This window comes from Xenopus tropicalis, chromosome 5 (genome assembly GCF_000004195.4).
Source record: "Xenopus tropicalis strain Nigerian chromosome 5, UCB_Xtro_10.0, whole genome shotgun sequence".
NCBI lineage: Eukaryota > Metazoa > Chordata > Amphibia > Anura > Pipidae > Xenopus > Xenopus tropicalis.
This window is the reverse complement of record NC_030681.2, coordinates 159,778,852-159,850,767: the sequence shown is the minus strand read 5'-3', so window position 1 is coordinate 159,850,767 and position 71,916 is coordinate 159,778,852. Positions and strand designations below refer to the sequence as shown.

Below are 71,916 nucleotides of genomic sequence, written 5' to 3'. Positions count from 1 at the left end.
AGTCACTGAGGGGTTCTGTGCCCCCCATATAAAGGCACAAGGCTGCAGGCTGAGTTATACAGGGAACTCTGAGTATCACTCATGTATTATAAGGGATAATGTACCCCCTACTGTAAATGATAAGGATATTAGCAGTCACTGAGGGGTTCTGTGCCCCCATATAAAGGCACAAGGCTGCAGATAGACAGACACTATAGGAAATGTATGCTAAGAGAAGGCAGTAACCTGTGCCTATATATCAGGCCGGTGCTACTCTTTCCCCTGTCGTTTTGCCCAGAGTTGGCTGAGAGATATCGGATGACGGATCGGTAACCTTGAGTGTCGGGGCAGAGCCGGTGCCTGGTAATGTTCCAGATGGAGACTTTTACAGCCAATGTGAGTGATCCGTTTGCCATGCCATTTTCATTTTTTTTTGACTGAATTTTACTGACCTTACGGATAGAGATATAAAACAGCGGAATGAAGTGGCACAATGGGAGCGCCGGCGTCGGTGGCGGCTAAATATATTGGTGACTTACTGAGTGGCTGTGGGTCAGGGAATTGCACTAATGTTCCCGGAAAGGTTTCAGTCAGTCGGTTTGTTAGTGTCAGGGATGAACAAGAACTTATTCTCCTAATTCAATCCCAGTGCTGCCTGGTACTGGTCAGGGGGATGGATGGCGGCGCCATAGTGCGTAGTGTGTATCCAGCTCTGTGGATTGGCCGGCTCACAGAATGAATATCCGCCATCATATGGACCATAATAATTACTGTTACCAAACTACACACCCAGTCACCCAGAGAAGTCATAGAATGAACCCCTAATATGAGAGGATCAGAGATCTTACTGACTCCTAGAGTGAACCCTCAGTACCATAGAGATCTTACTGACTCCTAGAGTGAACCCTCAGTACCACAGAGATCTTACTGACTCCTACAGTGAACCCTCAGTACCATAGAGATCTTACTGACTCCTACAGTGAACCCTCAGTACCATAAAGATCTTACTGACTCCTACAGTGAACCCTCAGTACCATAGAGATCTTACTGACTCCTACAGTGAACCCTCAGTACCATAGAGATCTTACTGACTCCTACAGTGAACCCTCAGTACCATAGAGATCTTACTGACTCCTACAGTGAACCCTCAGTACCATAGAGATCTTACTGACTCCTACAGTGAACCCTCAGTACCACAGAGATCTTACTGACTCCTAGAGTGAACCCTCAGTACCATAGAGATCTTACTGACTCCTACAGTGAACCCTCAGTACCATTGAGATCTTACTTCACTCCTACAGTGAACCCTCAGTACCACAGAGATCTTGCTGACTCCTACAGTGAACCCTCAGTACCACAGAGATCTTGCCGACTCCTACAGTGAACCCTCAGTACCACAGAGATCTTACCCGACTCCTACAGTGAACCCTCAGTACCATAGAGATCTTACTGACTCCTACAGTGAACCCTCAGTACCATAGAGATCTTACTGACTCCTAGAGTGAACCCTCAGTACCACAGAGATCTTACTGACTCCTACAGTGAACCCTCAGTACCACAGAGATCTTACTGACTCCTACAGTGAACCCTCAGTACCACAGTGATCTTACTGACTCCTACAGTGAACCCTCAGTACCACAGAGATCTTACTGACTCCTAGAGTGAACCCTCAGTACCACAGAGATCTTACTGACTCCTAGAGTGAACCCTCAGTACCATAGAGATCTTACTGACTCCTAGAGTGAACCCTCAGTACCATAGAGATCTTACTGACTCCTACAGTGAACCCTCAGTACCATAGAGATCTTACTGACTCCTACAGTGAACTCACTTACTGACTCCCCTCAGTACCACAGAGACTCCTACAGTGAACCCTCAGTACCATAGAGATCTTACTGACTCCTACAGTGAACCCTCAGTACCACAGAGATCTTACTCACTCCTACAGTGAACCCTCAGTACCATAGAGATCTTACTGACTCCTACAGTGAACCCTCAGTACCACAGAGCTCTTACTGACTCCTACAGTGAACCCTCAGTACCATAGAGATCTTACTGACTCCTACAGTGAACCCTCAGTACCACAGAGATCTTACTGACTCCTAGAGTGAACCCTCAGTACCACAGAGATCTTACTCACTCCTACAGTGAACCCTCAGTACCATAGAGATCTTACTGACTCCTAGAGTGAACCCTCAGTACCATAGAGATCTTACTGACTCCTACAGTGAACCCTCAGTACCACAGAGATCTTACTGACTCCTACAGTGAACCCTCAGTACCATAGAGATCTTACTGACTCCTACAGTGAACCCTCAGTACCACAGAGATCTTGCTGACTCCTACAGTGAACCCTCAGTACCACAGAGATCTTACTGACTCCTACAGTGAACCCTCAGTACCATAGAGATCTTACTGACTCCTACAGTGAACCCTCAGTACCATAGAGATCTTACTGACTCCTACAGTGAACCCTCAGTACCATAGAGATCTTACTGACTCCTACAGTGAACCTTCAGTACCATAGAGATCTTACTGACTCCTACAGTGAACCCTCAGTACCATAGAGATCTTACTGACTCCTACAGTGAACCCTCAGTACCACAGAGATCTTACTGACTCCTACAGTGAACCCTCAGTACCACAGAGATCTTACTGACTCCTACATTGAACCCTCAGTACCACAGAGATCTTACTGACTCCTACAGTGAACCCTCAGTACCATAGAGATCTTACTCACTCCTACAGTGAACCCTCAGTACCACAGAGATCTTACTGACTCCTACAGTGAACCCTCAGTACCATAGAGAGATCTTACTGACTCCTACAGTGAACCCTCAGTACCATAGAGATCTTACTGACTCCTACAGTGAACCCTCAGTACCATAGAGATCTTACTGACCTACAGTGAACCCTCAGTACCATAGAGATCTTACTCACTCCTACAGTGAACCCTCAGTACCACAGAGATCTTACTGACTCCTAGAGTGAATCCTCAGTACCATAGAGATCTTACTCACTCCTACAGTGAACCCTCAGTACCACAGAGATCTTACTGACTCCTACAGTGAACCCTCAGTACCATAGAGATCTTACTGACTCCTACAGTGAACCCTCAGTACCATAGAGATCTTACTCACTCCTACAGTGAACCCTCAGTACCACAGAGATCTTACTGACTCCTAGAGTGAATCCTCAGTACCATAGAGATCTTACTCACTCCTACAGTGAACCCTCAGTACCACAGAGATCTTACTGACTCCTACAGTGAACCCTCAGTACCATAGAGATCTTACTGACTCCTACAGTGAACCCTCAGTATCATAGAGATCTTACTGACTCCTACAGTGAACCCTCAGTATCATAGAGATCTTACTGACTCCTAGAGTAGGGATCCTAATGACCCCCAGAAAGAACCCTCAGTGAGACTTAAATATCACAGAGCGGTGGAGCTTTCTCCATGGAATTAACCATCACACTGAGCAGGAACACGTTGATTAGGGAACCGTTGACCTTCTCCCAGGCTGAGACCCCCTGTGAAACATGAACTGAACGTACAAAGTGTGGGCTCCCCGCGCTTCAGTATAACATCTCATTGTCTGTATATGTCTCGGCCCATCTGGGAGTCCATACATAAAGGCAAATGCCGAATCACAATAACAGAGATGGAGCCGGAGATGAGACTGAGCTGAGACTGAGGGTAACTTGTGGGTTGGAATGGGCTGCTTTCTCTCTGGGGTGGGGGCAATAAATATACACAGACAGACAGTTTGTCAGGAGATGGGACAGAGCTGTCACACTAATTACACGGCTGCTCGTTGGTTGTTTTACCCCCCACTGTGTGTAATGGATGGGCCCAACCTGTCTAACTGGAAACATCTGAACCCTTCACTGGGCCTCTAGCTGCTCCCTTCCCTGTCAGGTCCTTCTGGCCACTGTCTCTCTGTCTGTCTTTCAGTCTGTCTGTCTGTCTCTCTCTCTGCCTTTCTCTCTGTCTGTCTGTCTCTCTGTCTGTCTCTCAGTCTGTCTGTCTCTCTGTCTGTCTATCTCTCTGTCTGCCTGTCTCTCTGTCTGTCGGTCTCTCTTTCTGCCTGTCTCTCTTTCTGCCTGTCTGTCTCTCTGTTTGCCTCTCTCTGTGTCTGTCTGTCTCTCTCTCTGTCTCTCTGTCTGCCTGTCTCTCTGTCTGTCTGTCTGCCTGTCTCTCTGTCTGTCTATCTCTCTGTATGCCTGTCTCTCTGTCTGTCTCTCTGTCTGCCTGTCTCTCTGTCTGTCTGTCTGCCTGTCTCTCTGTCTGTCTATCTCTCTGTATGCCTGTCTCTCTGTCTGTCTCTCTGTCTGTCTGTCTGTCTCTCTGTCTGTCTATCTCTCTGTCTGCCTGTCTCTCTGTCTGTCGGTCTCTCTTTCTGCCTGTCTCTCTTTCTGCCTGTCTGTCTGTCTCTCTGTTTGCCTCTCTCTGTGTCTGTCTGTCTCTCTCTCTGTACTCTCTGTCTGCCTGTCTGTCTTTCTGTCTGTCTCTCTGTCTGCCTGTCTCTCTGTATGTCTGTCTCTCTGTCTGCCTGTCTCTCTGTCTGTCTGTCTGCCTGTCTCTCTGTCTGTCTATCTCTCTGTATGCCTGTCTCTCTGTCTGTCTGTCTCTCTGTCTGTCTCTCTGTCTGCCTGTCTGTCTGTCTCTGTGTCTGCCTCTCTCCCTGTATTTTTGTCCGTCTGTCTCTCTGTCTGCCTGTCTCTCTGTATGTCTGTCTCTCTGTATGTCTGTCTCTCTGTCTGCCTGTCTCTCTGTCTGTCTCTCTCTGTCTGTCTGTCTCTCTGTCTGTCTCTCTGTCTGCCTGTCTGTCTGTCTCTGTGTCTGCCTCTCTCTCTGTATTTTTGTCCGTCTGTCTCTCTGTATGTCTGTCTCTCTGTATGTCTGTCTCTCTGTCTGCCTGTCTGTCTCTCTGTCTGTCTATCTCTCTGTCTGTCTGTCTCTCTGTCTGTCTCTCTCTCTGTCTGTCTGTCTCTCTGTCTGTCTGTCTGTCTGTCTCTGTGTCTGCCTCTCTCTCTGTATTTTTGTCCGTCTGTCTCTCTGTATGTCTCTCTGTATGTCTGTCTCTCTGTATGTCTGTCTCTCTGTCTGCCTGTCTGTCTCTCTGTCTGTCTGTCTGTCTGTCTGTCTGTCTCTCTGTCTGTCTGTCTGTCTGTCTCTCTGTCTGTCTCTCTTTCTGTCTGTCTGTCTGTCTGTCTGTCTATCTCTCTGTCTGTCTGTCTGTCTGTCTCTCTGTCTGTCTCTCTTTCTGTCTGTCTGTCTCTCTGTCTGTCTGTCTGTCTCTCTGTCTGTCTGTCTGTCTCTCTGTCTGTCTCTCTTTCTGTCTGTCTGTCTCTCTGTCTGTCTGTCTGTCTATCTCTCTGTCTGCCTGTCTGTCTCTCTGTCTGTCTGTCTGTCTCTCTGTCTGTCTGTCTCTCTGTCTGTCTCTCTGTCTGTCTGTCTCTCTGTCTGCCTGTCTCTCTCTGTGAGGCTCCGGTTTTATTGTTACTGTTACTTTTTATTCCTTATCTTTCTATTCAGCCCCTCCTCTATTCATATACCAGTCTCTCATTCAAACCACTGCCTGGTTGCTAAGCTAATTGGGACCCTAGCAACATGACAACTGCTGAACAAAAAGTGAAATAACTAATAAAAAATGAAGACCAATTGGAAATTGTCTCAGAATATGACTCTCTACATCATACTCAAAGCTGAAGTCTGTGTCGCCCATCTCTGTAGGGAATTTGCTTGGGGCAAATTGGGACAACTGACTAGGATTTGATTCAAATACAACCCCCCAATTATATGTGCTGTGTAATGTGCCCCCTAGTGCAGAATTCAAGGATATTGGGTTTTTTTAAAATTACAGTTGCACGGTGCTGTGCCACCTATCATCCCTGGCACCCAATGCCCCCCCCACCCACCCACACAGCAGCACCCACACAATAGCAGGAATACATGGGATCATAGGGATTACATGCGGAATCATGATTAAATACACGCAGCAAAGCCGCGCTCTCAATGAGTTCCAGCAAGATTAGCGCTGGGGGTTTAAGGGCTGAAAAAGCAATCAGAATCCCCCGCCGAGCACAAAGTCTCGTTTATATGGAGCTCGGCACAATGAACGGATCCGAGGGGGGAACGGATTGTCGTCGGCATTTTGGGAATATTAAGGGGGCGGCTGGAGGGTCTCAGCGCTGAATGGATATTGTGGGGATTAGTGTTCTTAATGATCAATTTATTTGTATGAAATCAAAGTATAAAATGGAATAATGATTTCATATCCCTGCCCCCCCCCCCCCCCCAGGGAGAAGTCCTGTTGGACCCTATGGGTTTAGCAATGACTGATGGATCCCCCATCTCTGTACAGATGCCCCCCCATCACTATTGGTCAATATACCAAGTCTTCCTAGTGGGGGTCCTCACTTCCAACATGATTAGCCTCCCCTGGGGAAATTGTGCCCATGCCTGGCACCCATGTGCCTCTAATGAAGATACGTGCCAGGGCCGTGCCAACGTCTCCTTTATCACTGTTCCTTTAATACTAAAATATTGGGCAAGGGGGTCAGCCCAACATGTTGAACCCTGAGCTTTATAGAATGATAACGGCTCCATTAATGCAGCAACGGGCACCAATAAGGAAATAGCCGACCCATTAGAATTCCTCTATAGTCCGTGAATGGGTTTTACCTTAGAAATCCCCATATACTTATTAGTAGTCGGAACTCACTGAGTCACTGCCCTACTCTGTCCAACCATGTCTGTCCCCTATAATAAAGCTGGGGGGCCCATATACCGACATAATAATCCATTTACTGACCTAGTAATCAGATCTGAATCCTCTAACTGGATCTGTTGCTGCCTCTCTGTAAATAAACAGGAAATTTCTTCTTTTATATATTATTCCATTATCCAGATATCTTTATTTATTCCCCCCCCCATAGCTCTGATTTCAGCAGCCCCTTTATATACAGAGAGGGAAACAAACAGGGAAAGTGCTTGGAGATTGGGGAGGGAAAGGCATCAGTTTAAAGGGGAGATATCATTAATGGAGGGGATTAATCTGTTCCAGTTCGGGCTCCTAATTGATAAAAGGGGAGGGCCCACAGGAAATAAGGAGGCGGGTGTAAGGGTGGATTTGGAGGCGTGTCTTCTGTTGCTGAGTGTTGATTGGGGAACAGAATGTAGAACGTATTGTAGAACCCTAGTATTGACATCCCCACATCCCTGTATGAAACGTACTGAGCCCAACAGGAGCATTATGGGGTAGATACTGCCCTCCAAGGCATCATAATCCTCCGACTGTACAATAGGATAATACATCTTGTAAACAACCTAATCACTGGCCTACTAAATTATATAAGCACTGGCCTACTGACTGGCCTAATCACTGGCCTACTGACTGGCCTAATCACTGGCCTACTGACTGGCCTACTGACTGGCCTAATCACTGGCCTACTGACTGGCCTAAGCCCTGACCTTAGAACTGGCCTACTTACCCAACTGCACTGGCCTACTGACTGGCCTAATCACTGGCCTAACTGGCACTGCCTGACTGGCCTGGCCTAGCACTGACCTACTGACTGGCCTAATCACTGGCCTACTGACTGGCACTGACCTACTGACTGGCCTAAGCACTGACCTACTGACTGTGGCCTAACTGACTGGCCTACTGACTGGCCTAAGCACTGACCTACTGACTGGCCTAAGCACTGACCTACTGACTGGCCTAAGCACTGACCTACTGAGTGGCCTAAGCACTGACCTACTGACTGGCCTAAGCACTGACCTACTGAGTGGCCTAAGCACTGACCTACTGAGTGGCCTAAGCACTGGCCTACTGACTGGCCTAAGCACTGACATACTGAGTGGCCTAAGCACTGACCTACTGACTGGCCTAAGCACTGACCTACTGACTGGCCTAAGCACTGACATACTGAGTGGCCTAAGCACTGACCTACTGAGTGGCCTAAGCACTGACCTACTGACTGGCCTAAGCACTGACCTACTGACTGGCCTAAGCACTGACCTACTGACTGGCCTAAGCACTGACGTACTGAGTGGCCTAAGCACTGACCTACTGACTGGCCTAAGCACTGGCTACTGACTTGACTAACATAAGGACTGGCCTACAGAATAACCCCAGCAGTACTAGTAGAGTTTGAAGGCATTTTTGCCCCATGGTGGTTGCTTATGGTATTGCAGGAGATTGCTTTCTGGTATTGTGTGTAGTTCAGTGTTTCCCCCAATTGCTTTCTTATTATCGTTTTTTTATTATTAAGCCTAATTGTGAGGCTGTATAACCTGTTGCCTATAGTAACAAGAATTATAATCCCCCCCCAGCGTAACAGCCCGGGGCTGCCGAGCCTCTCTGAGCCCTAATGTGCCCATTACTCCAATCAGCTCACATCATCATTATTATTATTATTATTATTATGGAATTGCCCCAGGGGAGCCCAACCCAGGCCACTTACCCGTTTCCCAGAATGATGTGTAGGGGTTTCATTGTGGGAGAATAAAGCGTCAGCCCAAGGGCCAATATAAATGGAACAAATGCCCCATCACATGACGTCAGGTTTCTTGCGAAACACTTAGGGGCCTATTTATCAACCTTCGGAATACCTGGAAGCGAATGGACGGCAAAACAAACCCTAGGACAGCTCCCATTGGCTCCTACATAACCATTTTAAGTACTAAGGGCCGCCCCCTGGGATCATAGGAGTCACAGTGCACACAAACAAGCCAAGGCACACATACATGCTAGGCCCCATCAGCCAATGAATGGGCAGAGTTCTGCCTTTTACTCCCACACTACTTCCTGTTACAGTTAGAGCTGCATCACTTCCTGTCAGCTGATCAAACAGCCCATCACAAAATGGCGGCTGAAGGGAAAGGATGTAAAAGGGCAATATTTACTGATATATATATTCCAGTTTGGGGAGATTCTTTAATAGGCCCCTTAACATAATATAAACTGTCTGTTGGTTACGTATTCATTCTGGGGGTTTAGTTTCCCTTTAAAATGGAATTGTAGAGGAGGCAGGAAACTTAGTCTGAATGGGAATCGCTCTGGGATGGTCCATGTTAGAAGGGGAAAGTGCGGCCCTACATAATACAACCAGTCCCCCCAAAAAAGCCCAAGGCTGGGGAGTCCCACAGTGATAACAAAAGAGTTAGGGAAAGGGTGGGTTTAGTAGAGACCCTAACAAAAGCCCCGGGCCCCTGACATACAGAGCCCCGCCCAATCCATTACACTCACTATATTATATATATACACACAGCTGTTCCATGCACGGAGCTTTCACAGAATCCCACAACTCTAATCACGAGATACACAGCTAAGTGCCATTAGCACCAGGTAGAAAATACATAATTGTGAGAAAATTGTTTCCCAAAATAGGTTCCTTTAGCATGGAAATGATGATTGTGACAGCCGGCCACCCCAGCATTCCGGGCTGGCAAGCGTTCTGCACGCTAGGAAGGAAAGTTCTATTGTGGAATTCCCAGTATTCTTTCCATTAAAGGGGAAGTGTGACCTCAACGACGTGGGAGTCGCTCGTATTATTGGTGCTGATTCTATTCCTCATTCCTATATTAGAAATGATCTGACCTACTCTCGCTGTGCCCAACAAGCCACCAGTGCCAGTAAGCCAAGGGATAAGGGAGTGCCCAAAACTCCATGCCCAGAAGGAACGATCGCTATGGTACTTTGGCCATGACCCTGGTACTGGTTCCCTTTTAGAGGAATCCATTGCCATCCCCGAAGGCTGCTGCACCTTATGCCATTGGGGTGCTACTGTACTAAACATTGTGGCCCATACTGGCGGGGTCCCTGCTGGGGTACAAATGCCCCTTGCCCGGATGAGCCCATTGGCACCTCGCTCTGGCTATTCCTGACCACAGCCCCATCTATAGGCCTCAATCCCAGCTCTGGCCAATGAGGAGGGGAGAGATATTTCAAACATGGACAGAGTAGGCAGTAACTATTTCATCTAACTGTCAGCTTCGCTCAGATCTAGAACCATTTAACATGGTGGGCATATGAACCTTACATTGAGTAAACGGGTCAGTTTGTGATCTAGAACCATTTAACATGGTGGGCATATGAACCTTACATTGAGTAACCATTTAACATAGTGGGCATATGAACCTTATAGTAATTGGGTCAGTTAGTGATCTAGAACCATTTAAAATGGTGGGCATATGAACCTTACATTGAGTAATTGGGTCAGTTAGTGATCTAGAACCATTAAACATGGTGGGCATATGCACCTTACATTGAGTCAACTGGTCAGTTAGGGATCTAGAACCATTTAACATGGTGGGCATATGAACCTTACATTGAGTAACCATTTAACATAGTGGGCATATGAACCTTATAGTAATTGGGTCAGTTAGTGATCTAGAACCATTTAAAATGGTGGGCATATGAACCTTACATTGAGTAATTGGGTCAGTTAGTGATCTAGAACCATTAAACATGGTGGGCATATGCACCTTACATTGAGTCAACTGGTCAGTTAGTGATCTAGAACCATTTAACATGGTGGGCATATGCACCTTACATTAAGTAAACTGCTCAGTTAGGGATCTAGAACCATTTAACATGGTGGGCATATGGACCTTACATTGAGTAAACGGGTCAGTTAGTGATCTAGAACCATTTAACATGGTGGGCATATGGACCTTACATTGAGTAAATGGGTCAGTTAGTGATCTAGAACCATTTAACATGGTGGGCATATGAACCGTACATTGAGTAAACGGGTCAGTTAGTGATCTAGAACCATTTAACATGGTGGGCATATGGACCTTACATTGAGTAAACGGGTCAGTTAGTGATCTAGAACCATTTAACATGGTGGGCATATGGACCTTAAGTTAAGTAAATGGGTCAGTTAGTGATCTAAAATCATGTAACATGGTGGGCATCTGGACCTTACATTGAGTAAACGGGTCAGTTAGTGATCTAGAAACATTTAACATGGTGGGCATGTGAACCTTACATTGAGTAATTGGGTCAGATAGTGATCTAGAACCATTTAAACATTGTGGCCCATACTGGCGGGGTCCCTGCTGGGGTACAAATGCCCCTTGCCCGGATGAGCCCATTGGCACCTCGCTCTGGCTATTCCTGACCACAGCCACATCTATAGGCCAATCGAAAAATATATATAGGGGGGAGCACGAGACAAAATGCTAAATTTTTCTGCAAAAAAGTGCTTTTATTCCCAGCTCTGGCCACAGAGGAGGGGAGAGATATTTCAAACATGGTCAGAGTAGGCAGTAACTATTTAATCCCCCTAACTGTCAGCTTGGCTCAGACCAATATGGGGGCCGGCGTGCCCAGGGACCGGTATGCGTCCCTTCCTCCCCCTAACGGTCAGCTTGGCTCAGACCAATATGGGGGCCGGCGTGCCCAGGGACCGGTATGCGCCCCTTCCTCCCCCTAACTGTCAGCTTGGCTCAGACCAATATGGGGGCCGGCGTGCCCAGGGACCGGTATGCGCCCCTTCCTCCCCCTAACTGTCAGCTTGGCTCAGACCAATATGGGGGCCGGCGTGCCCAGGGACCAGTATGCGCCCCTTCCTCCCCCTAACGGTCAGCTTGGCTCAGACCAATATGGGGGCCGGCGTGCCCAGGGACCGGTATGCGTCCCTTCCTCCCCCTAACGGTCAGCTTGGCTCAGACCAATATGGGGGCCGGCGTGCCCAGGGACCAGTATGCGTCCCTTCCTCCCCCTAACTGTCAGCTTGGCTCAGACCAATATGGGGGCCGGCGTGCCCAGGGACCGGTATGCGTCCCTTCCTCCCCCTAACGGTCAGCTTGGCTCAGACCAATATGGGGGCCGGCGTGCCCAGGGACCAGTATGCGCCCCTTCCTCCCCTATTAGGTACATAAAGTCCATTTCTAAATACAACATTGTTAATAATAGCAGAAATAATTTGCTAACGAGCGAATGTGGCCGCTGTGTCCATAGCGACCGGCCCAGCCCCCCCGTGTAATTCAATCAGTCGGGCACCATAAAGGCGCGGTGAGTGCCAGGGAACAGGCTGTGCTACAGATACACTGCCTGACGTACAGGGTCTGAAAGCCTCGACTAAACCTGCAGGGCGTCACCGGCCGGTTTCATTATCGGCCCAAATGGGAGCAGAATTAGCCGCAACTGCCAGTATAGGTATAGTAGGGGGCAGTATAGGTATAGTAGGGGGCAGTATAGGTATAGGAGGGGCAGTATAGGTATAGGAGGGGCGGTATAGGTATAGGAGGGGGCGGTATAGGTATAGGAGGGGCAATATAGGTATAGGAGGGCGGTATAGGTATAGGAGGGGCAATATAGGTATAGGAGGGGGCAGTATAGGCATAGGAGGGGCAGTATAGGTATAGGAGGGGGAGTATAGGTATAGGAGGGGCAATATAGGTATAGGAGGGCGGTATAGGTATAGGAGGGCAATTAGGTATAGGAGGGGGCAGTATAGGCATAGGAGGGGCAGTATAGGTATAGGAGGGGGAGTATAGGTATAAGGAGGGAGTATAGGTATAGGAGGGGCTGTATAGGTATGGAGGGGCAATATAGGTATAAGGAGGGGCAGTATAGGCATAGGAGGGGAGTATAGGTATAGGAGGGGGGCAATATAGGTATAGGAGGGCAGTATAGGTATAGGAGGGGGCAATATAGGTATAGAGGGGCCAGTATAGGTATAGGAGGGGGTGGTATAGGTATAGGGGGCAGTATAGGTATAGGAGGGGGCAATATAGGTATAGGAGGGCGGTATAGGTATAGGAGGGGCAATATAGGTATAGGAGGGGGCAGTATAGGCATAGGAGGGGCAGTATAGGTATAGGAGGGGGAGTATAGGTATAGGAGGGGGAGTATAGGTATAGGAGGGGCTGTATAGGTATAGGAGGGGCAATATAGGTATAGGAGGGGCAGTATAGGCATAGGAGGGGGAGTATAGGTATAGGAGGGGCAATATAGGTATAGGAGGGGCAGTATAGGTATAGGAGGGGGCAATATAGGTATAGAGGGGCCAGTATAGGTATAGGAGGGGGTGGTATAGGTATAGGGGGCAGTATAGGTATAAGAGGGGGGCGGTATAGATATAGGAGGGGCAGTATAGGTATAAGAGGGGGCGGTATAGGTATTGGAGGGGGCAGTATAGGTATAGGGGGGCAGTATAGGTATAGGAGGGGGCAGTATAGGTATAGGGGGGCAGTATAGGTATAGGGGGGCAGTATAGGTATAGGAGGGGGTGGTATAGGTATAGGGGGCAGTATAGGTATAAGAGGGGGCGGTATAGATATAGGAGGGGCAGTATAGGTATAAGAGGGGGCGGTATAGGTATTGGAGGGGGCAGTATAGGTATAGGGGGGCAGTATAGGTATAGGAGGGGGCAGTATAGGTATAGGGGGGCAGTATAGGTATAGGGGGGCAGTATAGGTATAGGGGGCAGTATAGGTATAGGGGCAGTATAGGTATAGGGGGGCAGTATAGGTATAGGAGGGGGCAGTATAGGTATAGGGGGGCAGTATAGGTATTGGAGGGGGCAGTATAGGTATAGGGGGGCAGTATAGGTATAGGGGGGCAGTATAGGTATGGGGGGGCAGTATAGGCAGTAAAGGGGACCAAATACATTGTTTTCTCAGGACTCTTAAAATATTTTTCCTGGGGGCCCCCTTACGGTTTATCTCAACCGTCACTCACAGATGCTGCCAAGTTGCCCCCCCTGTGCCCCCCGGTTGCAGCGCCGCTGTGGGCCGTTCCCATAGTCCCGTATAGAGACGCACAGCTGCCGCCGCGCTATAAATACTTGGCCTTTATTTATCCTCCCATAATGCAGCAGCCCTGCCAACTGTCACCTTGGGATCCGGGATCCAGATTGGCTCATTCAGCTCAATTCCATATATTTAACTCTTTCATATCCACGGCCCCCCCGACTCACTCACGTTAGTGACACTTTAGCGCTAATTTGGGCAATCAGCCCCGATACGCAAGGTCCTTCTCTTCCCAACTTCATGTTCTCTGAAATGAGAAAGAAAGAGACTTTTGGTTGTAGCAATTGGCTACTGGGGGCCAGGGCAAGCCTTGTTGGCCAGTTAATGTAGCAATTGGCTACTGGGGGCCAGGGCAAGCCTTGTTGGCCAGTTAATGTAGCAATTGGCTACTGGGGGCCAGGGCAAGCCTTGTTGGCCAGTTAATGTAGCAATTGGCTACTGGCGGCCAGGGCAAGCCTTGTTGGCCAGTTAATGTAGCAATTGGCTAACTGGGGGCCAGGGCAAGCCTTGTTGGCCAGTTATGTAGCAATTGGCTACTGGGGGCCAGGGCAAGCCTTGTTGGCCAGTTAATGTAGCAATTGGCTACTGGGGGCCAGGGCAAGCCTTGTTGGCCAGTTAATGTAGCAATTGGCTACTGGGGGCCAGGGCAAGCCTTGTTGGCCAGTTAATGTAGCAATTGGCTACTGGGGGCCAGGGCAAGCCTTGTTGGCCAGTTAATGTAGCAATAGGCTACTGGGGGCCAGGGCAAGCCTTGTTGGCCAGTTAATGTAGCAATAGGCTACTGGGGGCCAGGGCAAGCCTTGTTGGCCAGTAATGTAGCAATAGGCTACTGGGGGCCAGGGCAAGCCTTGTTGGCCAGTTAATGTAGCAATTGGCTACTGGGGGCCAGGGCAAGCCTTGTTGGCCAGTTAATGTAGCAATAGGCTACTGGGGGCCAGGGCAAGCCTTGTTGGCCAGTTAATGTAGCAATAGGCTACTGGGGGCCAGGGCAAGCCTTGTTGGCCAGTTAATGTAGCAATTGGCTACTGGGGGCCAGGGCAAGCCTTGTTGGCCAGTTAATGTAGCAATAGGCTACTGGGGGCCAGGGCAAGCCTTGTTGGCCAGTTAATGTAGCAATTGGCTACTGGGGGTCAGAATAAAGATAGAAATAGACAGAAAGAGAGAGAGGGGGGTCTCTGGGCTCTTTTTACTTCCCCTTTAATGGGATGAAACAGGGGGCTTGGGCAGTTGCAGATTAACCCCGTGTAACCAAACAACATATTAGTTGCCCCTCAGCTAATCTTTGGCTCGGTGCCGCTCTGAAGCTGAGCAGCGATTCTGGTTCCCTGGGCCGGGTTAGCCCATTGGGCTGGGGGGGGGCAGCTATAGCCGACAGGTTCCCTCCATTGACTTCAAGGGCATCAAAGTACTTTTCCTACTGATTTCCCTGCCGGCCGAGGCACAATGTGACTTCCCAGCTGAATATAATGGCAAGTGAATTGGGTTTGGGCCAGGTCCGACTGGGAGTAATTGTGCCTCAATGGGAGCTTTAATTGGGGTGGAAAGAGTCATTTAGAAATATGTCTGTTATGTTCTATAATGGAATTCTGCGCATTAAGAGATGGGGGGATTAGGAGTTGGGGGCTCATTAAACAAGCAAATATCTAACGAATTTAGGGCCCAGCTTCCTGCATTGCCTGGGGGCCCAGTTTGTATCCCAGGATCTGTAGCAAAACCAAGGAGCTGGGGGCCCCCAGGCAGAGGGAGCCCCCCCAGGCAGAGTGACCCCCCCAGGCAGAGTGACCCCTCCCCCAGGGAGTGTGGCCCCCCCAGGCAGAGTGACCCCCCCAGGCAGAGTGACCCCTCCCCCAGGGAGTGTGGCCCCCCCAGGCAGAGTGACCCCCCCAGACAGAGTGACCTCCCCCCCTAGGCAGAGTGAGCCCCCCCAGACAGAGTCACCCCCCCAGACAGAGTGACCTCCCCCCAGGCAGAGTGCCCCCCAGACAGAGTGACCCTCCCCCCCCAGACAGAGTGACCTCCCCCCCCAGGCAGAGTGACCCCCCCAGACAGAGTGACCTCCCCCCCCAGGCAGAGTGACCCCCCCAGGCAGAGGGAGCCCCCCCAGACAGAGTGACCTCCCCCCCCCAGGCAGAGTGACCCCCCCAGGCAGAGGGAGCCCCCCAGACAGAGTGACCTCCCCCCCCCAGACAGAGTGGACCCCCCCAGGCAGAGGGAGCCCCCCCAGACAGAGTGACCTGCTCGGCAGTGCCCTTGAAGTTGGCACCATATCTGCGCATCTGAAACAAGCGGCTAATTGGACATGATAAAGTGACCCATTTCGGCGCTGCCAGGTGGGCTATGGGTCTGGCACCGAGTGCGGCGGGTACAGCGGGTACGGCTGGCACAGACACTGGCACAGATGCTGCCTCAGAACTGCGAACATTAAATTAAAAGCCTTTCACTTCCAGCAAATAGAATTAGTGCGCAGGGACCAGAGGCAGGAGGGGGCCGGGGGGGCCGGGGGGGCCGGGGGGGGCAGATCAAAGGGTCCCAAGAGCATTTGGGATTAATTCTTTATTCAACTTCACCCTTTCTCTGTATCGCTCGTAACTGTACTGGCACTTATTCTCTTTTTAGCCTCCTCTGTATCTATATATGGGGGCCAATACCCCCCTACCCCTCTGTATATCTGTATCTATATATGGGGGCCAATACCCCCCTACCCCTCTGTATATCTGTATCTATATATGGGGGCCAATACCCCCCTACCCCTCTGTATATCTGTATCTATATATGGGGGGCCACTACCCCCCTACCCCTCTGTATATCTGTATCTATATATGGGGGCCACTACCCCCCTACCCCTCTGTATATCTGTATCTATATATGGGGGCCACTACCCCCCCTACCCCTCTGTATATCTGTATCTATATATGGGGGCCACTACCCCCCTACCCCTCTGTATATCTGTATCTATATATGGGGCCAATACCCCCCCTACCCTCTGTATATCTGTATCTATATAATGGGGCAATACCCCCCTCCTACCCCTCTGTATATCTGTATCTATATATGGGGCCAATACCCCCTCCTACCCCTCTGTATATCTGTATCTATATATGGGGGCCAATACCCTCCTACCCCTCTGTATATCTGTAATCTATATATGGGGGGCCAATACCCCCCCTACCCCTCTGTAATCTGTATCTATATATGGGGGCCAATACCCCCCTACCCCTCTGTATATCTGTATCTATATATGGGGCGGCCAATACCCCCCCTACCCCTCTGTATATCTGTATCTATATATGGGGGCAATACCCCCCTCCTACCCCTCTGTATATCTGTATCTATATATGGGGGCCAATACCCCCCTCCTACCCCTCTGTATATCTGTATCTATATATGGGGGCCACTACCCCCCTACCCCTCTGTATATCTGTATCTATATATGGGGGGCCAATACCCCCCCTCCTACCCCTCTGTATATCTGTATCTATATATGGGGGGCCAATACCCCCCCTACCCCTCTGTATATCTGTATCTATATATGGGGGGCCAATACCCCCTACCCCTCTGTATATCTGTATCTATATTATGGTGGCCAATACCCCCCCTACCCCTCTGTATATCTGTATCTATATATGGGGGGGGGGCCCAATACCCCCCCTACCCCTCTGTATATCTGTATCTATATATGGGGGCCAATACCCCCCTCCTACCCCTCTGTATATCTGTATCTATATATGGGGCCAATACCCCCCTACCCCTCTGTATATCTGTATCTATATATGGGGGCCAATACCCCCCCTTACCCCTCTGTATATCTGTATCTATATATGGGGGCCAATACCCCCCCTACCCTCTGTATATCTGTAATCTATATATGGGGGGCCAATACCCCCCCTACCCCTCTGTATATCTGTATCTATATATGGGGGCCAATACCCCCCCTACCCCTCTGTATATCTGTATCTATATATGGGGGCCAATACCCCCCCTACCCCTCTGTATATCTGTATCTATATATGGGGGGCCAATACCCCCCTACCCCTCTGTATATCTGTATCTATATATGGGGGCTAATACCCCCCTCCTACCCCTCTGTATATCTGTATCTATATATGGGGGCCAATACCCCCCCTACCCCTCTGTATATCTGTATCTATATATGGGGGCCAATACCCCCCTACCCCTCTGTATATCTGTATCTATATATGGGGGGCCAATACCCCCCCTACCCCTCTGTATATCTGTATCTATATATGGGGGGCAATACCCCCCCTCCTACCCCTCTGTATATCTGTATCTATATATGGGGGCCAATACCCCCCCTACCCTCTGTATATCTGTATCTATATATGGGGCTAATACCCCCTTCCTACCCCTCTGTATATCTGTATCTATATATGGGGGCCAATACCCCCCCTACCCCTCTGTATATCTGTATCTATATATGGGGGCCAATACCCCCCCTACCCCTCTGTATATCTGTATCTATATATGGGGGCCAATACCCCCCCTACCCCTCTGTATATCTGTATCTATATATGGGGGGCCAATACCCCCCCTACCCCTCTGTATATCTGTATCTATATATGGGGGCCAATACCCCCCCTACCCCTCTGTATATCTGTATCTATATATGGGGGGCCAATACCCCCCCTACCCCTCTGTATATCTGTATCTATATATGGGGGCCAATACCCCCCCTACCCCTCTGTATATCTGTTCTATATATGGGGGGCCAATACCCCCCCCTACCCCTCTGTATATCTGTATCTATATATGGGGCCAATACCCCCCCTCCCCTCTGTATATCTGTATCTATATATGGGGGGCCAATACCCCCCCTACCCCTCTGTATATCTGTATCTATATATGGGGCCAATACCCCCCCTACCCCTCTGTATATCTGTATCTATATATGGGGGCCAATACCCCCCTACCCTCTGTATATCTGTATCTATATATGGTGTGTGTGGCCAATACCCCCCCTACCCCTCTGTATATCTGTATCTATATATGGGGCCAATACCCCCCTACCCCTCTGTATATCTGTATCTATATATGGGGGCCAATACCCCCCTACCCCTCTGTATATCTGTATCAGTATATTGGGGGCTAATACCCCCCTCCTACCCCTCTGTATATCTGTATCTATATATGGGGGCCAATACCCCCCCTACCCCTCTGTATATCTGTATCTATATATGGGGGGCCAATACCCCCCCTACCCCTCTGTATATCTGTATCTATATATGGGGGCCAATACCCCCCCTACCCCTCTGTATATCTGTATCTATATATGGGGGCTAATACCCCCCTCCTACCCCTCTGTATATCTGTATCTATATATGGGGGCCAATACCCCCCCTACCCCTCTGTATATCTGTATCTATATATGGGGGCCAATACCCCCCCTCCCCCTCTGTATATCTGTATCTATATATGGGGGCCAATACCCCCCTCCTACCCCTCTGTATATCTGTATCTATATATGGGGGCCAATACCCCCCTCTTACCCCTCTGTATATCTGTATCTAAATATGGGGGCCAATACCCCCCTACCCCTCTGTATATCTGTATCTATATATGGGGGCCAATACCCCCCCTACCCCTCTGTAAATCTGTATCTATATTTGAGGATTTCATGCACTGATGATAACTTGAGCGGAGGAGCTGACAATTACACGGGGGGGGGGGGGCTCAGATAAGGAATAAGAATGAGCTCAGCCGCGGTTTAACCCACATTTTGGCTCATTATGAGTTTAATCAAGTGCCGGAGCCGTGACCGTCTCATCGCAGCAGGAGGGACTCGCTCGCCGGCGCAACCGTAACGCTACTTATCTGCTCCTTTTACTAAATGCCCATTAAATGCAGCAGGGCAAGCGCAGGCTCCTGTGTGAGTATTACCCCATAGCAACCAATCAGCAGCAGGCTTGGGTAATTGTAACGGCAGCCGGATGATGAATGCTAATTTCCAATTGGTTTCCATGTTATGGTGCATTTATAAAGGGAAAAGACAACATTAGATTAGGTACATAGGTGCCCGACTGTTGCTAAATTCCCAGCATTCATATTCATAGCACTGTTTAGGGGTTATGTAACAAAAGACACTAAGTTTGCCCAGGAGCAGTAACTCATAGCAACCAATCAGCAAGTAGCATTTACTGGTCCCCTGTTCAAAAACAGATAGGTTTTTGTGGAGTGTAGGGGGCCCAGCAGTTGCAGGGGGGGGCAGGAGTGTAGGGGGCCCAGCAGTGCGGGGGGGGGGCAGGAGTGTAGGGTGCCCAGCAGTTGCAGGGGGGAAGGGAGTGTAGGGTGCCCAGCAGTTGCAGGTGGGGAACAGGAGTGTAGGGGGCCCAGCAGTTGCAGGGGGGGGAACAGGAGTGTAGGGTGCCCAGCAGTTGCAGGGGGGGAAGAGGAGTGTAGGGGGCCCAGCAGTTGCAGGGGGGGAAGAGGAGTGTAGGGGCCCAGCAGTTGCAGGGGGGGAAGAGGAGTGTAGGGGGCCCAGCAGTTGCAGGGGGGGAACAGGAGTGTAGGGTGCCCAGCAGTTGCAGGTAGGGAACAGGAGTGTAGGGTGCCCAGCAGTTGCAGGTGGGGAACAGGAGTGTAGGGGGCCCCAAACAGTTGCAGGGGGGGAACAGGAGTGTAGGGTGCCCAGCAGTTGCAGGGAGGAAGAGGAGTGTAGGGGGCCCAGCAGTTGCAGGGGAACAGGAGTGTAGGGTGCCCAGCAGTTGCAGGGGGGAACAGGAGTGTAGGGTGCCCAGCAGTTGCAGGGGGGAACAGGAGTGTAGGGTGCCCAGCAGTTGCAGGGGGGAACAGGAGTGTAGGGGGCCCGCAGTTGCAGGGGGAACAGAATGTAGGGTGCCCAGCAGTTGCAGGGGGGGGAACAGGAGTGTTAGGGTCCCACAGTTGCAGGGGGACAGGAGTGTAGGGTGCCCAGCAGTTGCAGGGGGGGAACAGGAGTGTAGGGTGCCCAACAGTTGCAGGGGGGGAACAGGAGTGTAGGGGCCCCAGCAGTTGCAGGGGGGGAACAGGAGTGTAGGGGCCCAGCAGTTGCAGTGGGGAACAGGAGTGTAGGGCCCAGCAGTTGCAGGTGGGGAACAGGAGTGTAGGGGCCCAACAGTTGCAGGGGGGAACAGGAGTGTAGGGTGCCCAGCAGTTGCAGGGGGGAACAGGAGTGTAGGGGGCCCAGCAGTTGCAGGGGGGGAACAGGAGTGTAGGGTGCCCAACAGTTGCAGGGGGGGAACAGGAGTGTAGGGTGCCCAGCAGTTGCAGGGGGGGAACAGGAGTGTAGGGGCCCAGCAGTTGCAGGGGCGGAACAGGAGTGTAGGGTGCCCAGCAGTTGCAGGGGGGGAACAGGAGTGTAGGGGCCCAGCAGTTGCAGGGGGAACAGGAGTGTAGGGGCCCAGCAGTTGCAGGTGGGAAGAGGAGTGTAGGGCCCAGCAGTTGCAGGGGGGAAGAGGAGTGTAGGGGCCCAGCAGTTGCAGGGGAGGAAGAGGAGTGTAGGACGGCCAGCAGTTGCAGGGGGGGAACAGGAGTGTAGGGTGCCCAGCAGTTGCAGGGGGGGAACAGGAGTGTAGGGGGCCAGCAGTTGCAGGGGGAACAGGAGTGTAGGGTGCCCAGCAGTTGCAGGTGGGGAACAGGAGTGTAGGGGCCCAACAGTTGCAGGGGGGGAACAGGAGTGTAGGGTGCCCAGCAGTTGCAGGGAGGAAGAGGAGTGTAGGGGCCCCGCAGTTGCAGGGGGGGAACAGGAGTGTAGGGTGCCCAGCAGTTGCAGGGGGGGAACAGGAGTGTAGGGTGCCCAGCAGTTGCAGGGGGGAACAGGAGTGTAGGGTGCCAGCAGTTGCAGGGGGGAACAGGAGTGTAGGGTTGCCCAACAGTTGCAGGGGGGAACAGGAGTGTAGGGTGCCCAGCAGTTGCAGGGGGGAACAGGAGTGTAGGGTGCCCAACAGTTGCAGGGGGGAACAGGAGTGTAGGGTGCCCAGCAGTTGCAGGGGGAACAGGAGTGTAGGGGCCCAGCAGTTGCAGGTGGGGAACAGGAGTGTAGGGGGCCCAGCAGTTGCAGGGGGGAACAGGAGTGTAGGGTGCCCAGCAGTTGCAGGTGGGGAACAGGAGTGTAGGGGCCCAGCAGTTGCGGGGGGGGGCAGGAGTGTAGGGGACCCACAGTTGCAGGGGGGAACAGGAGTGTAGGGTGCCCAGCAGTTGCAGGTGGGGAACAGGAGTGTAGGGGCCCAGCAGTTGCAGGGGGGGAAGAGGAGTGTAGGGGCCAGCAGTTGCAGGGGGGGAACAGGAGTGTAGGGGGCCCAGCAGTTGCAGGGGGAACAGGAGTGTAGGGGGCCAGGCAGTTGCAGGGGTGGAACAGGAGTGTAGGGTGCCCAGCAGTTGCAGGTGGGGAACAGGAGTGTAGGGTGCCAGCAGTTGCAGGGGGGGAACAGGAGTGTAGGGGGCCCAGCAGTTGCAGGGGGGAACAGGAGTGTAGGGGGCCCAGCAGTTGCAGGGGGGGAAGAGGAGTGTAGGGGGCCAGCAGTTGCAGGTGGGGAACAGGAGTGTAGGGGGCCCAGCAGTTGCAGGGGGAAGAGGAGTGTAGGGGGCCCAGCAGTTGCAGGGGAAGAGGAGTGTGGGGGGCCAGCAGTTGCGGGGGGGAGAGGAGTGTGGGGGCCCAGCAGTTGCAGGGGGGAACAGGAGTTTAGGGGGCCCAGCAGTTGCAGGGGGCGGAAGAGGAGTGTAGGGGACCCAGCAGTTGCGGGGGGGGAAACAGGAGTTTAGGGGGCCCAGCAGTTGCGGGGGGGGGCAGGGAGTGTAGGGACCCAGCAGTTGCAGGGGGGGAAGAGGAGTGTAGGCCAGCAGTTGCGGGGGGGGAAACAGGAGTTTAGGGGCCCAGCAGTTGCGGGGGGGGAAAGGAGTGTAGGGGGCCCAGCAGTTGCAGGGGGGGGAAACAGGAGTGTAGGGGGCCCAGCAGTTGCGGGGGGGGGAAACAGGAGTTTAGGGGGCCCAGCAGTTGCAGGGGGGGAACAGGAGTTTAGGGTGCCCAGCAGTTGCAGGGGGGGAAGAGGAGTGTAGGGGGCCCAAGCAGTTGCGGGGGGGGGCAGGAGTGTAGGGGGCCCAGCAGTTGCAGGGGGGGAAGAGGAATGTAGGGGCCCCAGCAGTTGCAGGGGGGGAACAGGAGTGTTGGGGGCCCAGCAGTTGCGGGGCGGGGGGAAGAGGAGTGTAGGGGGCCCAGCAGTTGCGGGGGGGGGGAAACAGGAGTTTAGGGGGCCCAGCAGTTGCGGGGGGGGGGGCAGGAGTGTAGGGGGCCCAGCAGTTGCAGTGGGGGAAGAGGAGTGTAGGTGGGCCCAGCAGTTGCAGGGGAAGAGGAGTGTAGGGGGCCCAGCACTTGCAGGGGGGGAACAGGAGTTTAGGGGGCCAGCAGTTGCGGGGGGGGGAAAGGAGTTTAGGGGGCCCAGCAGTTGCGGGGGGGGAACAGGAGTGTAGGGGGCCCAGCAGTTGCCAGGGGAAACAGGAGTGTAGGGGGCCCAGCAGTTGCAGGGGGGAACAGGAGTTTAGGGGCCCAGCAGTTGCAGGGGGGAAACAGGAGTTTAGGGGGCCCAGCAGTTGTGGGGGGGGGAACAGGAGTGTAGGGGGCCCAGCAGTTGCGGGGGGGGGGACAGGAGTTTAGGGGCCCAGCAGTTGCGGGCCGGGAACAGGAGTTAGGGGGCCCAGCAGTTGCGGGGGGAACAGGAGTTTTAGGGCCCCGCAGTTGCGGGGGAGGGGGGGCAGGAGTGTAGGGGGCCCAGCAGTTTGCGGGGGGGGAACAGGAGTTTAGGGGCCCAGCTGTTGCAGGGGGGGAACAGGAGTGTAGGGGGCCCAGCAGTTGCAGGGGGGAACAGGAGTTTAGGGGGCCCAGCAGTTGCGGTGGGGGGAACAGAAGTTTAGGGGGCCCAGCAGTTGCGGGAGGGGGAACAGGAGTTTAGGGGGCCAGCAGTGCGGGGGGGGAACAGGAGTTTAGGGGGCCCAGCAGTTGCGGGGGAACAGGAGTTTAGGGCCCAGCAGTTGCGGGGGGAACAGGAGTTTAGGGGGCCCAGCAGTTGCGGGGGGGGGGAACAGGAGTTTAGGGGGCCCAGCAGTTGCGGGGGGAACAGGAGTGTAGGGGGCCAGCAGTTGCGGGGGGGCGGAAACAGGAGTTTAGGGCGCCCAGCAGTTGCGGGGGGGGGAACAGGAGTTTAGGGGCCCAGCAGTTGCAGGGGGGAACAGGAGTTTAGGGGGCCCAGCAGTTGCGGGGGGGGGGCGCAGGAGTGTAGGGGGCCCAGCAGTTGCGGGGGGGGGCAGGAGTGCCCACAAGGACCTAATTAATGAGCATTTTCAATATAATTTCAATATAAGATTAGATTTTGGGGCCCAGCAACACCTAGTTACACCAATGGGGAGAGGCCCCCCCCCCCCGAGCTCCCCTCTGCCGTTGGCACAGTCATTTCTGCAGTTACATCTGTGTTGGCTGATTGGGTATCTGCTCGCCAGTCTGTATTCTCAGTCCGGAACCTAAAGCCGACCAATTGCATCTCTTGGCCTCGAAGCCTCGTCCCTGACTTGGGTTTGGGTGAGACGCTCCAATCCCTGCCCATCCCTGATACAGGGGGCCCCAATCCCTGCCCATCCCTGATACAGGGGGCCCCAATCCCTGCCCATCCCTGATACAGGGCCCCAATCCCTGCCCATCCCTGATACAGGGGGGGCCCCAATCCCTGCCCATCCCTGATACAGGGGCCCAAATCCCTGCCCATCCCTGATACAGGGGGCCCCAATCCCTGCCCATCCCTGATACAGGGGCCCCAATCCTGCCATCCCTGATACAGGGGGCCCACCCTGCCCATCCCTGATACAGGGGGCCCCAATCCCTGCCCATCCCTTAACGGGGGCCCCAATCCCTGCCATCCCTGATACAGGGGGGCCCCAACCCTGCCCATCCCTGATACAGGGGGCCCCAATCCCTGCCCTCCCTGATACAGGGGGCCCCAATCCCTGCCCATCCCTGATACAGGGGGCCCCAATCCCTGCCCATCCCTGATACAGGGGGCCCCAATCCCTGCCCATCCCTGATACAGGGGGCCCCAATCCCTGCCCATCCCTGATACAGGGGGCCCCAATCCCTGCCCATCCCTGATACAGGCCCAATCCCTGCCCATCCCTGATACAGGGGGCCCCAATCCCTGCCCATCCCTGATACAGGGCCCAATCCCTGCCCATCCCTGATACAGGGGGCCCAATCCCTGCCCATCCCGATACAGGGGCCCAATCCCTGCCCATCCCTGATACAGGGGGCCCCAATCCCTGCCCATCCCTGATACAGGGGGGCCTCCAAATCCCTGCCCATCCCTGATACAGGGGGCCCCAATCCCTGCCCATCCCTGATACAGGGGCCCCATCCCTGCCCATCCCTGATACAGGGGCCCCCAATCCCTGCCCATCCCTGATACAGGGGGGGGGGAGGGAGGACCCCCAATCCCTGCCCATCCCTGATACAGGGGGCCCCCCAATCCCTGCCCATCCCTATACAGGGGACCCCAATCCCTGCCCATCCCTGATACAGGGCCCCCAATCCCTGCCCATCCCTGATACAGGGGGCCCCAATCCCTGCCCATCCCTGATACAGGGGACCCCAATCCCTGCCCATCCCTGATACAGGGGGCCCCAATCCCTGCCCATCCCTGATACAGGGGACCCCAATCCCTGCCCATCCCTGATACAGGGGGCCCCAATCCCTGCCCATCCCTGATACAGTGGGCCCCAGAGCTGCTCATATGAGCTCTCACTTTGGATTCCATCATGCAGTTTGGCGTTTCAGGCTGATGGAGCCCAATCCTACCAACCCAACCTTCATTAGAAGCTCAGATCTTAGTCAACCTCAGTAACTGGGCTCAGGGGGTCAGACGTCTGATGCTTTATCCTGTGCAACTGTAACATAGAGGTTCTTGCTCACTGCTCAGATGAAGCCCCTCGTGTACCTGTCTGGGCTTAGTCTGGGGGCTGATGGGTCACTGGGCTCAGTAACTGGGCTCTGGGGGTCAGATGAAGCCTGATGAAGCCCCTCGTGTACCTGTCTGGGCTTAGTCTGGGGGCTGATGGGTCACTGGGCTCAGTAACTGGGCTCTGGGGGTCAGATGAAGCCTGATGAAGCCCCTCGTGTACCTGTCTGGGCTTAGTCTGGGGGCTGATGGGTAACGCAGGAGGAGGACCTCCCATGGGAACGTTGGCCTTTGCCCTCTATTCATTGTCCACATACTGTAAATGTGTTACGTTCATTTGTTTGGAGTCAAAAGGTTCTCTCTTCCATAGGAATTGGAATATTGATCCCCCTCATGTTCTAAATGGTTTGGGCCAATCAATAGTATCGTTCCGCTATGGTAAGATTGATAGCTCCCCTGGCCTGTAGTAACCTAGTTACCAAATAGCACTAAATCCATTTCCATTTAGGTTTGAGGGAGATTTCCTCCAGTTCTAGAGATCTGCTGGGGTCCAACCTGGGCCAGTATTGTCCTATATATTACTATGGGTCTCTCTCCCTATACATTACTATGGGTCTCTCTCCCTATACATTACTATGGGTCTCTCTCCCTATACATTACTATGAGTCTCTCTCCCTATACATTACTATGGGTCTCTCTCCCTATACATTACTATGAGTCTCTCTCCCTATACATTACTATGGGTCTCTCCTCCTATACATTACTATGTGTCTCTCTCCCTATACATTACTATGTGTCTCTCTCCCTATACATTACTATGTGTCTCTCTTCCTATACATTACTATGGGTCTCTCTCCCTATGCATTACTATGGGTCTCTCCCTATACATTACTATGGGTCTCTCTTTCCTATACATTACTATGTGTCTCTCTCCCTATACATTACTATGGGTTCTCCTATATATTACTATGGTCTCTCCCTATACATTACTATGGGTCTCTCTTCCTATACATTACTATGTGTCTCTCTCCCTATACATTACTATGTGTCTCTCTCCCTATACATTACTATGGGTCTCTCCCTATACATTACTATGGGTCTCTCTTCCTATACATTACTATGGGTCTCTCTCCCTATACATTACTATGGGTCTCTCCCTATATATTACTATGGGTCTCTCTCCCTATACATTACTATGAGTCTCTCTCCCTATACATTACTATGGGTCTCTCTTCCTATACATTACTATGTGTCTCTCTCCCTATACATTACTATGTGTCTCTCTCCCTATACATTACTATGTGTCTCTCTTCCTATACATTACTATGGGTCTCTCTCCCTATGCATTACTATGGGTCTCTCCCTATACATTACTATGGGTCTCTCTTCCTATACATTACTATGGGTCTCTCTCCCTATACATTACTATGGGTCTCTCCCTATACATTACTATGGGTCTCTCTTCCTATACATTACTATGGTCTCTCTCCCTATACATTACTATGGGTCTCTCTCCCTATGCATTACTATGGGTCTCTCTTCTAAATTACTATGGGGTCTCTCTCCCTTATGAATACTATGGGTCTCTCTTCTATACATTACTATGTGTCTCTCTCCCTATACATTACTATGTGTCTCTCTCTCCTATACATTACTATGTGTCTCTCTCCCTATACATTACTATGGGTCTCTCTCCCTATACATTACTATGGGTCTCTCTCCCTATACATTACTATGGGTCTGCCCCTATACATTACTATGTGTCTCTCTCCCTATACATTACTATGGGTCTCTCTCCCTATACATTACTATGGGTCTCTCTCCCTATACATTACTATGGTCTCTCTCCCTATACATTACTATGTGTCTCTCTCCCTATACATTACTATGGGTCTCTCTCCCTATACATTACTATGGGTCTCTCTCCCTATACATTACTATGTGTCTCTCTCCCTATACATTACTATGGGTCTCTCTTCCTATACATTACTATGGGTCTCTCTCCCTATACATTACTATGCGTCTCTCTTCCTATACATTACTATGGGTCTCTCTCCCTATACATTACTATGGGTCTCTCTTCCTATACATTACTATGGGTCTCTCTTCCTATACATTACTATGTGTCTCTCTCCCTATACATTACTATGGGTCTCTCTTCCTATACATTACTATGGGTCTCTCTTCCTATACATTACTATGGGTCTCTCTCCCTATACATTACTATGGGTCTCTCTCCCTATACATTACTATGTGTCTCTCTCCCTATACATTACTATGGGTCTCTCTTCCTATACATTACTATGGGTCTCTCCCTATACATTACTACTACTTGCAGCGCAGCAGTAAAGTGAGCTTTTAGAAGGAGCCAGCGCTACACATTAGAACTGCTTTCAGCTAACCTATTGTTTCTCCTACTCCCTTATAACTGGAGGAGTCCCAAGCCGGACCTATAGGTTGGTACCTGCTACATTTAGAAATGGATAATGGGTTTGTGGGTGGAGCCAGAGGGGCGGAGACATTTCTAATTGCAACATGTAGTGTGTGCTGGGTAATTGGTATTATCCTTCCCCAACATGATTATATTCTATACACTGTGCAGGCTGTGTATGTTCTTGGATACCTATAGTAAATCCTTAGCGGTGACACTAGGGGCCACTCCTGATAAACAGGAATAGAGGGTGATAACGTGTATATTTAATGCTGTTGGGATCCTGGAACTTTCTATCTAATGAATTAATCAAATCTAATGAATTATTTTGCTTTTCGTTCAGCAGCTCTCTGGTTGCTAGGGTCCAATTTAACCTAGCAACCAGACCGTGGTTTGAAAGAAACGTGGGAATATGAATTGAAGAGGGCTAAATAGTAATTAAGTAAAAACGTATTAAGAAGGTTTAAAAGAGTCTTTATTTCCGTCAGTAGTACAAATAGACTTTGGCATGGGAGCTGGCGCTCCTTTATTTGCAATAAATCTCCCGCGTCTGCAGCGCTCGCGGCATCGGCCAATCGGAATTCACCGAGTTCTGCCTCCTTGTATGTAATACTTTACAGCTGAATTTATATATAGATATTTATAGGTCTGTATATATACACATTTAGGTGCTATTTATATACAAGATATCGTCTAATCTTATATACAGTACATTTAGTATAGGAACCTGCTGCCGGGCTGGAATTAGTACTGATGTTCCTGGGGGTCCGCAACGGGGGGAGTCTTTCTGCCCCGGAACCCCAGAGGGTCAACACACACACACAATGGGTTATAAAGAGTTAAATGAGACAAGAAACAGCTGGATGAAAGGTGGTCATTTCAATAAAGGCTTTTCATGGATATATAGTGTATATAGTGAATAAAGTACCCCCTGTTGTAACATATAAGGATATTATAAGTCACCTTGGAGTTCCATGACCTTCGGCCCAGCCTGAAGGCCAGTTAGGGGGGGATTTGGGGTGAGTGCTTATTTGTGCCCTGGGTACCCCTGGAACTATAGTGGGGTGACTGTTACCCCAATGTTTCTATATATCTGTAACCTTGTTATGGGCTAAGGGGGCCCAGCCTGAAGGCCAGTTAGGGGGGGATTTGGGGGCTTATTTGTGCCCTGGGTACCCCTGGAACTATAGCGGGGTGACAGATAGACCCATGTTGGACCCGGGGTGCAGAAGATGGACACACAGAGCAGGAAGTGACAAATAAATGGACATTAATGGAGTTCTAGTTGGACAATGTCCTGCAGTAAATGTGCTGTAGATGTTCTGGTCCCAGCAGGGAAAGTGTTTTGCCACAACGTCCCGCTACACAGAGCTCCTCCTCTTCATGAGCCCCCTGAAGGCGGAGAGACTGTGGAGCCCAGTAGAAACAGAGCTGATGGCCGAGTGCTGGTTGTTACAGATGCAGCCATTGGAGGGCGTACTTATACACCTGCCTGGGGTGAGGTTCCCCTGCTCTACACAAGTGTCGGAGGTGGAGAGGTCCCGGGGAATGATCATGGGGATGGAATACTGGAGCTTCTCTCTACTCTTGTACCACAGACAAGAACACATGGACTGGAAATGGAGCACCTCGGCGTAAACGTTCCGGAACCCCCCCGAGGAAGAGCTGGTGTCGGTGGTGTGAATACTGGAGTGGCCGTTCCGGGTGAGCAAAGCCCGGTGCTCCGCGTCCCTCTTCTCGTCTTCGGCGTTCATGGTCATGAAGCGTAGGACCACCAGGTTGAGGAAAGCACCGATGACGGTGAGACCAATGAGGATGTAGACAAAGCTAAAGGCAACGTATTGGGGCTTGGTCTGCAGAGCCGCGTCCTTCTGGAGGGCCACGTAGTCTCCAAAGCCGATGGTGGTCAGCGTGATGAAGCAGTAATAGTAGGCGTGGAAGAAGCTCCACTGCTCGTAGGAGGAGAAAGCGGCTGCCCCGATGCACAGGGTGCTGATGCAGGAGAAGAAGCCGATGGTGACCATGTTGGCCATGGAGACTTCAGCCCGCCTCATACCAAGGCACTTCTTCATACGGTGGAGGAGATACCTGACCAAGGTGTTGATCCTCTCGCCCAGGCTCTGGAACATGACCAGGGTGAGTGGGATTCCCAGTAGGGCGTAGAACATGCAGAAGACTTTGCCTCCATCCGTGCTGGGTGCTGCGTGGCCATAACCTGGGGGGGGGGGGACAAAGGGCATTAAATGTACAGAAGCTCATATACTCATTATCCTTTCAGTAAGGAACCCTTTCCTATGCTGATGGTGAGATCCCCTTTCCTCCCCACCCCCAATGAATCACTCATTCCCCCTCCCTGGGTAGGGAACCCCATAACCTGACTGCCCTTACAGTAAGGAACCCCTTCCTATGCTGATGGTGAGATTCCTGGCTGTGGATGTAGGCATTATTTCTGCTGACAGCCAATCGAACGGGTTCTTATTGGGAGCAGAGCCGACACGGGTGGCAGCTATTGATGGTCATTAGTCACAGCCCCCGAGAGGGACAATATTTCCCAATACACAGGGGCCACTGGCGGCTGCTGCAGTTCTAGGAAATTAAATAATAATAAATAATTAATAATGACTTTATTATTTGTATAAGTCCATGACAACCAATGGCTGCTCATTTCCTTTCTCTGCTTCCATTATTACTGTTAAAGGGGAACTTCACCTGAAAGCAGTGATTTGCCCAATGGGAGACAATGTCATTCTAAGCGACTGTACGATAGCATGGGGAATAGCTGAAGGCCAATAAAACGCTGGCATCAAACAGATTTCACTCTCTCAGTAGGTTTGGCTGCCGCCACAGCGGTACCACCAAGGCCATGAAGCCCACGTACTGTCCTACTGGTACCCGTATGTACCCACACTCACTCACATGTCCCACTGATACCCGTATGTACCCACACTCACTCACATGCCCCACTGATACCCGTATGTACCCACACTCACTCACATGCCCCACTGGTACCCGTATGTACCCACACTCACTCACATGTCCCACTGATACCCGTATGTACCCACACTCACTCACATGTCCCACTGATACCCGTATATACCCACTCTCACTCACATGTCCACTGATAAGCGTATGTACGCCACATCTACTCACATGTCCCACTGATACCCGTATACCCACACTCACTCACATGTCCCACTGATACCCGTATGTACCCACACTCACTCACATGCCCCACTGATACCCGTATGTACCCACACTCACATGCCCCACTGATACCCGTATGTACCCACACTCACTCACATGCCCCACTGATACCCATATGTACCCACACTCACATGCCCCACTGATACCGTATGTACCCACTCTCACATGCCCCACTGATACCCGTATGTACCCACACTCACATGCCCCACTGATACCCGTATGTACCCACTCTCACTCACATGCCCCACTGATACCCATATGTACCCACACTCACTCACATGTCACTGATACCCGTATGTACCCACACTCACTCACATGTCCCACTGAATACCCGTATGTACCCACACTCACTCACATGCCCCACTTGATACCCGTATGTACCCACACTCACTCACATGTCCCACTGATACCCGTATGTAACCCACACAACTCACTCACATGTCCCACTGATACCCGTATGTACCCACACTCACTCACATGTCCCACTGATACCCGTATGTACCCACACTCACTCACATGTCCCACTGATACCCGTATGTACCCACACTCACTCACATGTCCCACTGATACCCGTATGTACCCACACTCACTCACATGTCCCACTGATACCCGTATGTACCCACACTCACATGCCCCACTGATACCCGTATGTACCCACACTCACTCACATGCCCCACTGATACCCGTATGTACCCACTCTCACTCACATGTCCCACTGATACCCATATGTACCCACACTCACATGTCCCACTGATACCCGTATGTACCCACACTCACTCACATGTCCCACTGATACCCGTATGTACCCACACTCACTCACATGTCCCACTGATACCCGTATGTACCCACACTCACTCACATGCCCCACTGATACCCGTATGTACCCACACTCACTCACATGTCCCACTGATACCCGTATGTACCCACTCTCACTCACATGCCCCACTGATACCCGTATGGTACCCACACTCACTCACATGCCCCACTGATACCCGTATGTACCCACACTCACTCACATGCCCCACTGATACCCGTATGTACCCACACTCACTCACATGCCCCACTGATACCCGTATGTACCCACACTCACTCACATGTCCCACTGATACCCGTATGTACCCACACTCACTCACATGTCCCACTGATACCCGTATGTACCCACACTCACTCACATGTCCCACTGATACCCGTATGTACCCACACTCACTCACATGTCCCACTGGTACCCGTATGTACCCACACTCACATGTCCCACTGATACCCGTATGTACCCACACTCACATGCCCCACTGATACCCGTATGTACCCACACTCACTCACATGTCCCACTGATACCCGTATGTACCCACACTCACTCACATGTCCCACTGGTACCCGTATGTACCCACACTCACTCACATGTCCCACTGGTACCCGTATGTACCCACACTCACATGCCCCACTGATACCCGTATGTACCCACACTCACTCACATGCCCCACTGATACCCGTATGTACCCACACTCACTCACATGCCCCACTGATACTCACACTCACATACAGTCTCTCCCGTGCCAGTAGGAATGATATTCCGGTTGCTCGGTTACCAGAAGGCGATTATTCTGTATGTATAATTAGCTGTAACGCTCGTTAGCATTTTACTTGCATAAATCAGACCGGTTTCATTAGAAACACTGAGATTGTACTGACTGTCCCCCCCCCGAGCAGCACCGCTTCTACCCACCGTCTGTCTGTCTGTCTGTCTATCTACCCACCGTCTGTCTGTCTGTCTACCCACCGTCTGTCTGTCTGTCTGTCTACCCACCGTCTGTCTGTCTGTCTGTCTACCCACCGTCTGTCTGTCTGTCTGTCTACCCACCGTCTGTCTGTCTGTCTGTCTACCCACCGTCTGTCTGTCTGTCTGTCTATCTATCTACCCACCGTCTGTCTGTCTATCTATCTATCTACCCACCGTCTGTCTGTCTGTCTGTCTATCTACCCACCGTCTGTCTGTCTGTCTACCCACCGTCTGTCTGTCTGTCTACCCACCGTCTGTCTGTCTGTCTGTCTACCCACCATCTGTCTGTCTGTCTACCCACCGTCTGTCTGTCTGTCTACCCACCGTCTGTCTGTCTGTCTGTCTGTCTCTGTCTGTCTATTGATCTATCTATCTAGCTATTTATCCACCGCCTGTCTGTCTGTCTATCTATCTATCCACCATCTGTCTGTCTGTCTCTGTCTGTCTATTGATCTATCTATCTAGCTATTTATCCACCGTCTGTCTGTCTGTCTATCTATCTATCCACCATCTGTCTGTCTGTCTATCTATCTATCCACCATCTGTCTGTCTGTCTATCTATCTATCCACCGTCTGTCTGTCTGTCTATCTATCTATCCACCATCTGTCTATCTATCTATCCACCATCTGTCTGTCTGTCTATCTATCTGTCCACCGTCTGTCTGTGTCTGTCTGTCTATATCTGTCTATCTATCTATCTATCTATCTATCTATCTATCTATCTATCTATCTATCTGTATACCGTCTGTCTGTCTGTCTGTCCGTCTCTGTCTGTCTATTGATCTATCTATCTAGCTATTTATCCACCGCCTGTCTATCTATCTATCTATCTATCTATCTATCATCTGTCTATCTATCTATTTCCCTATGTCAGGGAGGGGAGACCCACAGGGGGTTCTTTACAGAACGTTCCAGTTGCTGGAGGTTCCCAGTGGGTCAGACACGAAGCAGATTCCCTGCCGGCAGAGAGTAAATACTGATTTTCCAATGTTACATCTTTATCTGCTGCTCCATTCAGTGCATCTTGGGTCTGTACTGGGTCTGTACTGGGTCTGTACTGGGTCTGTACTGGGTCTGTACTGGGTCTGTACTGAGTCTGCACTGGATCTGTACTGGGTCTGTACTGGGTCTGTACTGGGTCTGTACTGAGTCTGTACTGGGTCTGTACTGGGTCTGTACTGGGTCTGTACTGAGTCTGTACTGGGTCTGTACTGAGTCTGTACTGGGTCTGTACTGGGTCTGTACTGAGTCTGTACTGGGTCTGTACTGGTTCTGTACCGGTTCTGTACTGGTTCTGTACTGGGTCTGTACTGGTTCTGTACTGGTTCTGTACTGGTTCTGTACTGAGTTTGTACTGGGTCTGTACTGGGTCTGTACTGGGTCTGTACTGGGTCTGTACTGGTTCTGGTGCTGCAGAATCTGCTCTCATACAGCAGGGACCCAGGGCTCCTGTAGCACCAGGGGGGGGGGGGGTCAGGGCAGGGGTTCCCACCTGTAACAGGGGGCTTCCCATGTATCCCAGAATTCCCAGAATTCCCAATTGTTCGGCTGTTACAGGGGGTTCCGTGTATATATAGAAGTTATTAGAAAAGACTTGTGTCGTTATTGCCCCCACGGGGCTGAACTTGTACAAACCCATTAATCAGCTTGTGTTTCTAGGAAAGTTCCCCACGGGGGGCTCCTATAATTGCCCCTGAGTAAGTGCCCCCTAGAGGCATGAAATGGGTGGCGCTCCGGTACTTCTGATCTCAGCGAATATCTTGGCTAAAGCCTTGGGAATTCGCAACAAGCGGCGCTGACGGGTCACCGTGACAGAACCAGCGCTTCCCACTTGGCTCCGATACAAACACTTCTTGTTCCAGGGTCCCGGCCCCACTATATTTAGCCGCAGATCCATATCATGTAGAACCGCACCAGAACCCCCCGCGGTACCGCTGCCTGTCCCTGTCACGCTGCCCTTCCAGGAAAAACCCATTGGCTGCCAGAAGTTCTGTGCAAAGAGGCACAGGGAATTCTGGGAACTAATCCCAAAGAGCTCCAGGAAAATCCCATTTACAGTGGGTTTGTCTTATAGGTAGGCGATCAAACGGGTTGAGGAGACCACCTCTTTGGGATCCATTCCCAGAATTCCTTGTGTTTATTTGCATACATATGAGGCAGTCTCCTCAAGCCGTTTGATTTACCTGTGGATCCACTTTCCTGGCTCTCCCTAAGCTGATCAGGAAACCCTGCACTACAGTGATGAGTGAAACTGGTCTGTAGTTGGGAATCTGATCAGCTATTGCCCCAGCTTCTGCTTTACACCCAGTGGGTGAGCTTTAGCCTATTGGGTAAACCCATGTAAATGGGTTCCCAGAATTCCTTTTGTCTATTTGCATATGTCTCCTCAACCCGTTTTGATTTATCTATGAACTAAAAACTGAACTGAATGTTTTTCTCCTCCCCTGTGAGTGATATCCGTATGTTTCCGGCACCCAGTACAATTTCTAGGACGCGTTTCTATTCCTCGTGCGAAGCCACAAGCTGATTGGCTTATATTGAGGGACACCTAGTCAGAAGCCGCTGATTCTTTCTATTGATCCCCAGCGAAATCCCCTGCTGGAAGATCTGGCGCCAATGATAAAGGTCACAAGGAAAGCAGATTATGTGGGAATGAGCCTCTCGCTGTGGGCGGCAGTCAGTGAGTCCCAAGGCCACATCGTTAGGGTGAGGGAGAGGAGGATTGGGGCTGAAGGCTCATGAGGGAGCTGCTCCCATGCATTCTGATTAATGGCATTTTTTAGTGTGCTGTAACTGTGCCAAGGTGTGTATTGTAACGCGGGGGGGGGGGGGGTCCTGTAACTATGGCTCCTGTCTCCATTTTATCCTTCTGTCCTACTCTTGCCCTACTTACTCTATCTCGCCTTACTGTCCCCATCTTGCTCTACTGTCTCCATCTCACCCTACTGTCTCCATCTTGCCCTACTGTCCCCATCTTGCCCTACTGTCTCCATCTTGTCCTGCTGTCTCCATCTTGCCCTACTGTCTCCATCTTGTCCTACTGTCTCCATCTTGCCCTACTGTCTCCATCTTGTCCTGCTGTCTCCATCTTGCCCTACTGTCCCCATCTTGCCCTACTGTCTCCATCTTGTCCTGCTGTCTCCATCTTGCCCTACTGTCCCCATCTTGCCCTACTGTCTCCATCTTGTCCTGCTGTCTCCATCTTGCCCTACTGTCTCCATCTTGCCCTACTGTCCCCATCTTGCCCTACTGTCTCCATCTTGTCCTACTGTCTCCATCTCACCCTACTGTCTCCATCTTTTCCTGTTTCCATCTTGTTCTACTGTTTCCATCTTGTTCTACTGTCTCCATCTTGCCCTACTGTCTCCATCTTTTCCTGTTTCCATCTTGTTCTACTGTTTCCATCTTGTTCTACTGTCTCCATCTTGCCCTACTGTCTCCATCTTGCCCTACTGTCTCCATCTTGCCCTACTGTCTCCATCTTGCCATACTGTCTCCATCTTTTCCTGTTTCCATCTTGTTCTACTGTTTCCATCTTGTTCTACTGTCTCCATCTTGCCCTACTGTCTCCATCTTGCCCTACTGTCTCCATCTTGCCCTACTGTCTCCATCTTGTCCTTCTGTCTCCATCTTGCCCCTACTGTCTCCATCTTGCCCTACTGTCTCCATCTTGCCCTACTGTTTCCATCTTGTCCTACTGTCTCCATCTTGCCCTACTGTCTCCATCTTTTCCTGTTTCCATCTTGTTCTACTGTTTCCATCTTGCCCTACTGTCTCCATCTTGTCCTACTGTCTCCATCTTGCCCTACTGTCTCCATCTTGCCCTACTGTCTCCATCTTGCCCTACTGTCTCCATCTTGCCCTACTGTCTCCATCTTGCCCTACTGTCTCCATCTTGCCCTACTGTCTCCATCTTGTCCTACTGTCTCCATCTTGTCCTACTGTCTCCATCTTGTCCTACTGTCTCCATCTTGTCCTACTGTCTCCATCTTGTCCTACTATCTCCATCTTGCCCTACTGTCTCCATCTTGATGATACAACAGCTGCATATTTATAGCCTTAGACAGTAGAGGATGAACCATATACGAACACCCAAAAAAAGATGTTTTGAAAATCTCAAATAACATTTTTACCCTGAGCAATGACCAGGGATATTTGCCCCTACTGAGCAGGTAAAGGAGCGCTGCCAGTACCATTAGACTAAATACACTATAAAGGTACGGCTATGGGTGCTATATGGGGCCCATGGGTGCTATACGGGGCGCAAGTACCAGTGTGGCAGCGGAATTAACGCTTCTGCACAGCCGCGGCCATTAGCGCCGATATACACAATAAATAGTGGAGCTGCCTCGGTTATGGCTACGACTCTCTGTTATGACACAGGAACCAGCGGGAAATGATGAGTTCAGGAAATAGAAACCCGTTAAGCTAATATTTAGCCGTATATAAATATTTGCATAGTTGCCTTTTGCTGCACACGCTGATCCCATGAATGATCCTCTAAGCGATAACGTGAAAAGAGTCAGGTCCCAAACAGCATTGGCCAAGGTAGTGCCCTGTTCCCCCGTTCCCCTCATTCCCCACGTTCCTCTCATTCCCCACGTTCCATTCATTCCCCTTGTGCCCCTCATTCAACTCGTTCCCCTCATTCCCCTCATTCCCCTTGTTCCTCTCATTCCCCTCGTTCCCCTCATTCCCCTTGTTCCTCTCATTCCCCTTGTTCCTCTCATTCCCCTTGTTCCTCTCATTGCCCTTGTTCCCCTCATTCAACTCGTTCCCCTCAATCAACTCGTTCCCCTTGTTCCTCTCGTTCCCCTCATTCCCCTCATTCCCCTTGTTCCTCTCATTCCCCTTGTTCCTCTCATTCCCCTCGTTCCTCTCATTCCCCTCGTTCCCCTCATTCCCCTCGTTCCTCTCATTCCCCTTGTTCCTCTCATTCCCCTCGTTCCTCTCATTCCCCTTGTTCCTCTCATTCCCCTTGTTCCTCTCATTCCCCTCATTCCCCTTGTTCCTCTCATTCCCCTCGTTCCTCTCATTCCCCTCGTTCCCCTCATTCCCCTCGTTCCTCTCATTCCCCTTGTTCCTCTCATTCCCCTTGTTCCTCTCATTCCCCTCATTCCCCTTGTTCCTCTCATTCCCCTCGTTCCTCTCATTCCCGTTCCCTCATTCCCTCGTTCCTCTTCATTCCCTTGTTCCTCTCATTCCTTGTTCCTCTCATTCCCCTCGTTCCCCTCATTCCCCTCGTTCCTCTCATTCCCCTTGTTCCTCTCATTCCCCTTGTTCTCTCATTCCCCTTGTTCCTCTCATTCCCCTCATTCCCCTTGTTCTCTCATTCCCCTCGTTCCTCTCATTCCCCTCGTTCCCCTCATTCCCCTCGTTCCTCTCATTCCCCCTTGTTCCTCTCATTCCCTTGTTCTCTCATTCCCTTGTTCTCTCATTCCCTTTGTTCCGTCTCATTCCCCTCATTCCCCTTGTTCCTCTCATTCCCCTCGTTCCTCTCATTCCCCTCGTTCCCCTCATTCCCCTCGTTCCTCTCATTCCCCTTGTTCCTCTCATTCCCTTGTTCCTCTCATTCCCTTTCCCCTTGTTCCTCTCCTGTCCTTGTTCCCTCTGCATTCCCTCATTCCCCTTGTTCCTCTCATTCCCCTCATTCCCCTCATTCCCCTTGTTCCCCTCATTCCCCTTGTTCCTCTCATTCCCCTCATTCCCCTTGTTCCCCTCATTCCCCTTGTTCCTCTCATTCCCCTTGTTCCTCTCATTCCCCTCGTTCCCCTCATTCCCCTTGTTCCCCTCATTCCCCTTGTTCCTTTCATTCCTCTCATTCCCCTTGTTCCTTCATTCCTCTCGCTCCCCTTGTTCCTTTCATTCCTCTCGCTCCCCTTGTTCCTTTCATTCCTCTCGCTCCCCTTGTTCCTTTCATTCCTCTCGCTCCCTTTGTTCCTTTCATTTTCTCTCGCTCCCTTGTTCCTTTCATTCCTCTCGCTCCCCTTGTTCCTTTTCATTCCTCTCACTCCCTTGTTCCTTCATTCCCTTCGCTCCCCATGTTCCTTTCATTCCTCTCGCTCCCCTTGTTCCTTCATCCGCTCGCTCCCTTGTTCCTTCATTCCTCTCGCTCCCGTGTTCCTCTCATTCCCTCGTTCCTCTCGTTTCCGCGCACCATTCCCCTCGTTCCTCTTGTTCCTTTCACTTCTCACTCCCTTGTTCCTTCATTCCTCTCGCTCCCCTTGTTCCTTTCATTCCTCTCGCTCCCCTTGTTCCTTTCATTCCTCTCGCTCCCCTTGTTCCTTTCATTCCTCTCGCTCCCCTTGTTCCTTTCATTCCTCTCGCTCCCACTTGTTTCTTTCATTCCTCTCGCGTCCCCTTGTTCTTCATTCTCTCGCTCACCACATGTTCCTTTCATTCCTCTCGTCCCCTTGTTCCTTCATTCCGCTCGCTCCCCTTGTTCCTTCATTCCTCTCGCTCCCCGTGTTCCTCTCATTCCCCTCGTTCCTCTCGTTTCCCACATTCCCCTCGTTCCTCTTGTTCCTTTCATTCCTCTCACTCCCCTTGTTCCTTCATTCCTCTCGCTCCCCTTGTTCCTTCATTCCTCTCGCTCCCCTTGTTCCTTTTCATTCTTCTGCTCCCTTGTTCCTTTCAAATTCCTCTCCGCTCCCCTTGTTTCCTTTCATTCCTTTCGCTCCCCATTGTTCCTTTCATTCCTCTTCGCCTCCCCTTGTTCCTTTCATTCTCTCGCTCCCCTTGTTCCTTCATCCTCTCGCTCCCCTTAGTTTCTTCATTTCATTCCTCTAGCTCCGTGTTCTCTCATTCCCCTCTTCCTTCCTCGTTCCCACATTCCCTCGTTTCTTGTTCCTTTCATTCCTCTCACTCCCCCTTGTTCTTCTTCCTCTCGCTCCCTTGTTCTTCATTCCTCCGCTCCCCTTGTTCTTCATCTCTCGTCCCCTTGTTTCCTTTCATTCTCTCGTCCCGCCTTGTTCTTTCATTCCCCCTTGTTCCTCTCATTCCCTTGTCCCTTGTTCTGCCCTCGTTCCCCACATTCCCCTCGTTCCTCTTGTTCCTTTCATTCTCTCGGCTCCCTTGTTCCTGTCATTCCCTTGTTCCCCTCTTCCCCTCGTTTCCCACATTCCTCTCTGTTCCCCTCGTTCCCTATTCTCCCCTCCTCCCACATTCCCTTGTCCCTTGTTCCCCCTCGTTCCCACATTCCCACTGCGTTCCTCTTGTTCCTTTCAATTCCTCTCGCTCCTTGTTTTTCATCCTCTCTGCTCCCACTTTTTCCTTTTCATTCCCTTGTTCTCTCTTCCCTATGTTCCTCATTCCTTGTCCCGCGCTCGTTTCCCACATTCCCCTCGGTTTCCCCTCACTCCCCTCAACTCCTTAATCCCCACAATTCCCCTTGTCCCCCTTGTTCCCCTCGTTCCCACATTCCCCTCGTTCCTCTTGTTCCTTTCATTCCTCTCGCTCCCCTTGTTCCTTTCATTCCTCTCGCTCCCCTTTTTCCTTTCATTCCCCTTGTTCCTCTCATTCCCCTTGTTCCCCTCGTTTCCCACATTCCCCTCGTTCCCCTCGTTCCCCTCACTCCCCTCACTCCCCACATTCCCCTCACCCAGGGTCATTCAGCAGATAAGGAATCCATGGTGAATTCAGATAAATATTGATTTACGGGTTCCTGCTATCAGCACTAGGCTTTACTAATTGCCTTTCTGCTCAGTGATGTCCCTGAATGGGATGTATGTTCCGAGCACACACAGAGGGATGGAGCAGCCAATCAGCGAGAGACTCTGGGAGTAAACAATGGCGGCCTTTCTGTTGGTCTTGGAGATTTCTCCCCAATAGAAAAGTAAATAGAGGGAGAGGATCAGCTTCTAGGGCCAAGGAATTTGGCACAAGACACTTTTCCCAAGACAGAGGGTTCAAGCGATGCCAACGTGGCCCCCACCTACTACACAGTCCCTCCCCATCACCCCAGGCACCGATCCATCTGCAGAAAGGACCTACTGCTGCGACTCCCTGCAACAAACTCACTCCCCCAGTGCTGGGTGCCCATCAGGGTGGGACCGCAGGTTGATCTGGGGGGTTTGATGGGAAACACTGGGTTTGAGGTTGGACTGTGGGTGGATATTTCACGTTACTCACTTTCCATAGTCTCCTTTACTTGCCCTTTGAAGACTTATTCATAACTAGACCCTGCCCCATAATTCCTAAATTAGATACATATCCAAATGTTCAACCTACTGGTACAGAACATTCAGTCATCCCTGGGCAAGTTCTACCCAATCATCTGCTTTGTCCCACTGTAGGGGCCCATTCCTACATATATGCCCCACTGTAGGGGCCCATTCCTACATATATGTCCCACTGTTGGGGCCCATTCCTACATATATGTCCCAGTGTAGGGGCCCATTCCTACATATATGTCCCACTGTTGGGGCCCATTCCTACATATATGCCCCACTGTAGGGGCCCATTCCTACATATATGTCCCAGTGTAGGGGCCCATTCCTACATATATGTCCCACTGTTGGGGCCCATTCCTACATATATGCCCCACTGTAGGGGCCCATTCCTACATATATGCCCCAGATGTAGGGGGCCCATCCTACATATATGTCCCAGTGTGGGCCCATTCCTACATATATGCCCCAGTGTAGGGGCCCATTCCTACATATATGCCCCACTGTAGGGGCCCATTCCTACATATATGCCCCAGTGTAGGGGCCCATTCCTACATATATGTCCCAGTGTAGGGGCCCATTCCTACATATATGCCCCAGTGTAGGGGCCCATTCCTACATATATGCCCCAGTGTAGGGGCCCATTCCTACATATATGTCCCAGTGTAGGGGCCCATTCCTACATATATGCCCCAGTGTAGGGGCCCATTCCTACATATATGCCCCAGTGTAGGGACCCATTCCTACATATATGCCCCAGTGTAGGGCCATTCTACTATATGCCCAGTGTAGGGCCCATTCCATATATTCCCAGTGTAGGGCCCCATTCCTACATATATGCCCCAGTGTAGGGGCCCATTCCTACATATATGTCCCAGTGTAGGGGCCCATTCCTACATATATGTCCCAGTGTAGGGGCCCATTCCTACATATATGTCCCAGTGTAGGGGCCCATTCCTACATATATGTCCCAGTGTAGGGGCCCATTCCTACATATATGTCCCAGTGTAGGGGCCCATTCCTACATATATGTCCCAGTGTAGGGGCCCATTCCTACATATATGTCCAGTTGTAGGGGCCCATTCCTACATATATTGCCCAGTGTAGGGGCCCATTCCTACATATAAATCCCAGTGTAGGGACCCATTCCTACATATATGCCCCAGTGTAGGGGCCCATTCCTACATATATGCCCCAGTGTAGGGGCCCATTCCTACATATATGCCCCAGTGTAGGGGCCCATTCCTACATATATGCCCCAGTGTAGGGGCCCATTCCTACATATATGCCCCAGTGTAGGGGCCCATTTCCTACATATATGCCCCAGTGTAGGGGCCCATTCCTACATATATGCCCCAGTGTAGGGGCCCATTCCTACATATATGCCCCAGTGTAGGGGCCCATTCCTACATATATGCCCCAGTGTAGGGGCCCATTCCTACATATATGCCCCAGTGTAGGGGCCCATTCCTACATATATGCCCCAGTGTAGGGGCCCCGCTGTGGGACTGGGAGCTGCAATATGAGAGTAAATCAGCGCTTTATCCCCGTTACGGAGCAGATGGTTCAGGCCGTTAATGCTCTCACATGGTCGCTCCGCGGAGCATCAGAACCCAAGGATAATTACTAGTGATCCGGGGGCTTATTGCTGCTGTGCCGCCCCCCCCCTGCCCCCGGGAGTGATTCTGCTCTGATAGCCACAAACCATGAGTTATTAGCCCCCCATTGTGCGGAGAAACCAAATATTTTATTCCATAGGGGGCGCCGGTGACACTGGCGGGTTCTTTCCCCAATATCATCGTTATATCTGAGCCCAGAATATTCCGTGATGCTGATGAGAGAGCAGAGAGACAGTTACGTAATGGGACAGATGGGACGTTAGAGCGCTGCTTTCTCTATTCCTCCTCTGCCCTCCCCGGAGCCCCCGAGGGAGTCATTTAGGGAGTCAATGGGAACTTACTCAGCCCGGTTGGAGATTAAGCAATTGAATCCGAGAGATTTGTCTGTATTTCTCCCTCTTTATTTAGATTTACAGCCACAGAGATCAAATAGATTCCCAGGGGTACCGCTGGGGGTTATGGGTAACAAATATGGCAGCCGCTGGGGCCCCAAGTAGAGTCACACGTAGCACCGACGTGTTCCACAGCGCTGTACACACTGGGGCAAATCTGCCTGCGGGCAGTAACCCATAGCAACCAATCACAGCTGCAGGTAGAACAATGAATGAAACCATTTGATTGGTTGGCCTGGGTTACTGCCCCCTGGGGGTCATTGATAAATGACCCCCAGTGACTCTCTGGGCCCGGGGCAGAATGAAGGAGAAGATTCGGTGCTGGGACCCCCGTGTTATAATAAAGCGCCGGGCATATTTGGGGCATCTGTATAATCCTTATGATCAGCACTGGGGGGTTGACTGAGCTGCTTTATGGGGTCATAAGGGGCAGGTTGGGGGTGTGCCTGCCTGCTAATTCCAGGGGCCACACATGTATCTGGGCCCCGGACATGCAAAGCCCCCTCTCTTCTCCAGGCTGTTGGTGCCGCTATTACCCCGTCTCTCTGCTGCCCCCAGTGTTTGCCCCCCTGGTGTTAGTTAATGGGCCCCCACGCTCTCGTACAAGGATCTTGGAATGAAGCCGAGTGTCAGCTCTCAGGGCAAGACTCCCAAGCAGAATCTCCCTCAGTAAGTGTCAGGCCCTGACAATGTGAGATAAGCGGCGAGGGGCCGGGGGGCCGGGGGGCCGCACACAGCAGCGAGCAGGTTACTATATAAGGAGAAAAGCCCCATTATTTCCCAGGCATTGCCGTCAGACTCCCAGCGTTTCCATCATCGGGTCCCTGGGCCAGAGAACCAGAACCGAGCCGCAAATCCGCAAACTAATAACTAATAATAACAAGGGAAACAGGACGAGACCCCCCCGCGGCTTTTCCCATAACCCTCCATCCCGCTGTGCCCCCCCCCCCCCGTGCCCACTAACATTCCCAGCATTCCTGATTATTTCTGGGGTTTTTAAGGATAAAGTCAAATTGTGAAACTTCTCAGAATCCAATTGGCTACAGATGAATCTGGTTCAGTGAAGGTCCTAATGCTCTCATTGGCTACAGAGTGGTCTAGTCCCATGAAGGCCTAATGCTCTCATTGGCTACAGAGTGGTCTAGTCCCATGAAGGCCTAATGCTCTCATTGGCTACAGAGTGGTCTATTCCCATGAAGGCCTAATGCTCTCATTGGCTACAGAGTGGTCTAGTCCCATGAAGGTTCAAATGCTCTCATTGGCTACAGAGTGGTCTATTCCCATGAAGGCCTAATGCTCTCATTGGCTACAGAGTGGCCTATTCCCATGAAGGTCCTAATGCTCTCATTGGCTACAGAGTGGTCTATTCCCATGAAGGTCCTAATGCTCTCATTGGCTACAGAGTGGCCTATTCCCATGAAGGTCCTAATGCTCTCATTGGCTACAGAGTGGTCTATTCCCATGAAGGTCCTAATGCTCTCATTGGCTACAGAGTGGTCTATTCCCATGAAGGTCCTAATACTCTCATTGGCTACAGAGTGGTCTATTCCCATGAAGGTCCTAATGCTCTCATTGGCTACAGAGTGGTCTATTCCCATGAAGGCCTAATGCTCTCATTGGCTACAGGTTGCCGTAGCCCTAAACTTCTGACACACATCACACAAGGGCACACACACTCTCCCACCACGTTTGTACCCCTGTGGCCCTATGTGGCCCCTGCGAGGCCGCCCTGCATGCTGTGCTGTATATTGGAATCCCTGGCCGGGGAAAGTCATTAGCAGCATTCTATGGATAATTTACTGCTTGTCAAGTGGCCACTCGGCTAATGGGAATTGCACAAGTGTCCGGCCCAAGCGATCAATCACTGGGCTCTAATCTATCCCTTGGGGGGTCACTGAGGGGCTCAGATGTGCTGAGAGAGGCAATTCTGTTATATGGCTACTGTCTCTCAATAAATAGTGGCCTCGGCCAGGGAAGAATGAACTGTCACTTACGGTCGATTGTTACTGGGAGCGACGTGACTCTGTCTCTTCCCATCATGGTCCCAGTCTAATAAACCCCCAGTCTAACAGTCCCAGTCTAATAAACCCCCAGTCTAACAGTCCCAGTCCAATAAACCCCCAGTCTAACAGTCCCAGTCCAATAAACCCCCAGTCTAACAGTCCCAGTCCAATAAACCCCCAGTCTAACAGTCCCAGTCCAATAAACCCCCAGTCTAACAGTCCCAGTCCAATAAACCCCCAGTCTAACAGTCCAGTCCAAAACCCCCAGCTAACAGTCCAGTCAATAAACCCCCAGTCTAACAGTCCCAGTCCAATAAACCCCTAGTCTAACAGTCCCAGTCCAATAAACCCCCAGTCTAACAGTCCCAGTCCAATAAACCCCTAGTCTAACAGTCCCAGTCCAATAAACCCCTAGTCTAACAGTCCCAGTCCAATAAACCCCCAGTCTAACAGTCCCAGTCCAATAAACCCCCAGTCTAACAGTCCCAGTCCAATAAACCCCTAGTCTAACAGTCCCAGTCCAATAAACCCCCAGTCTAACGACTCCAAGCACAAGTTTAGTTGCCCTTTACTTCATCCCATATTGGTACAAATAGAAATGAACGGATGGCTGATTCCCCACTCCCTCGGCACAGAGAGACAGCGGCTCAGTATTCACTCCTCCTCCAAGGGCCCAGCTGGAAATCCAGACACTTGATTAATACCCCCCCCCCCCCAGCGCCGCTCTGGCAGGTCACACAGAATTTTCCACTCTGCAGTGTTTCACTCCCTGATGTGCGTCCCCCTTACACCGCAGGCTCCTCCCACTTCACTTTGGGGCCAAATGGGCCCCTCGGAAAGGCAGCAAGGATGGGCCCCCAATTTGTTGCATAAATCCAGAGAGTGCAACCTGCTGTCCTCCAGCTGCTGTTGAACTACAACTCCCAGGACCCCTAACAACTATATGCTGATGTATATACTTTAACACATGCAGAGGATCAGGTCAGGTTGGGCGCAGGTTGGGTCAGGTTGGAAGCAGGTTGGGCACAGGTTGAGCGGGTTGGGTGCAGGTTGGGTCAGGATGGAAGTAGGTTGGGCGGGTTGGGTCAGGTTGCAAGCAGGTTGAGCGGGTTGGGCACAGGTTGGGTGCAGGTTGGGCACAGGTTGGGCACAGGTTGGATGCAGGTTGGGTGGGTTGGGCGCAGGTTGGAAGCACGTTGGGTGGGTTGGCCGCAGGTTGGAAGCACGTTGGGTGCAGGTTGGAAGCACGTTGGGTGGGTTGGGCGCAGGTTGGAAGCACGTTAGGTGGGTTGGCCGCAGGTTGGAAGCAAGTTGGGTAGGTTGGGCGCAGGTTGGAAGCACGTTGGGTGGGTTGGGCACAGGTTGGATGCAGGTTGGGTGGGTAGGGCACAAGTTGGACGCAGGTTGGGTGGGTTGGGCGCAGGTTGGAAGCAGGTTGGGTGGATTGGGCACAGGTTGCAAGCACGTTGGGTGGGTTGGGCACAGGTTGGATGCAGGTTAGGTGGGTTGGACGCAGGTTGGGTGGGTTGGGTGCAGGTTGGGTGCAGGTTGGAAGCACGTTGGGTGAGTTGGGCGCAGGTTGGAAGCACGTTGGGTGGGTTGGGTGCAGGTTGGGTGGGTTGGGCGCAGGTTGGGTGGGTTGGGCGCAGGTTGGGTGGGTTGGTCACAGGTTGGGCGCAGGTTGGGTGCAGGTTGGAAGCACGTTGGGTGGGTTGGGCGCAGGTTGGGTGCAGGTTGGAAGCACGTTGGGTGGGTTGGGCGCAGGTTGGGTGGGTTGGGCGCAGGTTGGGTGGGTTGGGCGCAGGTTGGGTGGATTGGGTGCAGGTTGGGTGGGTTGGGCGCAGGTTGGGTCAGGTTGGAAGCAGGTTGGGTGGGTTGGGCGCAGGTTGAGTGGGTTGGGCGCAGGTTGGGTGCAGGTTGGAAGCACGTTGGGTGGGTTGCCCTACTGTCTCCATCTTGCCCTTCCCTTATCAATTAGTAGCTCTAAAATGCCAATCATTATAAAATAACCCCCATTTCAGGCTGGCAGGAGCCAATAGAATGAGAGGGCTGATTCCTTATTATCCCCCATTACACTGTCCCTGTTGAACGAGAAGTGTTAAACAAATATCTGGATTTAGGGAAATTATATAAAAATAAGTTATTTTATAAGAATTCTATTTTTTCCAAATCCACTGGGCGAGTCCATCTGTGTAATTCAGATTTTATAGCCGAGCGGCAAAGCCAAAGCTGATAAGAAGGGGAGGGATTGGGGAGGGATTGGGGGGGATTGGGGGGGATTGGGGAGGGATTGGGGGGGGATTGGGGGGGATTGGGGGGGGATTAGACGCAGCGCGGGGAGTGACAGGTGAATTAGAGGCTCAGTCTGTTCCCTGTACAACCAGATTTATATATAATATTTATATACACAGGGATGGGCCTGGAGTGGGGTGCAGGGCCCCCCCATACAGGTGTTGGGTTCAGGGCCCCCCCATACAGGTGTTGGGTTCAGGACACCCCCATACAAGTGTTGGGTTCAGGACACCCCCATACAGGTGTTGGGTTCAGGACACCCCCATACAAGTGTTGGGTTCAGGACACCCCCATACAGGTGTTGGGTCAGGGCCCCCCCATACAAGTGTTGGGTTCAGGACACCCCCATACAAGTGTTGGGTTCAGGACACCCCCATACAGGTGTTGGGTTCAGGGCCCCCCCATACAAGTGTTGGGTTCAGGGCCCCCCCATACAGGTGTTGGGTTCAGGGCCCCCCCATACAAGTGTTGGGTTCAGGGCCCCCCCATACAAGTGTTGGGTTCAGGACACCCCCATACAGGTGTTGGGTTCAGGGCCCCCCCATACAAGTGTTGGGTTCAGGGCCCCCCCATACAAGTGTTGGGTTCAGGACACCCCCATACAAGTGTTGGGTTCAGGACACCCCCATACAAGTGTTGGGTTCAGGACACCCCCATACAAGTGTTGGGTTCAGGGCCCCCCCATACAAGTGTTGGGTTCAGGACACCCCCATACAAGTGTTGGGTTCAGGACACCCCCATACAAGTGTTGGGTTCAGGGCCCCCCCATACAAGTGTTGGGTTCAGGACACCCCCATACAAGTGTTGGGTTCAGGACACCCCCATACAAGTGTTGGGTTCAGGGCGCCCCCATACAAGTGTTGGGTTCAGGGCGCCCCCATACAAGTGTTGGGTTCAGGGCGCCCCCATACAAGTGTTCTGTGTCCGGCCACTAGGGGGAGCGTGTCATAGAAACCACCAGCAGAGAAAACGTTGCGCTAAAGTCCTTGGAAAGTGGCATTGCTGCAAAGACTTCCCTACAACCTCCCCTGTCAGTAGCCATAACAGAGAACCATATTGAGGCCACACACAGATAGGAGAGAGCCACAGGCCGTTGCTAAGGCCGGCTTTCCCCATAGCAACCAAGAATGAATACTCAGCCCCATGTTGGGCAGTATCAGAGGGAAGGCTAGAGATATTCTGGGGGTTTGGGGGGGCCGCTGTGGGTGAGCCCGTGGCTATTTCCAGTAACAAGCAGCTGATAGATTGCTAGCTCCCGCGTCCCACTGATATAAACCTGCTGATTTACTGCACAATCAGCCAACGACCTACGATTTATGATTTATTTGTGAATCCGCTTTCCCTGCCCGGAGCCTGGCGCCTCCTGAGTAACCCACTCCGAGCAAAGGGAGTCGGGCTCTTAAAGGGACGGTACACCTTACGTTAACTTTTAGTTATAGAATGCCCAGGGGGGGACAGGGAGCACAGGGGGGGACAGGGGGGTACAGAGGGCACAGGGGGGGATAGGGGGCACAGGGGGGGACAGGGGGCACAGGGGGGTACATGGGGCACAGGGGGACAGGGGGGTACAGGGGGCACAGGGAGGACAGGGGGGTACAGGGGGCACAGGGAGGACAGGGGGGCACAGGGGGACAGGGGGGTACAGGGGCACAGGGGGGAAGGGGGGACAGGGGGTACAAGCAGGCACAGGGGGGTACAGGGGGCACAGGGGAGCAGGGGGAACAGGAGGGTACAGGGGGGCACACGGGGGAGCAGGGGACAGGGGCACAGGGGGGACGGGCACAGGGGACAGGGGGTACAGCAGGCACAGGGGGACAGGGGGTACAGGGGACAGGGGGAGCAGGGGGACAGGGGGGTACAGGGGCACAGGGGGACAGCGGGGGATACAGCAGGCATAGGGGGGTACAGGGGGCACAGGGGGAGCAGGGGGGACAGGGGGTACAGGGGAGCAGGGGGGACAGGGGGGTACAGGGGACAGGGGTACAGGGGGCACAGGAGCAGGGGGGACAGGAGGTACAGGCGGGACAGCAGGGGGGACAGGGGGTAACAGGGGGACAGGGGATACAGGGGCACAGGGGGCAGGGGACAGGGGGGTACGGTGGGCACAGGGGGAGCTGGGGGGAACAGGGGGGTACAGGCGGCACAGTGGGGGCAGGGGGGACAGGGGCGTAACAGGGGGCACAGGGGGAGCTGGGGGGGACAAGGGGGTACAGGGGGGATAGGAGGGGAACAGGGGGGACAGCTAAAAAAATTTCAGCTGAACCCTGGGTTCTGTGTATCCCCAAAAACCAGCCTATCAGTATCTCCGTTACTCGTTACTGGACCCCGGGATTAACCCCCACTTATCCCACTTATCCGCCCAGTGACTTATTAACCCTTCACTCCTAACGAGATTCCTTCCCATAATGCCCGGGAAGCTAATGAGTCGGCGAGAGATTTATCTGCTGTTACTGAGCCATTAGGCTATAGGGTCTCATGTATTTCCCATTTAGCCCTCCTAGCATCATTTGTACTGGTTGCTATGGTACCTGGGCCTATGGTAACCGGCTCCACACATAAAAGGCAAATGGTATCGGTGTAACTAGTGATTTTCCACTTTTCCTTTTATCCAGCCCCATTGGAGCCCCACCCCCTACGCCTGATTCATTAACATTTTTAATGAATATTCATGTTTTATGCAGATACTCTAGTGAGTCACATGAGCTAATGAATAAATTACAGGGGGGTACAGAGGGGGTACAGAGAGGAGCCAATGGGGGGTTACAGAGGCGGGTACAAGAGAGAGCCAATGGGGGTAAGAGGGCGGTACAGAGAAGGCAGCCAATGGGGGGTACAGGGGGTACAGAGAGGAGCCAAGGGGGTACAGAGGGGGTACAGGAGAGGAGCCAATGGGGGGTACGAGAGGGTTACAGAGAGGAAGCCAATGGGGCGTACAGAGGGGGTTACAGAGAGGAAGCCAATGGGGAGCGTACAGAGAGGAAGCCAAAGGGGGTACAGAGGGGGTTACAGAGAGAGCCAATGGGGGGTTACAGAGGGGGGACAGAGAGGAGCCAATGGGAGGTATCAGAGGATCCGCCCTCCTCGCGGTACAGAGAGGAGCCAATGCCGGGGGTACAGAGGGGTACAGAGAGGCAGCCAATGGGCGGGGTACAGAGCAGGAGCAAAGGGGGGTACAGAGGGGGTACAGAGAGGAGCCAATGGCAGGGACAAGAGGGGTACACGAGCAGGAGCCAAAGGGGGTACAGAGGGGTACAAGAGGAGGAGCCAATGGGGGTACAGAGGGGTACGAGAGGATGCCAATGGGGGTACAGAGAGCGAGCCAATGGGGGGTACAGAGGGGGCTACAGAGAGGAGCCAATGGGGGGTACAGAGGGGGTACAGAGAGGAGCCAATGGGCGGGTACAGAGGGGTTACAGAAGGAGCCAAATGGGAGGTACAGAGGGGGTACAGAGAGGAGCCAATGGGGGCGTACAGAGGGAGCCAATGGGGAGGTACAGAGGGGGTACAGAGAGGAGCCAATGGGGGTTACAGAGGGTACAGAGAGGAGCCAATGGGGGTACAGAGGGGGTACAGAGAGGAGCCAATACAGAGGGGGTACAGAGAGGAGCCAATTGGGGGTACAGAGGGTACAGAGAGGAGCCAATGGGGGTACAGAGGGGGTACAGAGGAGGAGCCAATAGGGGGTACAGAGGGGGGTACAGAGGAGCCAATGGGGGCGATAAGAGAGGAGCCAATGGGGGTACAGAGGGGGTACAGAGAGGGAGCCAATGGGGGGTACAGAGGGGACAGAGAGGAGCCAATGGAGGTACAGAGGTGGTACGAGAGGGCCAATGGGGGTACAGAGGGGGTACAGAGAGGAGCCAATGGGGGTACAGAGGGGGTACAGAGAGGAGCCAATTGGCTGTTACAGAGGGGGGTACAGAGAGGAGCCAATTGGCTGTACAGAGGGGGTAAAGAGAGGAGCCAATGGGGGGTACAGAGGGGGTACAGAGAGGAGCCAATGGGCGGGGTACAGAGGGGGTACAGAGAGGAGCCAATGGGGGGTACAGAGGGGGTACAGAGAGGAGCCAATGGGGGGTACAGAGGGGGTACAGAGAGGAGCCAATGGGGGGGTACAGAGGGGGTACAGAGAGGAGCCAATGGGGGGGGTACAGAGGGAGCCAATGGGGGGTACAGAGGGGTACAGAGGGGAGCCAATGGGGGGTACAGAGGGGGTACAGAGAGGAGCCAATGGGGGGTACAGAGGGGGTACAGAGGGGAGCCAATGGGGGGTACAGAGGGGGTACAGAGAGGAGCCAATGGGGGGTACAGAGGGGGTACAGAGAGGAGCCAATGGGGGTGAAGCAACACGATTGGTTATATTTTTCCCATTCTGCTGCACGTTTTCTACTCGTTGTTACTGTTATTAAAGGGGAAGTAACACCAAACAGAAACGCTAAACGATTTTGCTTTACAAGTGATCTTATTGGCAGCTGCGAGGAATCAGCAGAACCAGGCGCTGGCGCTAAGTCAGACATATAAACCCCCTGCCTGACCCACTTGCCCCCAGCTTTGGCAACCAACTATTGGCCCAGGGCCGGTTCTGGGCCTCGTTTTTATTACTGATTTCTGTTGTAGGAAGAGATTTCACTGAAAGGGATTGCTTATTGTTAGGGAGGTTGGCACCCCCAGCCCTGGGCACATGGAAACCCCCACACGGCTCAGACAGAGAGGATAGGATACTCAGGCACCCCCTTAATAAATAATGCCCCCCCCTGTCAGATTCCAGGCTATTTCTGTCTCAGCCCAAATCTACCCCCCATTCAACCCCATGGGCCCTATGTAGTGAGTCCTGCCCAATGCCCCATGGTATGTCTCAGGCTTCCAGTCAGTACGACTCATCAGCTGTCTCTTCCAGTCAGTACGACTCATCAGCTGTCTCTTCCAGTCAATACGACTCATCAGCTGTCTCTTCCAGTCAGTACGACTCATCAGCTGTCTCTTCCAGTCAGTACGACTCATCAGCTGTCTCTTCCAGTCAGTACGACTCATCAGCTGTCTCTTCCAGTCAGTACGACTCATCAGCTGTCTCTTCCAGTCAGTACGACTCATCAGCTGTCTCTTCCAGTCAGTACGACTCATCAGCTGTCTCTTCCAGTCAGTACGACTCATCAGCTGTCTCTTCCAGTCAGTACGACTCATCAGCTGTCTCTTCCAGTCAGTACGACTCATCAGCTGTCTCTTCCTGTCTCTACATATGGGGTAAATGTAATAACTGCATTCTCTCTCCCTTTATCACTCTCTTACTCTTATTTTTTTTTCCAGTGTCTCTCTCCCACAGAGACAGTCACTCATAAAGCATTTATTTCTCTGTCTCACTCTCTGTCTCACTCTCTGTATCTCACTGTCTGTATGTCACTCTCTGTATCTCACTGTCTGTATGTCACTCTCTGTATGTCACTTGCACTCTCTCTCTCTCCCAGAGCCTTTCCTGTGTATCTCACTCTCTGTATCTCACTCTCTGTATCTCACTCTCTGTATGTCACTTGCACTCTCACTCTCTCCCAGAGCTTTTCCTGTGTATGTCACTCTCTGTATGTCACTCTCTGTATGTCACTCTCTGTATGTCACTCTCTGTATGTCACTTGCACTCTCTCTCTCTCTCTCTCCCAGAGCCTTTCCTGTGTATGTCACTCTCTGTATCTCACTCTCTGTATGTCACTTGCACTCTCTCTCTCTCCCAGAGCCTTTCCTGTGTATCTCACTCTCTGTATCTCACTCTCTGTATGTCACTCTCTGTATCTCACTCTCTGTATGTCACTCTCTGTATCTCACTCTCTGTATGTCACTCTCTGTATGTCACTCTCTGTATCTCACTCTCTGTATGTCACTCTCTGTATGTCACTTGCACTCTCTCTCTCTCTCTCTCCCAGAGCCTTTCCTGTGTATGTCACTCTCTGTATGTCACTCTCTGTATGTCACTCTCTGTATGTCACTTGCACTCTCTCACTCTCTCCCAGAGCTGTTCCTCTCTCCCTCCTCCCCCCTCCCTGTCTCTCCCGCTCATGTCTCTCCCCCCAGGGAAGAGACTTTCTCGGTTATTGCAGTTTATTTATTAAAGCGCTTTAGGGCCCATAAAAATGAGACTCACCAGATGACCCTGCCAGTTAGAGACAGTTTGTCGACGTCCATTTCTGATACAAAGTTGCAAAACCCCAATAACTGGGGAATAATTTAACCCATAAAGCCCCACATGTCCCCATCCCTGGGGCCCCCCTTCCCTGCCCCTGTGTATGGGAGCAGTTGGGGTGCAGCCCAGAATAGCCCCCCCGCCTACCCCAGGCCCCAGTGTGGCCCCCAGTCCTCTCTGCTCCCATAATTCCCTTCACTCTCTCAGCTCCGCCTCCAACTTCTCCCTAATTTGCTACACAAGGCGAGAATGTGTGAGAAGCTTCTATTTATACCCCCAGCCGATACTCCAGGGGCAAGTGTGACTGCAGTACTGACTGTCAATAAAAACTGATAGAGAGGCCACATCTCCCATCATGCTCTGCTGGTTGCCTGAGTAATGAGCCAATCACAGCTAATGGTTTCCCTGTCCCAACACAAATTAGTGCAATCAATTAGGGACATGATATAATGAGCAAACAGTGGCATTTCCAGCAACATCCAATCGCTTTTGTATCAATACAAATAATTAGTACCCCCAGGAAGCAGGGGGGCAATTAACCCTATAGTGCCCACTAGGCAGTAATTCCACATACACTAAATGGGGGCTCATTAAGGGTTTCATGCTATCCCCGGGCTAATTGTCATTACTATAATTATCTTGTATAGACACAACACTGTTGTATGGACTATACACAGATATGTCTGGGGGGGGGGGTTAATCCTGGGGGGGGGGTGCAGCTGTTGCCGGGAGAATAAAGGCTGCAGGGTATCACTGCTGCAGGGGAGCTGACAATCTAATTTAGGTACAACAGACACCTGGTCAGGTCCAACTCCCTGCAGATACTGATCCAAAGGGAACTCAAGACCCCAATGCTTTGAGCGACCAATAATCACTTTTTATCTTTGGGGCATTAATGATATAATGGGGTCTTTGGAATCATCTATACTAAGGGTGGTCTCATACAGGTTATACCCTGGGCAGAATCGAACCCCGGGTTACAATGAGACGAGCTTCACACACAGATATACAAGTCGCACAGACCGATACACCTGCTGAATTGCACCGATCCCAGTAAGACCGGCGATGTTTCAGAAGCTCTCATGGACAACGTTTCTGCCCCCCAAAGCCACCTACCTATAGTGGTGATCACAGTGATGGCGAAGTAGAAGGAGCCGGCGAAGGTCCATTGCACCCCGGCTTTGTGGGGCTTCAGTTTGAGGACCACCCATTCCAACTCCTGGTATTTCTCCTCGGTCAGGTTGTACTTGCTCCATAGCTCCCCCCTCTTCTTCTCCAGATCCTGCTTCTCGGTGGTCTCCTTCTCAGACTCCAGGGCATCGAAGACTGCGGCCCCCACCAGTAGGTAAGTGAAGGTGCAGATGATGAGAGCCAAGGTCCGGACGTTTTGCCTCTTCATTTTGAGGGGTTGCTGCTGGGGGTCTGGGGGGCTGCCTGTTGCGGGGCTGCTCGGTACTCCCAGGTCATGACTGCACTAGAGGTTCCCTCGGAGGTCCGGCCCCTTAGCTTGGCACCAGAAGGTCCCTCGGTGGTCTGGGTGCTTAGCTTGCCGGCAGAGGTTCCCTCGGAGGTCCGGCCTCTTAGCTTGGTACCGGAGGGTCCCTAGGTGGTCTGGGTGCTTAGCTAGCCAGAGGTTCCCTCGGAGGTCCGGACCCTTAGCTTGGTACCGGAGGGTCCCTAGGTGGTCTGGGTGCTTAGCTTGCCGGCAGAGGTTCCCTTGGAGGTCCGGCCCCTTAGCTTGGCACCAGAGGGTCGCTAGTTGGTCTGGGTGCTTAGGTTGCCGGCAGAGGTTCCCTTGGAGGTCCGGCCCCTTGGCTTGGCACCGGTGGGTCCCTAGGTGGTCTGGGTACTTAGCTTGCCGGCAGAGGTTCCCTTGGAGGTCCGGCCCCTTAGCTTGGCACCAGAGGGTCGCTAGTTGGTCTGGGTGCTTAGGTTGCCGGCAGAGGTTCCCTTGGAGGTCCGGCCCCTTAGCTTGGCACCAGTGGGTCCCTAGGTGGTCTGGGTGCTTAGCTTGCCGGCAGAGGTTCCCTCGGAGGTCCGGCCCCTTAGCTTGGCACCGGTGGGTTCCTATGTGGTCTGGGTGCTTAGGTTGCCGGCAGAGGTTCCCTCGGAGGTCCGGCCCCTTGGCTCGGCTGAGCAGAAGTAGGGACTGGAGGCTGAAGCTGGGATTGCGGTGCGGCCGGAGCTGTCCCTTCAGCACCACCCCAGGGTGCCCCCCTCACTCACACTGACACCCCGGTACCATATAAGGCTCAGTCTCCCAGGGGCCGGGCTGGGACCCAATCGCCATCTCAGCCTCTCTCCCTAATTCTCTTCCCATCGTGAGATTATTATAGGCAGGGGGCGGGGCCAGACCTGTGACGATGGGGAGAGAGATACAAAGTAACCGCTTGTTGCTCAACTCCAACTCCCGGCAGGAACGGAGCCAGGGGGGCCGGGGGGGCCGGGGGGGCTGCAACATCCTGGGAATGAGCTGCCAGGACGTCTCTCCGGCACTCTCAGCGCTTCCCCCCCCGGGGGGTCTCTGGGGGCCCCTGTGTGATGCACCGCGGCCGGGAACCGAATGTACAGCCGGGGGGGGGCGCCATTTCCAGTAACGGGGATCCAGCGCTTCATTGTGACTCATTAGCGCTGATTGGATGGAGCAGCGGGGGGGGGGGGGCACATCTGCCGGGGGGGGGGGGCAGCAGTTCCACTCGGGACTGTGGGATGGTGTGTATAGTAAGGCAAATACTGTGGGGGGGGCTGTGTGTAATAAGCCAGAATTGTTCAGGAACAGCTGTAATGGGGGGGGGGGGGGGGGGGGTACTGTGTATAGTAAGGCAAATTACTGTGGGGGGGGGGGGCTGTGTGTAATAAGCCAGAATAGTTCAGAAACAGCTGTAATGGGGGGGGGGGGGGGGGTACTGTGTATAGTAAGGCAAATACTGTGGGGGGGGGGGGGGGCTGTGTGTAATAAGCCAGAATTGTTCAGGAACAGCTGTAATGGGGGGGGGGGGGGGGTACTGTGTATAGTAAGGCAAATACTGTGGGGGGGGGGGGGGCTGTGTGTAATAAGCCAGAATAGTTCAGAAACAGCTGTAATGGGGGGGGGGGGGGGGGGGTACTGTGTATAGTAAGGCAAATACTGTGGGGGGGGGGGGGGGCTGTGTGTAATAAGCCAGAATAGTTCAGAAACAGCTGTAATGGGGGGGGGGGGGGTACTGTGTATAGTAAGGCAAATACTGTGGGGGGGGGGGGGGGCTGTGTGTAATAAGCCAGAATAGTTCAGAAACAGCTGTAATGGGGGGGGGGGGGGGGGGGTACTGTGTATAGTAAGGCAAATACTGTGGGGGGGGGGGGGGCTGTGTGTAATAAGCCAGAATAGTTCAGAAACAGCTGTAATGGGGGGGGGGGGGGGGGTACTGTGTATAGTAAGGCAAATACTGTGGGAGGGGGGGGGCTGTGTGTAATAAGCCAGAATAGTTCAGAAACAGCTGTAATGGGGGGGGGGGGTACTGTGTATAGTAAGGCAAATACTGTGGGGGGGGGGGGGGCTGTGTGTAATAAGCCAGAATAGTTCAGAAACAGCTGTAATGGGGGGGGGGGGGTACTGTGTATAGTAAGGCAAATACTGTGGGGGGGGGGGGGCTGTGTGTAATAAGCCAGAATAGTTCAGAAACAGCTGTAATGGGGGGGGGGGGGTACTGTGTATAGTAAGGCAAATACTGTGGGGGGGGGGGGCTGTGTGTAATAAGCCAGAATTGTTCAGGAACAGCTGTAATGGGGGGGGGGGGTACTGTGTATAGTAAGGCAAATACTGTGGGGGGGGGGGGGGGCTGTGTGTAATAAGCCAGAATAGTTCAGAAACAGCTGTAATGGGGGGGGGGGGGGATACTGTGTATAGTAAGGCAAATACTGTGGGGGGGGGGGGGCTGTGTGTAATAAGCCAGAATAGTTCAGAAACAGCTGTAATGGGGGGGGGTACTGTGTATAGTAAGGCAAATACTGTGGGGGGGGGGGGCTGTGTGTAATAAGCCAGAATAGTTCAGAAACAGCTGTAATGGGGGGGGGGGGGGGATACTGTGTATAGTAAGGCAAATACTGTGGGGGGAGGGCTGTGTGTAATAAGCCAGAATAGTTCAGAAACAGCTGTAATGGGGGGGGGGGGGATACTGTGTATAGTAAGGCAAATACTGTGGGGGGGGGGGCTGTGTGTAATAAGCCAGAATAGTTCAGAAACAGCTGTAATGGGGGGGGGGGGATACTGTGTATAGTAAGGCAAATCGGGGAATGCGGGTCATATTTATGTTAACTTTTAGTATGTTATAGAACGGCCTATTCCTAGAAACTTTTCAATTGGTCTTCATTATTTATTTTTTATAGTTCTTGAATTATTTGTCTTTTTCTTCTGACTCTTTCCATCTTTCAAATGGGGGTCACTGACCCCGGCAGCCAAACCCTATTGCTCTGTGAGGCTCCAGTTTTATTGTTATTGTTACTTTTTATTCCTTATCTTTCTATTCAGCCCCTCCCCTATTCATATACCTGTCTCTCGTTCAAACCACCACCTGGTTGCTAGGGTAAATACCACCCCAGCAACCATCTAGCTGCTAAAATACCAAACAAAAAAAAACCTAAATACCCGAAAACACCATCAAAAATAAAAAACAAAATAGTCTCAGAATATCAATGTCTGCATTATATTTATTAAACGTTCATTTAAGGTGCACTTCCCCTTTAAAACCATAGAAATTCAGATTTCACACGAGCAAGTGTGGCCCCCGGGGGCCCCCGCTGTGTAACATTACCATAGAGCGGCCGAACCCCCCACTCTCACAGCCAATCCCACTCACAGCCAATCCCACTCACAGCCAATCCCAGTGGATCTTATCTCGGCTGCAGTTGAATTAAAGGGGAAATCATCCCTCAGATGGATTTTCTGAGCTGCCTGGGAGAATAGTGATACATTTCCCTGCACTTCGGGGCTGAACTGATTGCGACTCAGCAGCTGTTTCACATTCCCAGATTTCCCCGTAGCCCCCCCCCCTGTGTAATTACTGCCCCCCTGCCGAGCCGGAGGGCCACACACACGGAGCAACCTGATTGGCTGCAATATTCATAGGAATCACTACTGAAAGCACTTTCTGTTACACAGCGGCTTCTGTTTCAGGAGTCGGACACAGCAGTGCAGGGAATATAAACAACCAGACTGCACCCCCAGGATTGGGGAAAACGAGGGATAAACTCAATATATATATATTTATATCAGGGCCATCAACCTGCAGAGCTGTCCCTAGGGATGGGGTAAATTCTTTAGGGACCCCCCATTATTTATAGTGAATTGCAACAACCTTGGCTGGTAGGGAATTCTGGGACTTGTAGTTCAGTAAGGACTAGAGACAGGCCTGAAGCACCATTCCTATAGAAGCACTTTGTATCTGCAGGGAGATAGGGGGGAGGGGGCTGCTCCGACCAATCCCGGTGCATTATCCCCAGTGCCGCAGGGGGTCCCCTTTATTCTATGGGCAGAGAATTAGCCAAGGCTGAACTGACTCATTATATTTTCTTAAAGCCCTTTTGTGTATTTAGACTGCTAGCTCCTTTGCTCAGGGGCAGAAAGTACATTAATTTTCTAGCGATGTAGTTCCTGCCCCAGACCAGTTGGGGCCCCGTATAACAGACAGGGCCACTATATGCAGGATTTCCCATTCATACTGACAGCCCCAGGGAATGCTGGGAACTCTATTCCCAATGGAAGTGGAGCTGATTAGTATCAGGTATCGGGTATCACATGGGGGGGGGGGTATAGCCGGGGCAGATGGCTGAGTAATTAACTGTTAATGGGAGGCTAATAATATTAATGAATAGTAGAACAGAGCCGGCTGGGGGGGTAACATTAGGGACACAGTAATTCACTTAGGCCCCGGCGCTAATGAGATCAGGGCGGCAGGTTCTGAAGCTTCTCTAATGGAGAGAGTTGGCCCCCCGGGGCCCAGACATAGAGCAGTGATAGGGCTCACAGAACCTGGATCCATTAAACACATGGGGGTGAACTTGCCCTTGAGTCAGTGTTGGGCCCTTTAGCCACCACCAGAATTTGCCATTTGGGGCCCCTACCCACTCATTCCCTTAGTCATTTCTATGTGGTTATTGGTTCTGACCCACTGCCTGTCCCACTGCGTCTCGGCTGTCTCCTCCCTCTGGGGCCCAAGGGGATTCAAAGGAAAGTCAGACACCCCAAAAAAGCATCGCCCAGATATAAGTTATCCATTGTAAGAGTTCTAGTTCAACAACACCCTTCTTCCACTAACTCCTGAGACCAAGAGTCACATGTTTGCTTGTTTTGCAGGGAGTTGCTGGGAGTTATCCCTCACCTGGGGGGAGAAAGAGCCTTTCTTAGGAAACATTATGCCCAGAACTCCATTTACTTGCCTTCCATGATCAGTTGAAATCACCAAAGCATAAGGTGGGTTCAGGGCACAGCATAACAGGGTCTCCCCAAAATGAGGCAGGGGGGGTTACCCCATATCCCATTGCATTAGGTGACCTCCCCCACACCTCACTTTGGGGGGACCCTGTTATGTTGTGCCCTGATGACCCACTTTATGCTTTGACTGAAGGCCCTTGACCAAAGTCAACAGAAGCGTTTGGATCATCAACCATTGGAAGGACTGGGGTGGTTCATTTTCTGCTGTTGGCCAATAGGAAGGAGTGATAGCATCTAAGCCAGTCATTGTCACCATCTTGTCCTTCACCCTCAGTAGGGACATCATTGACCAGGCTCCTCATCAGCAGTGGGAACTTGGGGTACTGGAAGCAAAGGATTTCAGTACCAACCCTCAACCCTTCCTTCAGGACCATGAGTTTGGCATACAGGTAGGTAGCTTACCCACCACATCAAATAACTCTTTCCTCCCCCTATCGGCCAAAACAATAGGCCTCTTTAAGACTTTCTTGAAACAAGAACTGATGGTGCCCTACTCCATCTGTAGATACACTGAATGTCAGTTGGGAGTCAAGCCTCCCTCCCAAGGAGAAAAGCCAGTAGAATCACGGGGTGCAGTTGTAGGTATGAACCATGGCAACTCCAGGATTGCACAATGGGTACCCAATGTATCCAATAGGGTGCATTTAAAGAGAGCATCTCTCTAAGGGTGATAATACGTCTCTTTTTAACGTTCAGTAGACTCAACAGTTCCTTTATTGGCTCTCAAAGTCTCGTCCCCTTGGTCATAGCGAATTTGGTCGGGGAGCCCATAATGCACCTGTTGGTTTGTTGGGAAACCCGTAAAAGCACAAATTGCCTCCTTCCTGGATTATCATGGAGCAAACGAACCCTATAGTTCTTCTCATATAGTCATGATCTCCTGGCCATATGGGGCAATACATGGTGGGAACCAAGCCCTCTCCCCTACTAGGGAGTCCCCCAATCACAACTTAGAGAATGCCCTGGAACCTCCCTGTAGAGCAGCTGTAGCACCGAGAGAGGCCACTGCTGGATCTAGAACTTCTACCCACTCATCCAACTCCTGCCAAAGGTAAGAGCCCACTGAGCAAGTTGGTCGCCTGTGATAGATCTCTTCTATCGTGGACAAGTAACCGCTCCAAAAAGGCTTTCCAATAGAAGTCACTGGTGGAAAGTTCTTTGCGTTGCTTCGGTTTCCATAAAAAAGGTTGCCTGAAGAAGGAAACTCGCTCTGTGGGTTCTTACCCTAAAGGGGTCATCAGAGCCAAGTGACTTTTCAATAACAGCCCATATTGAGGCTAATCATTCCAGATTATGTTAGTTCTTTTCAGTGGGGCCTCCCAACCCTTAGTAACTGCCCCCTATGGGCCGGCGTAGGGAAGTACAGGGGCTTCTGTGAGCCTTTTCTTGAGCAGTTTTATTCCCTTTGGTATTGTCTTCATTCAAGGGATGAGTTATTGCACAACTGGACGGTAAACTGGGCAGTTTAGGACGGCTGGTAATATTTCTGGGTCAGTAGCCGTTCCCTCAGGAGTCAGAATGTGTTCTACAAAGCTCACAGATTTCTGGGCAAATCAATCGACTGTTCCAGGCCTTCCTTTTTGAGGTGCTCTAGAACCCTGAACAGTCTGTCGTCCCGACCCTCCAATAATATCACCCAGTTAAACCATGCATTGCCCTGGGGTTAGGCCTCCCAGCATTGTGGAAAGTGATTGGAGCCCCAGTTATTTCTTGGGGCACATTGGTTAACTGGTAGAACCCCAGTAATGAAATTATAGATCTTCTGGCGATACCCAGATCTTGCGTCCATTGCTGAGACCCAGGTGCTGCCCCATCAATACGGGCCGGTGTGTTCTGATCAGGAATGGGTGGTCTCTAGTCGCCAGGCACGGATTTACAGGGAATCTCCGTATTTCGCCATTGGCGAATTGTTTTGCGAAACTTCCGAGAACATTGGGATAAGCTCCATAGAATACAATGCAAATCTACAGAGCTTAACTAATATCTGCTTTATAACCGGTGCCTTTTTTTCCTTTTTTCAGTTTGAAGGATATTGCCTTCAATATCCGGTGCCCTAGCTGGTAATTTATTGGGTAGCCCGGGCAAAGACTGGCCCGGTGGCAACTCTAGATCCATATCTGTTATACACAGACTGTTCCACTGCATCTCCTGGGGGTTCATTTGGGGCCCATTAAATAAGGATAATTGTGCTGCACAATCCCAGAGGGGGCGCTATATACACGGAGCTTTCCATTCTCCCATAATAAATGGAGACTCAGGTTATTACCTAACAGGGGCGCCATCTTGCCCCCGGGGTTACATAATAGTACGACTGTCAAAATAATAATAGTCATTCATGTCCCTGGAAGAAGAAAGGAAATTAACAATGGCAGCAGCTCTGCGGATCTCTCGGGGCTTTTGTTTTGCTAATTTAAGTGGGGAGCCAAGATGGTCCGGGGGGGGGGCGAATATGGGGGCCACAATACACAGTCTGTCGTCTGTCACCGAGCACATTACTAACTGTATCGCTCTTCTGCTGCAGAGAAAATGAATTAAACTGTAAGTGCTACTTGCCTGGGATTATTCATTACTGTCAGGGCGAGTAATGCTTGAGTAGGAAGCCCCCCGACTGCTTGAGTAGGAAGCCCCCTGACTGCTTGAGTAGGAAGCCCCCCGACTGCTTGAGTAGAAAGCCCCCCGACTGCTTGAGTAGGAAGTGCCCCGACTGCTTGAGTAGGAAGCCCCCCGACCGCTTGAGTAGGAAGTGCCCCGACTGCTTGAGTAGGAAGCCCCCCGACCGCTTGAGTAGGAAGTGCCCCGACTGCTTGAGTAGGAAGCTCCCCGACTGCTTGAGTAGGAAGCGCCCCGACTGCTTGAGTAGGAAGCCCCCCGACTGCTTGAGTAGGAAGCCCCCCCGACTGCTTGAGTAGGAAGTGCCCCGACTGCTTGAGTAGGAAGCCCGCCAACTGCTTGAGTAGGAAGCGCCCCGACTGCTTGAATAGGAAGCCCCCCGACTGCTTGAGTAGGAAGCCCCCCGACCGCTTGAGTAGGAAGCCCCCCCGACCGCTTGAGTAGAAAGCCCCCCGACCGCTTGAGTAGAAAGCCCCCCGACCGCTTGAGTAGGAAGCCCCCCGACCGCTTGAGTAGGAAGCCCCCCGACTGCTTGAGTAGAAAGCCCCCCGACTGCTTGAGTAGGAAGCCCCCCCGACTGCTTGAGTAGGAAGTGCCCCGACTGCTTGAGTAGGAAGCCCCCCGACTGCTTGAGTAGGAAGCGCCCCGACTGCTTGAGTAGGAAGCCCCCCGACTGCTTGAGTAGGAAGCCCCCCGACTGCTTGAGTGGGAAGCCCCCCAACTGCTTGAGTAGGAAGCCCCCCGACCGCTTGAGTAGGAAGCCCCCCCGACTGCTTGAGTAGAAAGCCCCCCGACTGCTTGAGTAGGAAGCCCCCCCGACTGCTTGAGTAGGAAGTGCCCCGACTGCTTGAGTAGGAAGCCCCCCGACTGCTTGAGTAGGAAGCGCCCCGACTGCTTGAGTAGGAAGCCCCCCGACTGCTTGAGTAGGAAGCCCCCCGACTGCTTGAGTGGGAAGCCCCCCAACTGCTTGAGTAGGAAGCGCCCCGACTGCTTGAGTAGGCAGCCCCTCGACTGCTTGAGTAGGAAGCCCCCCGACTGCTTGAGTAGGAAGCCCCCCCACTGCTTGAGTAGGAAGCCCCCCGACTGCTTGAGTAGGAACCCCCCCGACTGCTTGAGTAGGAAGCGCCCCGAACGCTTGAGTAGGAAGCGCCCCGACCACTTGAGTAGGATGCCCCCCGACCCCTTGAGAAGGAAACCCCCGACTGCTTGAGTAGGAAGCCCCCCCCGACTGCTTGAGTAGGAAGCTCCCCAACTGCTTGAGTAGGAAGCCCCCCCGACTGCTTGAGTAGGAAGCGCCCCGACTGCTTGAGTAGGAACCCACCTGACTGCTTGAGTAGGAAGCCCCCCGACCGATTGAGTAGGAAGCCCCCCGACCGCTTGAGTAGGAAGCCCCCCGACTGCTTGAGTAGGAACCCCCCCGACTGCTTGAGTAGGAAGCGCCCCAACTGCTTGAGTAGGAAGCGCCCCGAACGCTTGAGTAGGAAGCCCCCCGACTGCTTGAGTAGGATGCCCCCCGACCCCTTGAGTAGGAAACCCCCGACTGCTTGAGTAGGAAGCCCCCCCGACTGCTTGAGTAGGAAGCGCCCCGACTGCTTGAGTAGGAACCCACCTGACTGCTTGAGTAGGAACCCCCCCGACCGCTTGAGTAGGAAGCCCCCCGACCGATTGAGTAGGAAGCCCCCCAACCGCTTGAGTAGGAAGCCCCCGACCGCTTGAGTAGGAAGCCCCCCGACTGCTTGAGTAGGAACCCCCCGACTGCTTGAGTAGGAAGCGCCCCAACTGCTTGAGTAGGAAGCGCCCCGAACGCTTGAGTAGGAAGCCCCCCGACTGCTTGAGTAGGATGCCCCCCGACCCCTTGAGTAGGAAACCCCCGACTGCTTGAGTAGGAAGCCCCCCCGACTGCTTGAGTAGGAAGCGCCCCGACTGCTTGAGTAGGAACCCACCTGACTGCTTGAGTAGGAAGCCCCCCCGACTGCTTGAGTAGGAAGCGCCCCGACTGCTTGAGTAGGAACCCACCTGACTGCTTGAGTAGGAAGCCCCCCGACCGATTGAGTAGGAAGCCCCCCGACTGCTTGAGTAGGAAGCCCCCGACCGATTGAGTAGGAACCCCCCCGACCGCTTGAGTAGGAAGCCCCCCAACCGATTGAGTAGGAAGTTCCCCGACTGCTTGAGTAGGAAGCCCCCCCGACTGCTTGAGTAGGAAGCGCCCCGAACGCTTGAGTAGGAACCCACCTGACTGCTTGAGTAGGAAGCCCCCCAACCGATTGAGTAGGAAACCCCCGACTGCTTGAGTAGGAAGCCCCCCCGACTGCTTGAGTAGGAAGCTCCCCGACTGCTTGAGTAGGAAGCCCCCCCGACTGCTTGAGTAGGAAGTGCCCCGACTGCTTGAGTAGGAACCCACCTGACTGCTTGAGTAGGAAGCCCCCCGACCGATTGAGTAGGAAGCCCCCCGACTTCTTGAGTAGGAAGCCCCCCGACTGCTTGAGTAGGAACCCCCCCGACCGCTTGAGTAGGAAGCCCCCGACCGATTGAGTAGGAAGTGCCCCGACTGCTTGAGTAGGAACCCACCTGACTGCTTGAGTAGGAAGCGCCCCGACCGCTTGAGTAGGAAGCCCCCCGACCGATTGAGTAGGAAGTGCCCCGACTGCTTGAGTAGGAACCCACCTGACTGCTTGAGTAGGAAGCCCCCCGACCGATTGAGTAGGAAGCCCCCCGACTGCTTGAGTAGGAAGCGCCCCGACCGCTTGAGTAGGAAGCCCCCCAACCGCTTGAGTAGGAACCCCCCCGACCGCTTGAGTAGGAAGCCCCCCGACTGCTTGAGTAGGAACCCCCCCGACTGCTTGAGTAGGAAGCTCCCCGACTGCTTGAGTAGGAACCCACCTGACTGCTTGAGTAGGAAGCCCCCCGACCGATTGAGTAGGAAGCCCCCCGACTGCTTGAGTAGGAAGCCCCCCGACTGCTTGAGTAGGAACCCCCCCGACCACTTGAGTAGGAACCCACCTGACTGCTTGAGTAGGAAGCCCCCCGACCGATTGAGTAGGAAGCCCCCCGACTGCTTGAGTAGGAAGCCCCCCGACTGCTTGAGTAGGAAGTGCCCCGACTGCTTGAGTAGGAACCCCCCCGACCGCTTGAGTAGGAAGCCCCCCGACTGCTTGAGTAGGAAGCCCCCCGACTGCTTGAGTAGGAAGCCCCCCGACTCCCTCTCTTGCCCATTGGCTACAATGTTCATTAGTGCAATTACTGACCCTTGTTTCCCCAGTATAACGAGTTGTTTAATTCCCTAAACTAAAAGCATTTAATTTCTATTCTTTCTCCCCTCCCCCCCAGCCCCCGGGCAGGCGAGTGCCAGCTCTGCAGGAGAGAAGCCAAGCCTCGGGGCGAGGGAAGGAGAACCGTGGGTTAATAAAGCAGCGTCTCTGGCTTCTAATTATAGAACAAATCCAATATTTATACAGAACAATAAATAGCGGCCGCGCGTGAAGCTCAGACGGCGACTGGTGAGGCCTAATTACCGCTAACGACCCGCTCGTTTATCTCTCCCCCCAGGGCCGAGTCTCTTTCATACACGTTACCCCTTTGATCTTCTGTTTTCAAAAGAAGCAGAAATAAAACCAGAGAAGGTTGATTTGTGGGTAATTAATGCAGATTCCAGGGCGCGGGGCTCGGTCAGGTGATGCAGAAACAACATGGCGGCTCATTTACAGCCAAAGGGGCAGTTGGGTTTGGGCAAAATTTCCCACTTTCATAAAACTCCATTTATTACAGGCGTTTGCACCAAAATGGCTCCTTGCACTGGGTATAGTTGCGCCCATAGCCATCTCTATGGCAACTCATACTCCTGTCATCTGGCCCTGCTCTCCCGATATGACCCCGGCCTGGACTGGGAATCAAAAATCGCCCTGATAAGTACCCAGAGACCCCAGAAGCCCCCCCACTGGCCCAATAAATAGTGGCACCTCTGGCATTTGCCAGAACCCACAAATTGCCAGTCTGGACCTGGTTTGACCTATTATCTCCATCTTCTCCAACTGTTGCCATCTTGTCCTGACTTTGCCATCATTCTACAGTCTCCATCTTGCCTTACTGTCTCCATCTTGCCCTACTGTCTCCATCTTGCCCTACTGTCTCCATCTTGCCCTACTGTCTCCATCTTGCCCTACTGTCTCCATCTTGCCCTACTGTCTCCATCTTGCCCTACTGTCTCCATCTTGTCCTACTGTCTCCATCTTGCCCTACTGTCTCCATCTTGCTCTACTGTCCCCATCTTGTCCTACTGTCTCCATCTTGCCCTACTGTCTCGATCTTGCCCTACTGTCTCAATCTTGCCCTACTGTCCCCATCTTGTCCTACTGTCTCCATCTTGCCCTACTGTCTCCATCTTGCCCTACTGTCTCCATCTTGTCCTACTGTTGGGAATAGTATGTTCTCCAAGATGTCTATAGATCCAATATTATTCTTGTCGTTACTTTGCATCAGGAAGATCTATTTGAAGAGTCAGTTGCGCATGAATTATCCTTGGCCCAATGACAGAATGACTTTAGATGAATTAGGAAGGTAACAAAGTCACACCGAGGAACTGACGGAATCTCATTATGTCGGGAAGGGTCATGAATCATATTCCTTTGAAAAACCAATCTTTATGTGTATAACTTTGATATTCCACTGCTGGGGGGCAGATACACTTCTGAAAAGGAAGAAAGGGGCCATTGTTGTCAGAACTCAATATTCAATCAATGATTGACAGCTCATGTAATATTTATGGGCAGCGCCTCTTTCTTCTGGAGAAAAGACAGTTGGGAACAGTAGAGCAAGATGGAGGCAGTGGGGCAAGATGGAGACAGTAGGACAAGATGGAGACAGTAGGACAAGATGGAGACAGTAGGGCAAGATGGAGACAGTAGGGTAAGATGGAGACAGTAGGACAAGATGGAGACAGTAGGGCAAGATGGAGACAGCAGGGCAAGATGGAGACAGTAGGACAAGATGGAGACAGTAGGACAAGATGGGGACAGTAGGGCAAGATGGAGACCTACGGCCCTACAAGATGTTTGTAGGGTCCTCATCTCCTGAAATGGTTGTGGGAGACTCCCTGGTATAAAACCAGGGCCTGATGGTTAGAAATCTACTGTTCTACAAGAGTCAGCCAAGAGTGGTATGACTGTAGCACCGATAGGGCAATAGTCTCAGTACAATCCAGCAGGAACAGCCCTAGTTTGTGATGCCTGGAGCTCGTAAAGTGAGAGTTCTTGGCTGCGTATATTGAGGCTTCAGTGTTGTTCTATAAAGCTTGACCTCAGCATCGGGTCTCATATTTCTACTCCCGAGGGGAAAATAAATGGCAAAGCTAATGAGTGAATTCAGTGCTGTGAGTTTCCATGAGTGGGATTCTTCTGTGAGGGACCCCAGGGGAATATGGCTGCCCCAACGCAGAGTATTGCAGAAGTCCAAGGTCCCTCTTCTCCGTAAACTTTCTGCTCCTTGCTGGGGCAGTTTGACTCTCAGTGGTGCCCCTCGGACAGATGTGGGTGTTATTTGCCTTCCTCTGGGGCAACTGAAGGTCCATACGGAACAACCCATTGTTTTTTAGGAAAATAGGGTTTTAGCCAATCACAGGCTGGGATGTAGGAAGTGGTGTATCCTGATGCCCCTATAGAAGCAGGGAGGGATCTTCACTGAGCACCAAAGAAGGTCAATGGCTCCCACTTTATGTAAGTAATGAGCCCTGGCAAAGTCTGGGGCCACCTTGAAAAAACTCCCACGGGGGGGGGGGGGGGGCTGTAACTTTCTAAACCCAAAATATTGAATAGAAGGAACCCGCAGAAGCAGAAGGACCGGAGATTTGCCCGACATTAACACTGGGAGCCTGAGAAGCTCTGGGATTGGTTCCAGCCGACATCCTGTATATTCTACTGGTTCCACAATGGCCATTTAATTCGTTCCATACGTCAGCGACAGTTCAGCCACAGGGAGGAATGTGTCCCCGGGGCCCCTGCAACTGTCATGCAAATCCACACGGTCCCCCCGGGATGGAAATGGTTCCAACCAAGTCATGTGCTGCATCCGCTCCTCAAATGGAACTCACGTGAGATATCTGTTGTAATGGGGCAGTGGGACGGGGGGCAGTGTGTTTGGTGGCAATGGGATGGGTCACAGTGGGACATGTGGTAGTGTCAAGGGTGACAGTGGGACGGCTGGCTGTGGGATAGAACAGCCTGTCACCAGAGGTGTAACTACATATCAACTGACCCTGTAACAGGGGGCACTAGGGGAAATGGGGGGTTCCTTCCATCTTTCCCTACTGTCTCCATCTTGTCCTACTGTCTCCATCTTGCCCTACTGTCTCCATCTTGTCCTACTGTCTCCATCTTGCCCTACTGTCTCCATCTTGTCCTACTGTCTCCATCTTGTCCTACTGTCTCCATCTTACCCTACTGTCTCCATCTTGTCCTACTGTCTCCATCTTACCCTACTGTCTCCATCTTGTCCTACTGTCTCCATCTTTCCCTACTGTCTCCATCTTGCCCTACTGTCCCCATCTTGCCCTACTGTCTCCATCTTACCCTACCGTCTCCATCTTGCCCTACCGTCTCCATCTTGTCCTACCGTCCCCATCTTGCCCTACTGTCTCCATCTTACCCTACTGTCTCCATCTTGCCCTACTGTCCCCAACTTGCCCTACCGTCTCCATCTTGCCCTACCGTCTCCATCTTGCCCTACTGTCCCCATATTGCCCTACTGTCTCCATCTTGCCCTACTGTCTCCATCTTGCCCTACTGTCTCCATCTTGCCCTACTGTCTCCATCTTGCCCTACTGTCCCCATCTTGCCCTACTGTCTCCATCTTGCCCTACTGTCTCCATCTTGCCCTACTGTCTCCATCTTGTCTTTCTGTCTCCATCTTGCCCTACTGTCTCCATCTTGTCCTACTGTCTCCATCTTGTCCTACTGTCTCCATCTTGCCCTACTGTCTCCATCTTGTCCTACTGTCTCCATCTTGTCCTACTGTCTCCATCTTACCCTACTGTCTCCATCTTGTCCTACTGTCTCCATCTTACCCTACTGTCTCCATCTTGTCCTACTGTCTCCATCTTTCCCTACTGTCTCCATCTTGCCCTACTGTCCCCATCTTGCCCTACCGTCTCCATCTTGCCCTACCGTCTCCATCTTGTCCTACCGTCCCCATCTTGCCCTACTGTCTCCATCTTACCCTACTGTCTCCATCTTGCCCTACTGTCCCCATCTTGCCCTACCGTCTCCATCTTGCCCTACCGTCTCCATCTTGCCCTACTGTCCCCATATTGCCCTACTGTCTCCATCTTGCCCTACTGTCTCCATCTTGCCCTACTGTCTCCATCTTGCCCTACTGTCTCCATCTTGCCCTACTGTCCCCATCTTGCCCTACTGTCTCCATCTTGCCCTACTGTCTCCATCTTGCCCTACTGTCTCCATCTTGTCTTTCTGTCTCCATCTTGCCCTACTGTCTCCATCTTGTCCTACTGTCTCCCATCTTGTCCTACTGTCTCCATCGTGTCCTACTGTCTCCATCTGCCCTACTGTCTCCATCTTGTCTTTCTGTCTCCATCTTGCCCTACTGTCTCCATCTTGTCCTACTGTCTCCATCTGTCCTACTGTCCTCCATCGTGTCCTACTGTCTCCATCTTGCCCTACTGTCTCCATCTTGTCTTTCTGTCTCCATCTTGCCCCTACTGTCTCCATCTTGCCCTACTGTCTCCATCTTGTCCTACTGTCTCCATCGTGTCGCTACTGTTCTCCATCTTGCCTACTGTCTCCATCTTGCCCTACTGTCTCCATCTTGCCCTACTGTCTCCATCTTGCCCTACTGTCCCCATCTTGCCCTACTGTCTCCATCTTGCCCTACTGTCTCCATCTTGCCCTACTGTCTCCATCTTGTCTTTCTGTCTCCATCTTGCCCTACTGTCTCCATCTTGTCCTACTGTCTCCATCTTGTCCTACTGTCTCCATCGGTCCTACTGTCCCATCTTGCCCTACTGTCTCCATCTTGTCTTTCTGTCTCCATCTTGCCCTACTGTCTCCATCTTGTCCTACTGTCTCCATCTTGTCCTACTGTCTCCATCGTGTCCTACTGTCTCCATCTTGCCCTACTGTCTCCATCTTGTCTTTCTGTCTCCATCTTGCCCTACTGTCTCCATCTTGCCCTACTGTCTCCATCTTGCCCTACTGTCTCCATCTTGTCCTACTGTCTCCATCGTGTCCTACTGTCTCCATCTTGTCCTACTGTCTCCATCTTGCCCTACTGTCTCCATCTTGTCTTTCTGTCTCCAGCTTGCCCTACTGTCTCCATCTTGCCCTACTGTCTCCATCTTGTCCTACTGTCTCCATCGTGTCCTACTGTCTCCATCTTGCCCTACTGTCTCCATCTTGCCCTACTGTCTCCATCTTGCCCTACTGTCTCCATCTTGCCCTACTGTCTCCATCTTGCCCTACTGTCTCCATCTTGTCCTACTGTCTCCATCTTGCCCTACTGTCCCCATCTTGCCCTACTGTCTCCATCTGTCCCATCATGCCCTACATTGGCCATCTTGTCCCAATATCTTCTGTTATCTACAGTTACTCCCATCATTTGCCCCCCCCAAGCTCCAGTGTAACAGTGCCTACTCCATACTAACATATAACTGCACTGTGTATGTTCCAGCGAGTTGCATATAAAATCTGGTGAAACCGCGCAGCGAGTTCTGACTCTACAAACGGGGAGATGTGACAGTTCCAATTATGGTTCTTGCATCTGATTTTCTAAGTAACAAGTTGGATTTGGAGGATTTCTGGCCTATCGAGTGAAGCCGAGCTGTGTGAGTAGAGACTTTCCCACGTGCTGAGCCCCCGGGTGAGATAGTGACGGCCCCAGTTACAGTGTGACCCCCGGGGGTCCCTTTTTTTGAAGTCGAGGAATATCTGCTGCTTCTTTGTTATTTATTTTGCCCGTCCGGATCAGAACCGCAGGTCCCACGAGACTCCGGCACCGCAGCTGTTTCCCTTCATTCCGTGTGATTTGTACGAGTCCGAGTGATTTTTATCAAAGGAACATTAACGAGCTTGGTGTAACGAGGAGAAAATGATCAGG

The 71,916-nt window shown here is 52.1% G+C and overlaps 1 protein-coding gene across 1 annotated transcript; it reads right to left on the bottom strand.

The window, feature by feature from the left end:
• Window positions 1–28,567: 28,567 nt before the first annotated feature.
• kcnk3 (potassium two pore domain channel subfamily K member 3) lies at window positions 28,568–55,161 on the bottom strand. Its single transcript, XM_031901887.1, has 2 exons — window positions 54,855–55,161; window positions 28,568–30,329 (listed from the first exon to the last, which is right to left on the bottom strand). Exons 1-2 carry the CDS (start codon window positions 55,135–55,137, stop codon window positions 29,476–29,478), a joined length of 1,137 nt encoding a protein of 378 aa, XP_031757747.1. The 5' UTR covers window positions 55,138–55,161; the 3' UTR covers window positions 28,568–29,475.
• Between the last annotated feature and the right edge of the window lie 16,755 nt (window positions 55,162–71,916).

Coding starts and splice junctions, on each gene's coding strand:
- kcnk3 (XM_031901887.1), bottom strand. CDS start 55,137: ATGAAGAGGCAAAACGTCCGGACCTTGGCTCTCATCATCTGCACCTTC. Junction 30,330..54,854: donor CACTGTGATCACCACTATAG/GTAGGTGGCTTT, acceptor CCCCCCCCCCAG/GTTATGGCCACGCAGCACCC.